At 33.1% G+C, this 60,948-nt stretch overlaps 1 protein-coding gene across 1 annotated transcript; it reads left to right on the top strand.

Moving 5' to 3' along the window:
* Positions 1-27,734: 27,734 nt before the first annotated feature.
* On the top strand, positions 27,735-60,070 carry LOC123558536 (glycine receptor subunit alpha-3-like). Its single transcript, XM_053544690.1, has 18 exons — positions 27,735-27,742; positions 28,395-28,459; positions 30,126-30,202; positions 32,449-32,675; positions 33,517-33,599; positions 34,530-34,661; positions 35,453-35,682; positions 37,810-38,026; positions 41,615-41,641; positions 51,168-51,291; positions 51,769-51,833; positions 52,204-52,280; positions 52,732-52,958; positions 55,036-55,118; positions 56,673-56,804; positions 57,453-57,682; positions 58,070-58,264; positions 58,575-60,070. Exons 1-18 carry the CDS (start codon positions 27,735-27,737, stop codon positions 58,737-58,739), a joined length of 2,364 nt encoding a protein of 787 aa, XP_053400665.1. The 3' UTR covers positions 58,740-60,070.
* The last annotated feature ends 878 nt before the right edge of the window (positions 60,071-60,948 follow it).

The raw sequence follows: 60,948 nt of genomic DNA on the forward strand, positions 1-60,948 counted from the left end.
TGTAACTAACGTTCTCTGTTTCTTTTTAAAATTTACGGAAATCTAAGTGCACGTTCAGATATATACACAAATATAATTGAGCCGCACCATGAGAAAACCAACATAGTGCATTTGCGACCAGCATGGATCCAGACCAGCCTGCGCATCCGCGCAGTCTAGTCAGGATCCATGCTGTTCGCTTTCAAAGCCTATTGCAGTTAAAGAAACTGTAAGCGGACAGCATGGATCCAGACCAGACTGCGCGGATGCGCAGGCTGGTCTGGATCAATGCTGGTCGCAAAGGCACTACGTTGGTTTTGTCATAGCGCGGCTCAGATCATATTCCCCGAGGTATGCCGAATTGCTCGAGAATATGTAATCAAGCAGAAATTGCCAAGTTTCAGTAAAGGTTCACAACCTTGAGATAGTTTGTCCTTAAGAGTGCTTTTGCACAATATGAGAACAAACTTTGATCTTCGTATCGTAAATTCAATTTTGGAACTTAAGAATCATAATCAGTCAAATGATGCAAACAAAGTCCAAATGGAAAAGAATATCATATTGTTTACTGAAAAAAGTACATAATTCAATTAAAGTAGCTCTCTCGTAGTCTCCTACGCAATGGTCTTCCTTTATAGTAATGAGGTCACGACAACAAATTTATTATTTAATATTAAATCGTATCAATCATTTTAGATTAGGTTTTAGTTTGAGAATACATTTTGAGTATTTATTTGAGAGTTACATGTAATACTAATGTAGAGATAATACACGTCGCTATTCTTGCATAAGAAATATACAACACTATCAAAAGCACATCCAGAAGGTTTTGAAAAGACTTTTATCTCTCGTTATTACAAACATAAAATTACCAATAATTATTCATATCACTTCACAATTTGGTGCACACGATCACAGTTTCAAGAATAATAACTTTACATTCGAGTTATATTGAGTACGGACACAGTTGGAGTACGGATAAGTACGAACGTAGTGTCAAGCTTCCAAGCTGTTTATATAAATTCTTCGAGAAATTAGATAAAAACATACCGTCTGATACTTATCAAAATTATAAATATGATTCCTTAAAACAAAGAATCGCACAGGTTACACGCGATTCTTTAACATTCACGGTTGTCTACAAAATCTGAATCGACGCCGAGTTCTAAAACGGGAGTAAACAAGGGAAGAAACGAGTACGAACATTCTTGGGGGCAGCGCATTTGGCCTTAGTTACCGATACAACATTCTATGGTTAAGATTGCATCTTTTATGCTTTAAGAAGAGGTTTCTATGAAAGAAACAAGACGCAGATATCAGATGTCAATTTGTTCAGAAATACATTTACGTCCCTCGGAAAGCATTTCAAAAATCAAAGGCCTGAAGGGCCTGAGTCGGCTAATGATTGATGTACTGACAGTATAGTCTACCAGTTTCAGTTTGTTTTTAGTTTTTTTCTTAAAATTTCATAACACAGCTCGATATTTACCCAAAATATTATATCCGGATACGATTACACTTTTCTCCAGTTTCAACAATATATTTTACAAATTGTGATGATACGAAGACATTTAGCAGCAATTGGCAGTATCTGACATAGAAGTTTACGGTTAAATTACCTCTTATTTTAATCTTTTCATAAAAAAGTTGTTTCGTTTCGTGAAAGCAGCCAAACATAGACGATCTACTTTCGATTTCAAAAACTACAAGAAAATACAATTTAATGTTTCGCCGATTTGTTTATTTCTCGAAAAATAAGAATTAAAATCATTTTAATATCAGCAGTAACTTAACAAACCAGTAAGAGCTTCTTCTTCCGATAATTTATCCGTTTACTGACTGCAAAATTCAACCCACGCAAAGTTTATAGAAATCATAAGATGCGAGTTTACGTTCAATGTGGGAGAATTAAGGCTGATCGGCTATGTTACCTAACGCATTCAGACGATTCAGATTTTGTTTTTAAAAAAGCATTGTGTGCGTTTCTGTAATTTTATATACGTTTTTATACGCTTAGAAATTATTAGACATGCGTATTTGCATTATTTCTATACGTAATTTACGCTAATACGCATCTGATCTGGAGCCCTGTGGAACTATTTTTTGTCTTTCGCTGGATGTTACCCAAGCTTTGTAAGCCTGCGCAATTCTTAAAATGCACATTTATGCTTAATGAGTTACATTCGAGTATTGCACAATTACAAGTCATAAATATGACAGATTACATCGTATATTGGTCATAGCAAAGGGAATTGACACAACTTAACTACATTCATGCAGTGAACTGTTTGAAGTTTGAGAAATCTAATGGAACTACATCCCTTCACGTGTTATTCGGTCCATTTAGAGAATCGCTGAACAGCAAGGACTCGTCAAAAGGCTTTCAGCCTTTAGCCGACTCAATAAAAATCGGGTATTAACAGCACGTGAATTGCCTTGTTTGCACACGATTTTCCTCCCGTTAATACATGGGCGGATCCAGTGAAAAAAGTAGTTTTTATGCAAGAATACAGGCAAAATACAAGAAAATAATATTTAAATTTTTTATTGTCATGGTCGTGTGGGATTTGAAAAGGGAAGTTATTCCTGCTGGAAGTTTGCTTAAGAGCTCCAGTAATTACTATCACTTGAAATCGTTTTCGTTTTAAACGCATTATTGTTAGTAGCGGACGATGATGGTTATCTACATGCAGTTCTACGATTTGCAATGAGATAAATTTCTTTTTATTGCAAGCTAGCGTTTTCTGATACTGCGACGAATGAGAAACTAACTGAAACATAATTTATCAATTACATGTTCACCTATCCCTGGCACGCAAATGTTATTTTAAAGGTGACATAGAAGCTGTTACTTTCTCTTTAGATATTATTTAAAACAGCTGAATAGTCAGTTAAGTAATAAACAGGTAGGTATTTTTTACATACCAGACGCCATTTGGTTATTCAAAATTTATTTGCAAGTTTATTTGATTTTCAATCTCAAAAGAAAACACAATCTAGCAAACGTTATCAATTTGATGGTAGAGGTTTATCAGTTTTCATTTCGCATGAATATCCAACTGCTTACTGGAAGGTAGATCTAGTTGGAAATTCAAATTTCGAAAAATTCCGTAGCCCTTAGACATAGGAAATAGAGATCAATGTAATTACACCTTAGTTTACTAATCATACCTGTCCTGTATTACAAAACCTGTTCTATTGTGACATTTTGAAACAAGCAAAACTGTGTTATCGTCACTATAAAATACTTAGTGATATTTTAGTTTATTATCGGTTGTTAAGAGTTAACTCTTTACCATGTATAGGCTGAAAAAAAAACAAAAAAAAACGTCACATGATGCCGCAAAGTCATTAATGTTAAACTAATCTTGGGCCTCATTTGAAGCATTTGCAAAGTGGTCTTTAAAATCCTCTGGACTCTAGACTTTAACTGGCCTTTTCCCAAATTTAAGGCATAGATTAAATGTGTAGAAGATTATACAAGTTTATGATGTCCGAGTTTATTGTAAACAGGTCCATATAACCGTGAACTGTTAAAAAGTCAAACTAAATGAACTGATTATATGTTCTAACTTTAAACTGCTTTGAACTTCTGTTACTGTCATTCTTAACAGTAACTTAGGAAAGTAGTGCATGTTTGCAAAGCGATCGGTACATGCGCACCCAGTTGTGAATTGGAAACCAAGACGCTAAAATATTTGAAATGGAACAAACGCTTATGAATAATATTAGTTCACATTAACGTTCTAAAAGTTAAATGCCAAAAACAGCACAAGAGGGCTCGGGTACCAACCAATCCCTCAGCCACAGACATGATACCACGAAAAATATGCGTTGTCCCTACTTTCATAACTGCATCGTACGGAAGCCACTCCTTCATGAGCAGGCAACTCGAAAAAGAGGGGAAAAAAAGATTGAAGAGAGTCAGTAGCACTGGTGCATTTTTCTTAAAAGAACTCGCTTAGTATAAACGAGGACTTCGCATTAAATCTATCATACTTGCATAAAACATACTTGAGCCTAGACTGACTAATTTACGTAACATTATACTTTTACCTGCACACCCACAATGCAGTTTTAATGTAGAAATAATTGATATAGGTCATATAATCTTTGCATGGATAGTTATGAAATATGGCAGTCATATAAAGCTTCTTAGTCGTTGATAGATACAAGCATTATCTAAATAAAATTGCATTTTCAAGGTTTAAAATATTACAAGAAACATTTGTTTTGTCTGGATATGAAAAACAATGTCTAAATAAACAAAACGCTAGCTTATGTTCCATGGAGATCTGTGTTTGTTGTGTTTAAAGTGTCTTTGATCTTCTCACCGTTCGACAATGTATTGCACCACCATGATGTGATACGTACAAATTATTTAATTATTTAGATCGACTGTCGCTTATTCTTAGCAACGGAGATTCTGTCACGGAATGCTCGACGATCACAACAAATAATGTATTCGCAACTAATGTTTTTTTTTTCTGAACGCTTGCTTGAAAGTTTAGCGCGGTTATTGAATTGTCATCCGACTGTAAGAAAGATATGGCTTTTAATGGCTTTTAATTTCAGTACACGTTTGACAGTGACAGAAGCAGACATAATATAACATAATAAATGATGTCAATCAGATTAATGTATTTTGAAGAATTAGGTTTTAAGACAGACATCTGTAGCATTCAACTAATGAAGAAATAAGAACTTTATTTTATTACTTGTCTAAAGCCTATATTGAACCAGAATTTGTTATTAAAAGATTTATTTTACCGAAAACTATAAGGAAAAAGCAAAATTTGAAATACAGTCAAACGTTTAAAATCAATGCACTAGTAGTGTTTATTTACGGATAATGAAATAATACACTTCTGAAATGAAATTGGTAGTTCTTAAATGTGATTGATATTCTTTTCAATACAAGAGACCTCTTAAGAGATACGTGAGATTTAGGTTAGAAAATGGTCCCTGACTTTCAGAAAGAAGTTTTATTTTATTACATTATGTAATAAAACAGGTCAAACAAAACATGCAAATATTTTGTTACTCTAATATAAATCCTTCTTAACCATCTGTATTGAGGGTTTTCGCCATTGTTTACTTTTAATTACGTGTTCATGTTCTTAGCGAGCCCTCAGTCACAAAATATTTTACCGTCACTCAAAAGCAGACATTGTTATTTTTATTTTATACTGGAAAACACTCTTAAAAAGATTTTTTAAGATGAAATTTTGAATTAGATGTTTTTGAACACAAAATGACCAAACATCTATACACATGATAATATAGAAACGGTTAATGTATAAATTAATTAAGGCTTTTATATTTTCTGTCATACTGTTCATTATTTAGTTATTGTGGATGCTGTAATTATCTTTTGAATTATCCGAAATCTGAGGAGCATTTTCTTGTAAATCTTGTACACATTCCTTCCAGATAAAAAACATAAAGTCATTTATATGCCTGTTCCTTAATGTCATTTTTATATAGTGACAACTTGTTTCACAATCAGTCTTTCATTACAATCCATTGTACTAATTTAATTGAAAATATATAAAAAATATAAGCAAAATTTTACTACCATAAGATGTGTGCATGTAACAACTCATTAACAAGATATGATAAACGCAAATGTTTACTTTTTTTAACAAACGATGGCGGTGATAAGATTGACCTAATTAATTGCAGAAGTATATTAAACAATCTTACCGTTTACGACATTTTCACACAATGTCTTGTAGATGAACAAAATTGCATGAACAAAATATGCATTTAAAAATAATCGGATGACAATTCAATAACCGCGCTAAACTTTCAAGCAAGCGTTCAGAAAAAAAAAAACATTAGTTGCGAATACATTATTTGTTGTGATCGTCGAGCATTCCGTGACAGAATCTCCGTTGCTAAGAATAAGCGACAGTCGATCTAAATAATTAAATAATTTGTACGTATCACATCATGGTGGTGCAATACATTGTCGAACGGTGAAATCAAAGACACTTTAAACACAACAAACACAGATCTCCATGGAACATAAGCTAGCGTTTCGTTTATTTAGACATTGTTTTTCATATCCACACAAAACAAATGTTTCTTGTAAAATTTTAAACCTTAAAAATGCAATTTTATTTAGATAATGCTTGTATCTATCAACGACTAAGAAGCTTTATATGACTGCCATATTTCATAACTATCCATGCAAAGATTTTATGACCTATATCAATTATTTCTGCATTAAAACTTCATTGTGGGTGTGCAGGTAAAAGTATGTTATGTAAATTAGTCAGTCTACGCTTAAGTATCTTTTATGCAAGTATGCTAGATTTAATGCGAAGTCCTCGTTTATACTAAGCGAGTCCTTTGAGAAAAATGTACCGGTGCTACTGACCCTCTTCAATCTTTTTTCCCCTCTTTTTCGAGTTGCCTGCTCATGAAGAAGTGAGTTCCGTACGATGCAGTTATGAAAGTAGGGACAACGCATATTTTTCGAGTTATCATGTCTGTGGCTGAGGGATTGGTTGGTACCCGAGCCCTCTTGTGCTGTTTTGGCATTTAACTTTTAGAACGTTAATGTGAACTAATATTATTCATAAGCGTTTGTTCCATTTCAAATATTTATATTAGCGTCTTGGTTTCCAATTCACTACTGGGTGCGCATGTACCGATCGCTTTGCAAACATGCACTACTTTTCTAAGTTACTGTTAAGAATGACGGTAACAGAAGTTCAAAGCAGTTTAAAGTTAGAACATATAATCAGTTCATTTAGTTTGACTTTTTTAACAGTTCACGGTTATATGGACCTGTTTGCAATAAACTCGGACATCATAAACTTGTATAATCTTCTACACATTTAATCTATGCCTTAAATTTGGGAAAAGGCCAGTTAAAGTCTAGAGTCCAGAGGATTTTAAAGACCACTTTGCAAATGCTTCAAATGAGGCCCAAGATTAGTTTAACATTAATGACTTTGCGGCATCATGTGACGTTTTTTTTTTTTTGTTCAGCCTATACATGGTAAAGAATTAATTCTTAACAACCGATAATAAACTAAAATATCACTAAGTATTTTATAGTGACGATAACACAGTTTTGCTTGTTTCAAAATGTCACAATAGAACAGGTTTTGTAATACAGGACAGGTATGATTAGTAAACTAAGGTGTAATTACATTGATCTCTATTTCCTATGTCTAAGGGCTACGGAATTTTTCGAAATTTGAATTTCCAACTAGATCTACCTTCCAGTAAGCAGTTGGATATTCATGCGAAATGAAAACTGATAAACCTCTACCATCAAATTGATAACGTTTGCTAGATTGTGTTTTCTTTTGAGATTGAAAATTAAATAAACTTGCAAATAAATTTTGAATCACCAACTGGCGTCTGGTATGTAGGTGGTTATTCGAATGTTCAACTACTAACTGCCTAGGTTTTACTTGTACCAGCTTTACTGTCATGAATGAATAGGCGTGTATTAAACCAAGCTCCTCACAGCACATTACCTTCCCTTCCGTTCATTATAACTGCTGCATTCACGAAATACCATGTGACGATGAGAAAGTCACTTGACACTGCAAATAAATAATAAATAATAGCAATGAGTAAAATACAATTTCCGACAAAAATCAAGAAGTACTGTACATTTTAGGGTCAAAAGTTATCTGGAGCTACCCGCTTTACTGGGTTGTGTTTATGTTTTTATTATTATTCACTATTTTTCTGCTCTGTTTTGAACCAAATCTGGTTAAAACAACTCGTGATTGCAGTGATTTAATGTACCGTAAGGGGAAGTAATCGCTGCTGGGAGTTTGGTATTAAGCTTCAGTATACACTAACAAATGTTTACAAAAAAAAAAAAGAAATTAGATTTTATGCAGAGTGAGTGTAAAAATTATAACAAAAATTGAATTTCATAGAGAAAAGCTTTATAGCAAATTTTAATCAGGTCACTTCGTCAAAACTAACTAAATATTGAATTACTTTATTCAAATAAATCTCATGGTCAGATACATGTATGGGTTTTATAAACGCGTGAAGTATAAAACGATTTCCATCTGAAAATCAAGAAATAAAAAGACAAGTGTTTGTTTAGGTTTTAAAGTGACACTGTAATGATTCAAACTGTTGACTTATTTCATAAACTTTAATTAAAATTTTAATAGCACTTTCGTTCAGCATGGCTGGATTTAAGGGCATGAAGTTTTATAAGTTTATAGATATGTCAACTATCTATATACTTCTGATTTTAATATGATAAAAGTTAAAACTTGGATGAATCGAACTGTGTAACTCCAGACGAAATGGTATGTCGAAATACTTTTTATATATTAACAGTTTCCGGATAGACTGAAGTAGATTTAGTTCATTTCAAGATCTATTCTTTGATTACATTTTCGTATTAAAGTGATGTTTTACTTTTTATGTTCTAAATACCGTAATGTGTCGATGTTAAAAGTATGAAGGCTGTAAAATAACTGAATTCTAATTTTAGCACAAGTTCGGCTCATTGATGCACAGCGGATAAATTGCATGCCCATTATATATTTGTTTATTATTTCACTTACAACAACAAATTTCAAGATTGTTTTGAGAGCCATTTTTAGTTTCGTTGTATCATTGTTTGGAGCACAGAGAAATAAAAGTGTTTACAGAAATGAATTGCAATACTGAAATATAATGAAAGAAATTTTGGAGTCAGTAAAAGTATTTAGGAAAAGTTATCTATCTGTTTATTACGTAATTGACTAAACAGCGGTTTAAATATTATCTAAATGTTATGTCACCGTTAAAATATCATTTGCCAGGCTAAACCAGGGATAGGTGAATATGTAATTGGTACATTATGTTACATTACATCACAAGCCTACTTATCCGTAGCATCAGAAAATGTTAATTAGAAAAAAAAATGAAGTTGATCTCTTTGCAAATCATAAAAATAGATAACCACAACAAATGATAATCACCTTCCGCTACTAACAACCATGCGTTTGAAGTGACAACGATTTCAAGCAATAATAATCATTGCAGCTCTTAAAGGCCTAGATTCGCTACTATATAAGTGTCCCCCCCCCCCCCCCCCCCAAATCCAATATACAACTCCCATCTTATCTGCTGCTTATCAGCGATTATGTAATAGCAACTGATTAGAGGGCAATTAGCACAGCAGGGACCCCAACTAGACCATGAAGATGTGTGCAGTGGAGTTGAAAGAAATTAATTTTTCTTCAGTAAATGTGGAATTATAATAATTACTATTTTGATATTATGAAGATGATAATAACTATTACTTTAGTGTTATAATAATAATGATAATAATAATAATAGAAATAATCATAATCATAATAATAATAATAATAATTATTATTATTATATTATCATTAGTATATTATTATAATTATTATTATTATTATATTACATATAGGATGATAAAAGATACAGTAATAAAATTGAAAATAATAATGATAATAAAACACAAGTATAGTGAAAACTTCCTGAGTTCTTTTTGCTAACAAACAATATTTTTCGATTTGGAAATTGATTTTCATATATTCATGTAATCAACATTATTTGAATATAAAATTATTGTGTTCCATCTATACTCAATTTTCATTTTCAGTATGTTGCCAAAAAGAACTTTTTTTCATGCTTTGCTTTGTAACTTTGAAATTCACATTCTGTTTTCAATTTAGACAAATGTTATTTACAGTATTCTGCAAGCTGTAGATGAGTGAAAGTCACATTTTTCAGAAATATCACAATTCTCCAGACAGAATGTGAAAAAAGTTTCTGATTATTTTATTATTGTGTTTGATCAACAAATTGCCAAGTTGCAGTAAAGGTCCACAACCTTTAGATAGTTTGTCCTTAAGAGTGCTTTTGCACTATATGAGAACAAACTCTGATCTTCGTATCGTAAACAATTATTTATTATTTACCAGATTTTTATAGCGCTCTTTTCATCTGTAAAATAAACGTTGAAAAATTCAATATGATCATAACTTTAGACCTTAAGAATCATAATCAATTAAATGGTACAAACAAAGTCCAAATGGAAAAGAATATCCTATTGTTTACTGAAAAATACATAATTAAATTTAGACTTGCAGTTCTAGTAACAGTAAGGCTAAAAGTAGCTCTCGAGCCACTCTCCTACGCAGTGCCCACCGACCCCCCCCCCCCCTCCCTTTACAGTAAAGATGCCAAGACAACATTTTTTATTATTTGATATTACATCGTTTTTATCATTTTAGATTAGATTTTAATAGTTTGACTATACATTATAGTATCTGTCTGAGAGTTAATACTAATACAGGTAATATAATGAGAATATAAAATCGAAAATAAGAAAATAATATTTACACTTCTCTGTGATTGTCAAGGACGTGTGGTATTTGTGAAGGCCTTAGACTAGCTCCTAGACTATGATATATTTTTTTTACATTTTTATGATTTCATGTAGTGAACTGAGCCAGTCTATATCCTATGTCCAATATCTTAACATCAGTCCTCTTAGAAAATCTCTAGAATAGAGTGTCTTTTGTCTCTATGAACATAAAAAGAAAAAAATCATAGAAATATCTTAATTATCAGTCTAGTGGCTAGTCTATGAAGGCCTCTAAGAGAGGTTATCGCTGCTGGGAGTTTGCTTATACCCCAGTAACACATACGGCGCGGATAGCTACGTCTAGCCACGGATAGAAACGTAGTAATCCGTATCGATTCGTACCTGAGCCGTACCTCAAAGTAGTAATCCGTATCATACCGTACCAATTCGTACGGGTACGGATCGATACGGATTACTATGTTTCTATCTGTGGCTAGACGTAGCTTTCCGCGCCGTATGTGTGACTGGGGGTATTAAGAGCTCCAATGATTATTATTGCTTGAAATCGTTGTCACTTCAAACGCATGGTTGTCAGTAGCGGAAGGTGATTATCATTTGTTGTGGTTATCTAGTTTTATGATTTGCAAAGAGATCAATTTCATTTTTGTTTTCCCAATTAGCATTTTCTGATGCTACTGATGAGAAGACTTGTGATGTAATGTAACATAATGTAACAATTACATATTCACCTATCCCTGGCTAGCAAATGATATTTTAACGGTGACATTAAATTTAGATAATATTTAAACCGCTGTATAGTCAATTACGTAATAAACAGGTAGATAACTTTTCCTAAATACTTTTACTGACTCCAAAATTTCTTTCATTATATTTCAGTATTGCAATTCATTTCTGTAAACATTTTTATTTCTCTGTGCTCCAAACAATGATACAACGAAACTAAAAATGACTCTCAAAACAATATTGAAATTTGTTGTTGTAAGTGAAATAATAAACAAATATTAATATATAATGTATTATGTTTAACGGTCATGCACTTTATCCGCTGTGCATCAATGAGCCGAACTAAAATTAGAATTCAGTTATTTTACAGCCTTCATACTTTTAACACCGACACATTACGGTATTTAGAACATAGAAGTAAAACATCACTTTAATACGAAAATGTAATCAAAGAATAGATCTTGAAATAAACTAAATCTACTTTCTATCCAGAAACTGTTAATATATAAAAAGTATTTTGACATACCATTTCGTCTGGAGTTACACAGTTAAATTCATCCAAGTTTTAACTTTTAACATATTAAAATCAGAAATATATAGATAGTTGAGATATCTATAAACTTATAAAACTTCATGCCCTTAAATCCAGCCATGCTGAATGAAAGTGCTATTAAAATTTTAATTAAAGTTTATGAAATAAGTCAACAGTTTGAATCATTACAGTGTCACTTTAAAACCTAAACAAACACTTGTCTTTTTATTTCCTGATTTTCAGATGGAAATCGTTTTTATACTGAACACGTTTATAAAACCCATGACCATGAGATTTATTTGAATAAAGTAATCTAATATTTAGTTAGTTTTGACGAAGTGACCTGATTAAAACTTGCTATAAAACTTTTCTCTACGAAATTCAATTTTTGTTATATTTTTTACACTCACTCTGCATAAAATCAAATTTCTGTTGTTTTTTTTTTGCAAACATTTGTTAGTGTGTACTGAAGCTTAATAGCAAACTCCCAGCGGCGATGACTTCTCCTTACGAAACATTAAATCACTGCAATCAGGTTTGGTTCAGAACAGAACAGTAAAGTAGTGAATAATTATAATCATAAAAAACATAAATCACAACCCAGAGCTCCAGATAACTTCTGACCCTAAAGGATACAGTGCTCCTTGATTTTTGTCGGAAAGTGTATTTTACTCATTGATAATCTTTTTGTTTTGCAGTGTCAAGTGACTTTCCCATCGTCATGTGGTATTTCGTGAATGCAGCGGTTATAATGAACGCAAGGGAAGGTAACTGCTGTGAGGAGCTTGGCGTAATACACGTTTGTTCATTCTTGACAGTAAAGCCGGTAGGCAGTTAGTAGTTGAACATTCGAATAACCACCCAGACGCCAGTTGGTTATTCAAAATGTATTTGCAAGTTTAATTACTTTTCAATCTCAAAAGAAAACACAGTCTAGGAAACGGTATCAGTTTGTGGTATAGGTTTATCAGTTTTTTTTATTTCGCGCGAATATCCAACTGCTCACTGGTAGGTAGTTGAAAATTCAAATTTCGAACCTCTCAGACATAGGAAATATAGATCAATGTAATTACACCTTTACTAATCATACCAGTCCTGTCCTGTATTACAAAACCTGTTCTACTGCGACATTCTGAAACATATCGTCACTATAAAATACATAGTATACTGTTATTTCATTTTATTATCGGTTGTTAAAAGATAATTCTTTACCACAAGTAGGCTGACAAAAAAAACATATGAGGAACTATTTGAAGACACACATGAATATATCCTAGTAAATGTTTTAGATATGCAAAAAGGTATAATATTGTGTCTAAAACCGCGTCATTTTCTGCTCAACTGTGTAAAATGCAAGGAAAGTATACTCTTATATGTACTGGCCTCAGGCAAGAACTGTCATTCTATGCGGGTCATAAGTTTAATTTACCTACTCACTCTGCGGAGTTATTCATACTCTGATGTCATTTATAAAGTATGATCATAGTTACAGAAAGATAATCGAGTCAACAGACGAAATGCATTATACAAGCGAAGTAATCCTGGACCACTTTTACATTGGAGAATCGAAAGAGTTGTCCTGCCCAATACGTGAAAATTGGATATTTCGGAGTCAGTCCGATATGGCCTTTGCGGACAATGAGTTTGGGATATAGGTATATGTACTTAAACAGACCGTGAATATGTTTCAGATCACACAGTACAATACTGGTTTCTATTGTATCGTCATGTGACAGAAAGACAAGCTTTCAGTTGGTTAAATTCTTATAGGTAAGAAACAAAATTAATATAGATATCACGCAACTGTAAAAAAAGGGGGAACGAATGTTTTACATACCATTCAGTACTCCTTTGCTTAAAACAACCCTTGAATATCTGAGAGTTTTGAAATCTTTTTTTTTCTCTTTTGCAAATAATTTCATTTAGCATTCGAAAGCATCTGTTTTTAAAACATAGAAACAGATTTTATTTAATAATGCATTCCAATGACATATTATTGTCGTTTCCGCACGTATGGTTTGTTCTTAAAGCAGCGGAAATTGAAAATTAATTGCACATTTTTTTTTATGGTTATCAATGTTCCTCAATAAGATTTCTGAAAATGACAATCGGCAATTTCCGTTCGTTTCCGTTTTCTCCGTGTTCATTTCCGGAATTCTTCTGTTGTTATATGTCAGCTGTTTTTCTGTTATGGGCGCCTAAATATCATACGAGAATACTTTACATACGGAGATTGCCGTTTGTGCTATCCACTATCATACAGCTTGCAAGCGAATAGTATAACTGCGAATTAGAAATTATGTATCAATCGTTGAGAATAGCCATTTATGTCATTGTCTTGAGAGAATTTACTTACAGGCATTTACTTAACCATTCCCCTGCTAAATTTCTATAATAAACTTGTTCATATCTCAATTTCGATAGTACCATTAACTGTCGAAAGGGTGTTTCCCTAAGAGATACTGACTGAATGTTGAACAGTGCAGGTCTTGATCAGATTCCAATGATGATCAGACTGATCATGATCCGTACCTAGCATGATAATGGTTAAAGGAAAGGTCATTTACTTTTCCATGACATGAGCTTTAAATTTCTTGTTTAAATCGTAAAGACACGACTTACTTACTATTTATCTCAATCAATTATCTTTTCGATCGCGAATTCAACACAAAGTTACATGCCCTTTAGAAAAAAATACATACCAATAAATTTACACTAAAGGCATCCAGTTTACCAAATATTGCGTCGACTTCATTTAGACTGGGTCGATTTTAAAATATCTTATAAACTTTATCACATTCGGCGTGTTATGTTGCTGCAATAGAACGAAATAACGAAATGGCACAAATCAGCCGCCATAGCTATGCTGTTTGTATTCTACATTATTATTATTATTATCATCATTATTATTTTACCAGATATATATAGCGCCCTTTTCATGATAAACAAGTTCAAAGGCTTTTTACATATAGCAAACACAGCCACACTGGGCGCGACACAGAGCAATCTGAGCAGAGGGACAGAGTGAGATAAAGCCCCAAGAACGGATAGAGAGAAATCCTTTTTAGATGCAGGCCAGTCCGGAAATCTTAGTGTAGTTCTTTGCGGATAGATAGTCTGGTTCTTTAACCTGCCTGGTGTATTGCACCGATACACGCGAAGCCGTATTTCCTGGGAAGAACCGGTACAGGCCTCTTAGTTAGGTGGGAGACACTCAAGAGCATCTCAGAACTTTCCAGTGCCTGGACTGGGATTCGAAACCCGGACCTCTGGATTGACAGTCAACCGTGTTACCACTAGACCACCGGCCCACAATCCCTGCTATTCCAATGATCTTTTTATAGAAACTTGAGAGAATAACTTTTCTTGGCATTTATAAAGTCATTTTGATTGAAAAAAACACACTAAAATTCAGAGCTTTTAATTTTGAAGCGAATTAATTTCTACTTTTAAAGAGAAACACCAACAAAATATATAAAATATACCTGTGCTACATGTATGATTTTATGTGAAGACTGACGCTAGAATAGCTCCCTTTCGTATATACAGTCATTTCAAGCAGTTCTGATCGTTGATAGTCAATACTGTAATTAATTTCTGTTAAGGTTTTACTTCCTTCCCGCCCAAACTCAAAGAATAATTGTTAATGGCATTAACAACAAAAGGGATCTTCTTTAAACGGAATATATATTTGTGATATTCAATTAACACTTCAAAAATTTTAATTCAGTTTTTTATATTATTTATCGCATTCAGTTTTACTATACCACCAAATCTTTAGTAGAATTTTTAACATGTTGATTAAAGATCACTTTCCATACAAACTTATGTTATAACTCTTAACCCTTACCCTGCTAAAATTCTAAAATGAACTGGTCCATCATTCAATTTGGGCGATACCATTTATTATTCAAAGGGGTGTTCACTGAAAATAGCGAACAGTGCAGACCATGATGTGCAGGCTGATCTTGGTCTGCACTGGTCGCAGAAGGCTGAATCACTTGCCGCCAGCAGGCTAAAGGTTAAAAAAAACTAATTCTACTCACAGTTCATTTAAATTCCATCCATGAATATTTTATATATAAACTTCCGATTCTATTACGTTTGAGTGTAAATCCATTACATACATCCGGTATCAGTTAAACTTTTACCATTTACATAGCTAGCTTTAATATATATAAGAACAGTAAAGTATTGATTCGATCTTCATGCACTTATATATACGGCATTCACGAAATCACATTTTTGCAGAAAAAAAGTTTTGTACTTCATTCTATGCTTATAATTGATATATTTTGAATATGTAAACAGTTTTAATAAACTTTATAACACTATAATAATCTGATTAAAGTCTTATTACCCCCCCCCCCCCCCCCCACCTACGGCCTTCGTGATATATTCTTACGCATCAGAACTCAAAACTCGGGTTATTCTACGATAAACCAAGTTTGGGAACTTCTTATTTCTTAATTATTTCATACAAGTTCATAATATTATTTATAACACAAATGTATAAGATAGCATTTAAGATCTTACAAGATATCTTACGCACGCAATTGACGACGACTTTGAAAGATACAAATAACAAAATATTACGGAACTTGGACCCAGATTGTATAATAATAGATTCACCAAGAATGAAATGTGAATTTATGTGATCTAGATGGATTGAAGATTTTTTATATAGCTACAATACTTGCAGAAATTATATATAAATTACGCTCCATAAAGTTTATAAACACTTTTATAAATCCTTTTTTCAGATGCTATGATTCTTTAAAATATAGATAAAGACAGTGATGATACGCTTGTTTGCTATTTGAGCAAATTTTTACAGTCAGTCGAACGTGCGATTTGTTATTTTGTTGTTTGTAACCACATGGCGGACGTAGTTTTTTTAATCAGTAAAATTGCATTGATCGAAACACCATTCAATATTTAACGGTACATACATTTATCTGTCGCCTCAAATTAAAATCAATTAAACAGTTATGATATATCATACTTTTATACTGAATTACTTTATTTCATGAATTTAATAATTGAAATGACTGTTTTTTATAATAAATTACTTTATTTCATAAAATATATTGCTTTTCAAGTGTTTGCAATAATTTGCCATTTTTATCGATTTGTACTATATAGTTTGTAAATTTACAAAATTGTTACTTGTTCATAAATTTACGAACTGTGACAAAATTACATTTCTTGTCATTTGTTAAAGTTTCACATTTTTCATCCTGTTCGTAAATTTACGAACTGGATCAGATTTATGTTTCCTATCATTTTGTTAATTTTTTAGCTGATTAATAAATTAACGAACATTATATGAGCCGCGCCATGAGAAAACCAACATGCGTTTGTGTGCATCAGACCTGTAGTAAATGAGAAAATACGCAACAGGAAGCCATTGTTCATTATGCTGTTATTTAACGACAGACGTGAACATTGATGTTATGGTGTTCTCTTATCGGTCGCGCATCAACGGTTGTCTACCAAAGAATATACAATGCATGGTTTATTTCTATGTTTAAATTACAATAAATCGAGTCATGTTAGAAATTAGGATATCTCGTGCTGGTACAGCAATTTCGTAAGCAACTTAATAATTGAAGAAAATGATTCAGTAATTTCTTTTTTATGTATGTTTGCCACACTTGCATTTATCACAAAGTATTGCACTTTTTAAAGCAAATCTGGAATAGTTTGACGTCTCAAAGAACAAAATCGAAGATGCTATACACTATTTTAGTCAACGGAAGACTTATAGAAGAACCGAGCAAAGTTATTGAATGTGCGTCATTTGCAAAACAAGTGTCTGTCTAATAGGTAATATTGATCCATAAATGACGTGTGCAGAGATTTGACAGGCAGCAAATCATAACGTGTTTTGCCAACAATGAACCAATAATGTCTCCTTTCTATGTAGAACAAGGGAATGAAGTATTGAAATGCAAAACACAGTCCCCTACTGGAAGGCAACTAATTTTCTCTACTGCAGTATAACATAATGGTCTGATATCTGTCAATAATGTACAATTGTTGATTGCTTATAACATCTATAAATTAAAAAAAAAATATTTACTTTCAATTTTGATAATATTTCATTTTGAAATTGCTGGGAAAATATGAGGAAAAAAAAAACAGTAAAGAAATCATCGTATTAAAGGGAAGTATTTCAAAACATTATACACCAACACATTGTTTTGAATTGGGTCCATACGATACATGACATTTTATTAAAGCTTACAGACTGGACAGGAAAATATCAATGTTGACTTTTGACCGTCAAGTGTGACCTTGATCTTTGAGCTTTGGGTCTGCGTATGGCACATGGCAGCACATGGCACACTGTCTAATAATGGGGATCATTTGTGTTAAGTAATTTTAAAATCCATTGACGGATGAGTTATTAACCTTACAGGAAAAAATAAACCTTATTGACCTTTGACCTGCAAGTTAGGCCTTTACCTTTGACCTAGAGGTCTGAGTGTTGCGCGTGACATGTTGTGTTATTATGGGGTATATTTGTGCCATGTAATATTAAAATCCCTTTATGGATTGTTGAGTTACAAAAAAAAACCCTGTTGACATTTGACCTCCGAGTGTGACATTGACCTTTGAGCTAGGGCTCCGGGTTTTGCGACTGACATATTGTCTCATTATGGAGATTTTTTTGTGCCAAGTAATATTCAAATCCCTTGATGAATGACAGAGATACGGACCGGACACGAAACTGTGGACGGACGGACGGACGGAATGACAGACGGATGGAGAAGCACAATCCTATAGTCCCCGAAACTGGTTTTCAACCAGTAGGGGACTAATAAAATGCAAGCCCTGATTTGTTTCGAGTACGTCCGTACCATGTGGCAAGTGATGCTAGTTTCAGTAAGATACTTAAAGACGCAAAGTACTTAACATTTTATACTATTTAATATCTTGTATTGCCATTAAATCTTTAATATGTTATCTATAGTTAATGAAAACGGTCATTTGCTACAGACATGTATATACTTAATTTTTGATACTAAAGATATTCAACATTTGCAAAAGTTATATTTATCGAAAATAAAAATGCTAAAAATGGCGTCCCTTTTTGATTTATTATGACATTCAATCTTCTTTTCACATATATACATGTTTCTGTTGCAAAACACCACAGTTCCTGGGATTTAAGACACTTTAACCGTTTTTGTAAAGCTCGGGACATAATTCCTATGATGTACAACCGTAGATATGAAATAATGATTAAACCACTACCAATGGCAGGGGTGGTATAGTACTTCATCAACAGGTGCGCGCAACACTTCCCGATGCGGCTTTTTTCCGTTTAAGAGAACATTCGTGCACAATGCACTTCATGGAAACACTTCCCTATTCACCACACCATATTATGTCGCATAACAAGAATTTACATGCATTTCTGATAAATCCAAGCATTGAGTGGTGTTCTTTTATGGTAAACAGATGTCAGTGATACCTTGATTAGTAATTGGAATCTAAACTTTCCGAAAAATCAGTAAACTAAAATTTCGCCTTCCCGGTTCACCAACTGAATTGATGTCCTTCCCGGCTCACCAATTTCCAGCATGACTAACATCGGGCTGGTGCTAATGTAAATGTGATCACGCTTGCCTGGAAGTTCTATTAATTGGAATAACTAATTGTTAGAGTGCTTGCACTAGATGGTTCGTAAACTTCATTTATGCATTTGAAGATAACATTGAAAGAACGAGGCATATCTTGAACATATGTTGTAAACTATAAACGTGCGTATGTATGATATATGTTCTATCATGTCCTTATATTTGTTATTTTAGGTACATCAAAGATGAAAAACGAAACAAAACTTTTAGTGTGCATCAATGGAATTGTCAATATATGTTAAAAAGGATTGCTGAGTGATTGGCATGCAAGACATAATTGACGTATTATATTTTCCAAAAGCTGTACGAGATTATATTTGAGAAGTGGAGAGCATCCTGTAACGGAATTACCCCGAGACAAGGATTTCAACGCTCAACTAGGTCTCCGTACCAAACACGACTATGTCGGTTGCTGTTTGATGGTATGGATATAAATTTGTCCAAATAATATTGTACTCGAGAGTTGAATATCGTTACATATTTTTGACTTGTCGATATTCGCAGACAACATAAAATATCAAAATATAAAATCGGTCTACCCGAGGTCTCATTATTTAGACTAGGATATAAATAACAGATTTAATTTCAATAATTTTACAGTAGAGAAACCATAATCAGGGGTATAGATAGATAGGCATTTCAACACATGATAATATAAATAGAAAGTATTTTGGAAACCATTAGTTAACTTGTTACTCTAATTATTTTTTCATGATAACTATATATGGCGTGTCATCGAAAATAGTCAAATATGATGGCTTTGATTCCGAACTTGAGTTCAAGGCAAGACTCGATGAGACAAATAAGAATATGCATTGATAATATGCTAAATAAAGCAAAATTATGTAGTTAAGTAATTATCATGTGTCGTTTTTTTAAAGGAGCAACCTTTTAATATATTTTTAAAGGTATAACGTCGCACCAATGCAGTTTAGTTTTTAATGATATGCTACTTTTTAATTTTGTTTAACGTTTCAGGGCCACGTGAGAAATTACTGTATCGCGCCAACGAAATGTTCTTATTAAGGGTTTTAGATGTGCGCAGGGAAAGAACAAGAGTGACTGCAACCGAATTATAATTACCACGTAGTAGAATGGGACAACGACTGAATCTACACTTGAAAGCGGTTCAGGATTTAATATTTGACTAATGTTCAGATTTTGCTTGCAAATCTTAGTGCACCCAGTTACATGTTAAAACTCGAAGTGAGCTTGAACAGTGGTAGAACAATTTTACTTGCAATGTAAATTATTTTACTTTTCTTAAACTGTTTAGTTGTTGAAAATGTTGTTGTATAAAAGATTATTTAATTAAAATAGGAAATTTTACTGATTTTTTATTTAAACCCTTATACAGTGGAAGCCGTTGTGACATAAACATACGCACATACACTTTCAAGACAGAGCAACATTTTCCTTGTTATCAGCTAATGTTATATATTTACACAAATCAACGAAAGTAGATTTATTACTTGATTGTAGCAATTCTAAATTTTATACACGCTTATACGAGTATAATGATAACGTTTCATTATCTTTGTACGTAATTCTTTAAAACTCAACATTAAAAAAAAATGAAATTCACCTTCAGTTTCATTAAGATCGTATATCTGACAAATTCGTTCCACATTGTATGCCTTAATTTTCTACGATCAAAAAGTAGTGTACATCTCTATGTCAAATATTCTCAACAATTGGTAATATTCAGACACGACAGGGAACCCTAAAATAATAACAAAACTTTTGTGGTAATTTTAGTGTAAAAGAAAAACGATAAAAGACTATTGGTAATTTATTATCACATATTCTAAAACGCACAATACCCTCAACAACATGGTTATTATGAAATTAAAGGTGTTTATTTTAAATAGCCGTTTGTTTTCATCCACATTCTGAATAGACGACAGCAGCTTTCTGTGGAAAAAATGTCAAAGAATATGTCAACATCTATAGAGGAAGGAATTACACGGAAAAGAAAGCTTTGAATGTTATTGATAAGTTACCGTTAAGTATAGGTTAATAAATGGGAGAGCGGTGCCTTTGAGTGATAATGGCCATGGCAAGGTGATAATAGCCCGAGGGCTTTAGCCCGAGGGCTATTATCTTCTTCCAGGGCCATTATCACTCAAAGGCACCGCTCTCCCATGTATTTACCTGTTTATTACATGTTTACCTATAATATAGTAAGAAATGTTGTTTTTTTTTGTGTCATTTTTATGGGTAGATACTTGCATCTTCTGGCACAATAAATTTCAGCTTTTCAGTTTCTATATTATTTGTATAAGAGTCTATTTACTGTATAAAATCAAATACCTGGATAGTTGTACTTTCTTGCTTATTGCATAATTTAGGGATAAAATACGATATTTCACGAAGAATACACGATGTTACGCTCAAGATGATAAAATAAAACGGAAATATTCGCTGTTTTACCTCCACGAAACGCCATGACGTCATTTCTGTTTACAGACGTTAATTTCCCGCGCTAACGCCAGGGCCATTATCGATAATGGCCCCGGGGCTTATTATGATAATGTGATAATGCATGACGCGATGCGATAATGGGAGAATTTTCAACACAAATTTGTTACTATTTATAGGTACTCATGTAATAAAACTAATTATTGCCATGATACACCATGTACATGTTTTTGTAATTATGAAAATTATAAAAATGTTGAAGTGGAGACGCACTGCCTATACTTCAAATTCAACAAAAATCAGAATATAACAACTCTTGAAACCATTAAACTGGAAAATGTTGAGGTTTTGCGCGACTACACTAATTATAACTCAGAAATTTCATTAAAAACACACAAAAATTGATAAAGTGGCAATGTAGTATAATCTGTGAACGTTTATTGACCGAAACATAGAGATAACAGGAATATTTACATTGCATTGTTTTACCCGTTATGAGCATTAGTGTCAACGGCATTTCATACAAAGTTTAATACTGCTGTTGCATTTTATCAAAATCTGTCAAATGTTATTTAGAAGAAAGGAGAGGCACTGACAAGACTCTGTGACTTCAACACAGGCAGACAGCGACTACTTTTTTGGTCTTCATTTCTGACTTTTTCACAAACATCCACAACAAGCGGGTATTGTTCTTTCTACAATTCTGATTTTTTGACGTGTCATTTTATTCCCGAGAAATGCATGAATTACTATATGCAGTTTATGTTCATCTGTCTACGGATATCATACTACTGAACCCCATGTGCTTAGCTTCATAATTTAATTCTGATAAACAGAATATCTCGGGTGTTTCTGTTGTGATCTGAAAAAGAAAGAGTAAATCTGTCATAATATAGCCATTGAAGGTAAATTAAGCACTGTTTTTACTGACATAAACGTTCATTGCTAAATACTATTTTTGCTGGTATGGCAACCGAAGTACCATGCGTCAAAATAAATTGAAAGGCTACATATAATTAAGTCAAACACGATGCCACACAGGCGGTGAACCGGGAAGTGCATCGTTTTACCTGGTGAACGGGAAGGCGAAATTTTATATTACTGATTTCTTTGAAACTATAGATTCCGATAATTATTTAATGCATCACTGACCTCTGTTTGCCATAAAAGAACACCCGTCAAGGCATTTAGTCATTAGAAATGCATGAACTCTTTTTATGCGATATAATATGGTGCGGTGAATGGGGAAGTGTTTCCATGAAGTGCACTGTGCTCGAATGTTCTCTTAAACGTAAGACTTTCTTGAAAAATGCAAACGTTAGTGATAAACTAGAGACACATGCGGGTACTTTAGACTATATGTAATTTCCAAATCTATTCGTTACCAATGAAATAATCGCAAGTTTACTCAACGAATCGAGGTGTTTTGACATAAAAAAGCCGCATCGGGAAGTGTTGCGCGCACCTGTTGATGACGTACTATACCACCCCTGAATGGGCTCTTGCTTGATTCAATTTCGTCAAAACAGACAATAAATGAAATGAGCCTCACCATGAAAGAAGCAACACAGTGCATTTGCGACCAGCATGGATCGCTAGCGGTTTCTCTAATTGCAACAGACTTTGAAAGCGAACAGCATGGATCCTAACCAGACTGCGCGGATGCGCAGGCTGGTATGGATCCATGTTGGTCGCAAAGCCACTATGTTGGTTTTCTCATGGCGCGGCTCATATAACATCTCAGCTACATTGTTACATAACTGTCACTGAGCACTATCGCCTACCTCCGCAATAACCACGATAATCAGCAAATTAAAACTTGGATAAAATGTTAATACATGAACATATAAAACGTTATTCTATACATACTTTCTTAAAGAGATTGGTACCACGTGAACGTCTACTAGATACAATATATTCTGTTGTGTGCAGCGCAGTTTTAATTATCTCAGTCATAACTAAATGATAACAGCCGTTGACGGATAAATGTATACATCAATAAACGCGTGGCCTGACGTTTCTCATTTTCATTTCAAAAAAGCTGTGCACCTCCTTTCACCAACAAAAATAAAGTGTCCCTTCAATGTTAAAGTCACACAAAAAGTATAAATATCGTTTTTACGACTAGTTATACATGTACATTATAATGTCTTTATTTAATTGCAGACGAAAATGATATTTTTAAACACTGTCCCAGTGCAGTTTACATAAGGCTCAAGAATTTTCGCAAAATTAATATTTTTAAACTAATCATTAAAACATTAATTAAAACAGGCAAATGTCATATTATTCAGTTTTATTTATTCCATCCAGCTTATTATGTACCTACAGGTCAAAGGTCACATGAGCAATACATTTGCAGACTTAGTAGAGCTATATTATTATCACAGAGGTCATAGGAGCAATACTTTTGCAGACATGTATCCTTACCTGCGACAATATTTTGAAATATCATGATAAAAGATATGTAAACATTTTTTTTCACGAAGTCATTAGCTTACAACTGATTCTGCTGTTTTTCCTTCGTGCACTTTAATTAATACTGTGTGAAATGTATATGATTAACTCTTTTTATTCGTGGAAGATTCGTGAAAGGATTTATTCCAGCTAAGGCTTTTTGACAAAACTATTGTTGAGCACATTTTAATATTTTAAAATAAAATATTGCAAATCAATACAAAAGAATGAAAATTCGAAGTTAACAAACGTTGACAAAATTCAATTGAAATACAGTTGAGCCGCGCCATGAGAAAACAAACATAGTGCGTTTCCGCGCAGTCTGGTCAGGATCCATGCTGTTCGGCTTCAAAGCCTATTGTAATTAGAGAAACTGTTAGCAAACAGCATGGATCCTGACCAGACTGTGCGGATGCGCAAGCTTATCCGCGCAGACTGGTCAGGATCCATGATGGTCGCAAAGCCACTATGTTGGTTTTCTCATGGCGCGGCTCAATTACAATGCGCGACATTTTCATTGAGTTTTACATTTTTAATGGCACATCTTAGAACTAACTGTAGTTCAATTGATAAGGTTTAAAGAAGCTTGTCAATAATTGTTAGTGTTAGTAGTATGGGCTGAATAAAAATAAATGGCAATTTCTGGTTTTAGTTATATGGTGTTCAAAAAGGTAATCCATTTGCATGGAATGCATTTTGGATACTACATCATTGTGAAATAATATAGATATAAATGCCCAATAACGCTGTGATAAAAAAAAAAAACATGCTTCAATTAGAACAAGTCATTCATCAAAGTCTGCCATAGCAAATGACGTAAAGAACATTAATTTATAATCATTTTGTATTGTTGAATTTCTCTTGATATACTATTTTCTCTTATGCCTGAAAGACGGTCTTTAATATTTCATATATTTAAGATATATTGTTTGTAAGATATATGCGTGCGAAATATGAATTGTGTGCATTTTAAACTATTTTTAAGATTTTAATTTTGAGAATTACCAACAAGAATTAGTTCACAAGTATTTTTGTATCGTAAAGTTGATTGAATTTAAAATAGGCACACATTTAACTTGAACTGAAAGCGGAAAATACAGGTCTAGTTTTTTTCAAAAAGGGAAACATGGTGACAACAAAAGTTGCTATTTGTTTAGTGTCTCACAACTTACCATTTATTGATGTGGAATTGTAATTATTTGCCTTGACGATACAAACACACACGGACATCGACTGAAAGTTCAGAGTGTAACAGGAAAGAAACCAATAAGTAACTATTTGAATTTACATTTTATTTTGAACAACAGCTTATTTTTAAAGTATTTTGTTTGCTAAATAAAGTAGTTTATTTGAACACCAAATTAAATATAAAGGCCTTAGATGATGTTATAAAATAAACTAAAGTGTAAATATATAGAAACGTGGTACTGCTAAAAATAAAACAAAATAAAGTTAAAAAATTATGCGTATACGGAATAAAGTAAATATAATAAAATGGACATGAGATCGTGCTTAAAAAGAAAAGTTTGTAATGTGTCTACATATAGAACCAGTTACTTCACGGTAAAATTTTGGTGCTCATGTGGAGAATGTTTAGATTATAAACGTTCTAGAAACATTCTTCAGTTACTAGGTCCGAACTCAGTATTGTTACTTGTACCATGAATGCTTAATGAAACAAGATAATAACTGAAAACACAGGGTTAACTAAATTGTGTATGTGTAATATCTTGAAATGATTTTCATTTGTTTGGGAACATTATGTATTTCCAAGTTTCTAAACAGGTTATGAAAAATGCAAAATATATAGCTTCTTTATCTTGAAAATGGCATGCCGCCGAAATGTCGATAAAATCAGCTGTACGATTAATGTTAATATCATGTTGATGTTGATCATTTTAGTATCATACCTGAACAATTTAATATTAAAGCTCAGATTTAAAAAAAAAAAGAAACGAAAGAAAAAAAAAAGGAAATCAAAATAATAAAACTGTATATTCAGGCAAAACCAGAGGTCAAAAGTTTTTATAAATTGTAATGGGATTCACGCTTCAAAATTCTTATGAAAGCAAAAGGTACTTAAGAAAATATTGAGCTTTCGTTTTAAGTCATCACGTCATATGTTTTCATACAGAAGTGGGTGTCTCTGCAACTATTACAATCATCATATTTATATATAAAGATGTACAAATGTAGTTTTATTTATATGTTCGTAAATTAGTCAAAATTAGAAAATGACGTTAGTCGGCCCTCATTCCAGTCAATGCGTTTTTTTTAACATCCTAAGATACAGGATGAAACTATCACACACAAATGAAAACAAATCTGTTAAAAATGTGATGATAACCGTAACAAAAACAAATTGGTGCTCACTTATTAAAAATCTTCTATATACATAAGATTTTTATGTTTATATGATACATAGTTAATGCAAAGTTTTGGTAATACTAAAATATTTTTATGGAATGTGAAGCAATGGGTAACAGATCAATATGTACACAATTAGACGAGAACGTTAGAAAACTCGTTTATAGGCAAATATTGTATTTTAGACTTCATCCATATCTCGATTCTATGTAAAACGGTTTTGTAAAAGTGTTACTTATATGAGAGTATTGTTTCATTGATTAAATATTGAGACTGGTAGATGGACTTAAACTTTAAATGATAGAACACGTTTCACTTATGAGGTCTTAGAACTTCAAGATGAATGTCATATTGTATTTGAATGTAAACTATATACTGATTTAAGAAATAATGAAACGGTTTATACCAATTTACTACTGGAAAAGACCAAATATGCCGTTATCTGTTGAATTGTTAAGTACGGATGTTATATGTAATCTATAGCAAGTAAGTTTGAAAAGTTTGTTAACAGTGCCTTTGAACTTAGAAACGAAAACCTATTTACTGATCGCAACACCGGCAATACTATTAAACGTAAGACTTTTATTAGCCTAAGTGTTTTCAATACAATTTCGATTGTATATTGTGCTCATTCTCCTTTCGTGTATCAATTACCATTATGTGTTTTGCCTTTGCCATGTTAATTTAATCTTACTGTGTTATGTCCTAACTCTCTTTGGAAGCATCAGTGGCTATTTATGTCTTTTCTTTGTCATGATAATGTTGACCTTACAGTATATAAACTTTTTTGCGATGAAGTATTCTTACAGTGAAGTAAGTGTACCACATATTAGTTACCTTTTTTGATAAATATGATGATTTGTAATTCATTACTGTTAATTTTGATAATCAATGATATCATCATGCATTAAGGACATTAACTTGCAATGCATTCTAAACATTCTCCGCACCAATTTGGCTTGTATGGATATATTTTACACTTTCTTGCCATTTATTATATATTGTATGCCCTCATTGACCATTGGGCTTAATGGAATATTGAAAATAAACTGTCAAACTAAAATTGTTGGGTTAACACAACAAACCGTTACTATCAAGTATTTTTCAGATCTAGAGTCTGATTGTATTTGGAATGAAGACGTATCAAGTTATTCTTTGGTTATTTCTCTTTGCTCTTGGACTTAAAACTGTTGTTGGGAGCACTACAAACACTACTGTGTAAGTATCTAAAACTTAAACAATTAATTTGATATAACTATCTAACATGTCTTGGTTTGTTTGTCAGTTAAAACAAAGTGAAGTGTTGAGTAATATAAGAGTAACAATAATTGTCCCTAGAACCGGAATCTGAACAAAGTGACGTGACGGGATATACTGATAATCTTAAGTGTACGCTCATCTTTAGGCATTTTATCAAAACTTCTTCAGTAAGTAAAGAAAACCTTTTTTTTTTTTTAGTGAAATGTATTTCAGTTAGCATTATATCTTATACATGCACACCATAGAAGTTTTCCGTGATATTATGGTTTTGGCTTTAATACTGTGTTGTCTCAGGTAACATTATATGATATTCGCGAAGGATTTAAAGTCGGTACTACTTGCGATCAAGGCATCACAGGAGTTCAAGACTCTCGTAAATATTAAAATTTATTATCGTCCAAAGTTTAGGCAAATAATTATAAGCTCTAATTCTTAACTGGTATCAAATCGCAAAAATAAAAGTCACGCGAAAATAACTAAATTTTCAGTTACTTATGGTTTTGTTTATCCTGAGACTTGTCTAGGATTACGATTTAAAAATGAATGCCATTGTTTTTTTTTTTTTGTTTTTTTTTTAATTAATCCTCTAACAGATACTCATATTTTTATCAGGATTAAAACTTACGTCATTAAATTTGTACGAATTATTATAATTTGATTCCAGGTCCACGCTTTTAGAAAGCATATTTGACGGTTATGACAAAAAGCTTCCGCCTAATAGTGATAAAGGTGAGTATTTAGCACATAATGACAAAGACAAATATTAAACATATGATGACAAAGACAAATAAGAACCATGTAATGATAGATGTAACTATTAAGTAGATGATGACAATGATAAATATGTAGCATGTAATGAGAAAGAAAATATTAAACGTACACTGATAAAGATAAATATAAAACATAATTATGATGACAAAGACAAATATTAAGCATATTACGACAAAGGTAACTATTAAGCATATAATGACAAATTAAATACGAGTATTAACCATTTAGTTTCAAACGTAACTGTTAGCATTTAATGTCAAAGGTAACTGTTAGCATATAATGTCAAAGGTAACCGTTAATCATATTATGTCAAAGGTAACTCGAAAGCATATAATGTCAAAGGTAACAGTTAAGGATATAAGTCAAAGGCAACCGTTGAAGTATATAAGTCAAGGGCAACTGTTAAGTCAAGGGAAACTGTTAAGCATATAAGTCAACGGCAACTGTTAAGCATATTGGTCAAGGGCAACTGTTAAAGCATATAGGTCAAGGGCAACTGTTAAAGCATATAAGTCAAGGGCAACTGTTAAGCATATAAGTCAAGGACAACTGTTAAGCATATAAGTCAAGGGCAACTGTTAAGCAAACAAGTCAAGGGCAACTGTTAAGCATATAAGTCAACGGCCACTGTTAAGCATATAAGTCAAGGACAACTGTTAAGCATATAAGTCAAGGGCAACTGTTAAGCATATAAGTCAACGGCAACTGTTAAGCATATAAGTCAAGGGCATCTGTTAAGCATATAAGTCAAGGGCAACTGTAAAGCATATAAGTCAAGGGCAACTGTTAAGCATATAAGTCAACGGCAACTGTTAAGCCTATAAGTCAAGGGCAACTGTTAAAGCATATAAGTCAAGGGCAACTGTTAAAGCATATAAGTCAAGGGCAACTGATAAAGCATATAATCTCAAGGGCAACTGTTAAGCATATAAGTCAAGGGCAACTGTTAAGCAAATAAGTCAACGGCCACTGTTAAGCATATAAGTCAACGGCAACTGTTAAGCATATAAGTTAACGGCATCTGTTATGCATATAAGTCAACGGCAACTGTTAAGCATATAAGTCAAGGGCAACTGTTAAGCATATAAGTCAAGGGCAACTGTTAAGCCTATAAGTCAACGGCAACTGTGAAGCATATAAGTCAACGGCAACTGTTAAAGCATATAAAGACAAAAATAAATATTAAGCATGTAATATCAAAGGTAACTGTAAGGTATATAATGTCAAAGAGAAAAGTAAAGAATATAATGACAAAGGTAAGTGTTATGTATATAATGACACATGTTAGTATTAAGGATAAACTAACAAAGATAAATATTAAGCTTAATATAATGAGAAAGTTGAATATTAAGAATATACTACATATTTGTTTTGATAAGTAAAAGACTTTACCCATTCAACAGAAAGCTTTTCTGATGTGGGCAAGACATACAATGATTATTCATTTAAGGTCATATGATGGTATATTTAAGTTTTCTGCTACACAAATATGTCCCGATATCTGGCGTGTCTTGAAATGCCTATCAAAATGATTATAATTCCATTTGAAAATTATATAATTGGGCAACTTGAACCGTGTTAAAACTATTTACTTATCATATGTAATAGTTATGTATCATTTCAGATGGCATAGAAAAGCAAGTACAGGTGACAGTTAACATGTACATTAACTCCATGTTTTCCATCAGTGAGATGAATATGGTATATATATTTTTATCCCCCGCCGATGAAATCGGGAGGGGGGTATTGAAATGGCGTTGTCCGTCCGTCAGTCCGTCCGTCCGTCCGTCCGCAGCCATTTCTCAGTAACTAGCAGGTAGAATTTCATAAAACTTGAAATAAACATGAACCAACATACTGCGATGATGCCCGTCAAGTTTTTTTTGATTGGTCAATTTCCCTTAGAGTTATTGCCCTTGATTTAATGAAAAATGTCCAAAAATGTCCGTCCGCAGCCATTTCTCAGTAACTATCAGGTAGAATTTCATAAAACTTGACATAAACAAACACCAGCATACTGCGATGATGCCCGTCAAATATTTTATCAGATTGGTCAATTTCCCTTTGAGTTATTGCCCTTCATTTAATGAAAAATCTACATCTGCAGCCATTTCTCAGTAACAAGCTGGTAGAATTTCATGAAACTTGAAATAAATATGAATCAACATACTTCGATGATGCCGGTCATTTTTTTTTCAATTGGTCAATTTTCCTTACAGTTATTGCCCTTTAATTGTTTAAAAATCTACATATTTGTACATAACAGACCAACCCATTGGTAGAATTTCATTAAACTTCTTTCATTCTTTTTCATGAACATTTAGATAAACATGTGAAGTTTTGTATCCACACTTGGTCACCACCTTGACTTGGTCACCCCCCCCACCCTCCCAAAAAAAACCCCAAATCATTGCTTTTTATTTTTTTTTTTCAAACCTTCCATGAATATTTATTAGCATGCAGAGTTGTACAATTCCCCCACCTCACTCTCCACTTTGTCTTGCCCACCACCCCGATTATGCGTCCCCATCCCCCACCCAGTTTTATTTTTTTTATTTTTAATTTTCCATCAAATATTTATAAACAACAGGTGAAATGTTTTACCCTCACCCGGTCACCCCCGCTGCCCCCCACCCCCCTCTCCGCTGCCCCCTCCCCCCCCCCTGCCCCCAAAAAAGCATTCATTTTCTGTTAAAATGATTTTGACTAATGAAATTATTTGCTTCTTATTTTTTTACCATTCCTCACCTCAAGCCCTTTCGGTGGGGGATACCAGTTCATCGGATTTCCTTGTTATTAATTATATAATTTTTACTTCTTCTTATATGAATAATACCTTTATATTCGTTGTCTGTGTTATAGCGCATTAAAGTTTGTACTAAGAATCAAAAATGTTCCACTGATTTATAGTTATTATCTATATGAAATTATTTGAGCCGATCCATGAGAAAACCATCATTGTGGCTTTGCGACCAGCATGGATCAAGACCAGCCTGCGCATCCGCACAACCTGGTCCGGATACATACTGTTCGCTAATGGTTTCTCTAATTGCAATAGACTCTGAAAGCGAACAGCATGGATCCTGACCAGACTGCGCGGATGCGCAGGCTGGTCTGGATCCATGCTGGTCGCAAACGCACTATGTTGGTTTTCTCATGGCATGGCTCATTTATTAATTATTGACCGATCATATTAACCGCTGGTCCATAGCTTGTTCTATAAACTGGTATATAGTTCACCGCAAATTTTGTTTCTGGTCTTAAGACAAAACTTGAAGACAAATATGAAACTATTTGCCCGTTTTTTAATATTTCCCGGCAGGCAAATATAGAAGTGGGTGGCACAGCATATATATACCCCAAGCTTTTTCTCCTTCCCACTTAACCAATATATATATGACGTTACATGTAAAAGTTAAGGGTTGGAACAGGAGTGTTTCTGACTTTTCTAATGGGGCGTATCGTATAAGCGTAATAAAGTTATAGAAGAATTCCGTATCTAGATTCGCTTTAAAAGATAACAATCAGCTTGATTCATTTTTAAAAGAATACATTTATTATTAAACATTTACACCATGTTCACACGATTTATTACATGCCATAACCGTTCGTACAATGCTTAAACAATTTGCGTTTGAAAACTTAAACTAAAAGCCATTTATCAATTTTGTTAAAACACGCCACTCCAATAACATTAGTTATTCTGTGTGATATCAATAGTCCACTGTTTCAACCCCTTTTTATTGTCAGAAAAAAGAATCACTTTATCTTATGAAGAATTTACTACCTTTGTTTATATCAGCGATTAATCAGTTAGAAAATAAAAAATATGTAGAAATTAATACAAATATGTTGTCTTTTATAATGATTTAATGTAAAAAACGTGTCTCATAAATTTTGTTAGTACATAAAACATTTGTCCTTGCTTTGTGTTTGATTGTATCCAGGATTATTCAATGAGCGTGTTCCTCAGGGAGCGCTGGATAGACGATCGTTTGCGATATGATGACACACTCAACATTACACGACTTATTCTGGATAATACGCTTTTTGAGAGTGTATGGATGCCAGACATGTACATTTTGAATGAGAAAAAGTCCGACTACCATGAAGTTATGGTCAGCAATAAACTGATACATATCTACCCGGACGGTACCATTCAGCATAGTGCTAGGTAGTCTTCTTACAGATTTTATTCACAACTTTCAAAACAGCAAAGAAGGACATACAACAAACACTTTTTGTTTCACACAAATGTTACAATTTTGGCTTTTCATAGTTTATAACTTGTAGGGTGACTGGAACATTTTCATGCCTGATGCACTTACAGAAAGTATGAACATTTCGATAAAATTTAAAACGAGTCCAGTTCGAGGTTAAAATATCGTAACTGATTTTTTTTCAAACTGAGTGAGTTACGGTAGTTTGTATTCAGTCCTACGTTTTTTTTTCAAACTGAGTGAGTTACGGTAGTTTGTATTCAGTCCTACGTTAAAACGTAGGACTGAATACAAACTACTGTAACTCAAAACGTAGGACTGAATACAAACTACCGTAACTCACTCAGTTTGAAAAAAATATAGCTTATCCACGGAAGAGTTATACTATTTTCTGCAATGTCACAAATAATCAGAAATATTCTGATTTGGGTTCTTTCATAGTACCGTTATATGTAAATAATGTTTTTCAATGAAACTGATGTACCTATGTGTCGTGCCATGGGAAAACCAACATAGTGGCTTTGCGACCAGCATGGATCCTGACCAGCCTGCGCATCCGCGCAGTCTGGTCAGAATCCATGCTGTTCGTTTTCAAAGCCTATTGCAATTAGAGAAACTGTTAGCGAACAGCATGGATCCTGACCAGCCTGCGCATAATCCTGACCAGACTGCGCGGATGCGCAGGCTGGTCTGGATCCATGCTGGTCGCAAAGCCACTATGTTGGTTTTCCCATGGCACGGCTCAATTATGTCTGTTACTATTTTAGCATATTTTAACTAGTTTATAACTTGTAGGGTGACTGGAACATTTTCATGCCTGATGCACTTACAGAAATATCCATTCGATACACAGTACTGCAAATTTGAAGTTGAAAGTTGTAAGTACCCCCATAAGACAGTTTGTTTGAATGTAAGTAGAAATAGTTACAGTAACTACTATGAAAATGTCTTTTTGTAGGAATTTTTCCTTTCCGTTGGAATTTGATATTAATGAATAATGTTACCATGAAATTTACGAAAATTGACCCCCCCACCCCCGCACAAAAATTGATGATTCTACAGTATCATAAGACAATCGTTTATCAAAAACACACTGTTTATATAAAAAAATAAATTCACAACCTTTTCTATACTTTTAAAGTCCCATAAGGCTTTAAATTTAGTATTGAAAAACAGATAATTAAGCTGTCTTTCATAATTACATGGTTCAAAAGGCATTGCTTGAGATGCTGCACAGGAACTTATACATTTAGAGCGGTAACGGTGGGTAGTCAAAACAATGTATTCAATAAAACTTTGTAATATGTTTATCAATATTCAAACCTTTGACAGATACTAGGGAAAGCAGTTACTGAAAATAGGACTTCACAAGAAAATGAAAATATTTAATGTTCATAATAAAAGATGTGGCAGCCGCATTATGAACAAAGGCATTAAGGGCTTTTAAAGTTTTACTTCAGGGATATTTTATATGTGATTTTAGTTAAATCTCCATACACGTCATATTTTACAGTATGCGATTTATTTGTCACATACATTGATTTGCCAGAGGAACATTTTGAGTGTTTTTTCCAGTTGCTCAAAATGAGTTAATAGCCGAACCATGAAAAACCTTGTGACCTAATATTTCATTATGTGTCTGAGAAAACAACAGTAACTACCTACGTACATTTGCATCATGCTAATACAAATAAATGTTGGGATAATTTATGTTTTTTTTTCTAGTAAGTGTTCGGGTATTACAAAATAACAACAACAACAAAAAACAACAAACAAACAAGAACTAATAAGTACTTTGCATATTTTAGACGGACACAGTACAGAGGATTTGAGGTTCATCTGGAGCGAGAACGCTGTATCGATGGCCAAAGATATAGAGTTTCCACAGTTTTCAATCACTGAGATCAAATCCAACAGCTGTGAAAAGGATTACTATGGAAGTAAGTAGTTTCGATTTTGAATCAAACTAGGGTTATGAAATAATCCAGCATACTAATAAACTTTGATAATGTGGCTATTGAGTCCAATAAGTCCAGGGTCGTTCAAAGATAATCCGTCATAAAATTATGTTAGGGCTATATTGCAAAGTAATTATTAGTTACCTGTATTGGAAAATAATCAGTGTCTATTGTATCGGGGTCAACTGCCACATTATCTAAGCTTATTAATAGGCAAGGCTAATTGTATATATATACAACGGTTGAATAAATATGTATTTCGTTTTGATTGTGTTGGGTTTAGAATCACAACGTCAAAATTTAAGTCTTTTCCAGCTTTTGATGGTGGATGAAGACCCCAGGTATCCCTTTTGGACATGAAAAAGTTAGTACCTAGGTAGAACCACCGACTTTCGGTGAGCCAGCTAGCACAGAATTTTACACCACATTCCAAGCGATGTTTTGAACCATTTAGCGCCAAACTCGGCAACGGACGTCACCAATTAAATATGTAAATTCTAAACGTGCTGCAGGTTAAACTAATTCATATTGTTGCCAGCCTAGAGGACACTTGTTTTATTAACACAATTTCAATTTCAAAGGCGTTTTATATAACTTTATTTTGGTTTCGCAACTTCGTATCTCTGTTGGTGCAACCATGTCAGTATTTGGTAAACTGTCCGTCAAATTTAAATTTCGGATGTTTCTTGCTTAGATTTTTTAAACTACTTATTTTATGTCTAACTGCCCATCTGTTAGAAATACATTGGCACATTATTTGTTTTTCTTTTCAGTCATATACCCCTGTATTGGTGTGACTATTGTCTTGGAAAGGAACTATGCCTACTATATCATACAAATCTACGTACCGTGTTTCCTTATTGTAATGCTTTCGTGGGTCAGTTTTTGGTTGGATCCAACATCTGTCCCCGCTAGAATATCACTTGGTCTTTTGACTGTCCTCACCATGACCACACAGAGCTCAGGTGCAAGAGCAAATCTTCCACGTGTTTCGTATGTTAAGGTTAGACCGCAGTTATTACTTTCAAGAATTAAAAATGTGTCATATTCTCATGCAGTCACATGCTTTATATGCAAACTACTAGTAGTTAAAGTTGAATAATGCTAGTTGTTGTTTGTTTTATTTGTTACGCACCGCTTTTTAACAGTATTACAGTTACGTTACGGCGGCCTGTAAAGCTGAAATTTGAAGCATACGCATGTCTTGTCACAAGTAGTCAAACTCTAATTAGTCAGTACGTTTCTTAATTTCCTCATACCCTTTCTCAATAGTATCATGTTTTCTTCTAATCTACTGCGTTTCTGTATGTACATATTTGTAACATTCTATCAAAATCTGCATGCTCCTATCGCATGCTAGACAAAATTGGTGGTGTAAGCATTTATGCCTAGGGAAAAGAACCTGAAAGTAGCGAAATGGAGTAATTTCAAAGGGTTGTATTAAATGATATAATATAAAAGTTGACAACATTTTTGTCTTTTTATGTAGTACCGACACAGTTCTCTTTTATAAGTCTCAGAAAGTCTGGCATTCTGAAAATGTCGAAGTAACGTTTATAGGTAATTTATATGAAATACAGAGCAACCAGAATTAGTGTAATGATGCCTTAACCCAACCGGTGTCATGGAATTTGTCTCAGCAAGAGGTCAGCTTCTCCATATGAATCAGTAAGACGTTGAGAACGACATGACATTCAATGTTGTTTTCTTCAATTCATCACGGAGAACATATGCCTTGCACGGTGATAGAACTCTCGGCCCTTTACCGTTGATTCTGCGCTCTCCCTATTGAGGCAGACGGGCGGGCTGACCATTGACCAATGATATTTAATTTATTCCATGTCAAAGTCCGAAAAATGTTGAGAATTATCCAGCTGAACATCTACTCATTTACATACAAATTACATGTATATTTAGTGGACTATGTAAATATGTGTCTTATTACAAAAGCATACTACAGTATATTTGTCTTTCATAAGATTCCTTTCAAGGCAATTGATGTTTTCGCGACAACCTGTCTTACATTCGTGTTCCTTTCAAGCCAGTTTATCCTGTTAGGTTACATTCTACAATAGTCGCACGTTTATTATAAAATCATTTTACCATTTTGTAAATATTGTATATATATATAGAGAGAGAGAGCACGCTAACTTGTATGACCTTTATCGTTATTATGATATCGGCAATAATTGTTTGACAACAAGTAAAGTTATCTAGTTTTTACTACTTTTTACTTAAGGTATTAGATCACTAATAGAGAATCTCCTTTTTGAAGAGTATTTAATTCCTACCATGAACCTGCTTTTACTGCAATTCTTAGAGGGGCGTAGGTTCAAGCCCTACTGGGACCATTTTTTTTTCTTTATTTTCCTTTTTTACTAGTAAGTTTTTACTTCTTTCAAGACTTATTATTGATTTTTTGTACAAAAATGGAAAAGATGAATCTTATAAGTGATTTTTTTGGTGTTCAAAGAGAATTTACTACTTAAACAGAAGGGGCAGAGTTACACATCTTTAAAAATATTGAGTTATGCACGGCGAAAGTTCTCCATTTTGCTTTCACTCTTAGATTATATATTGTGGTAGAAATTTAGGCAGGTTTTACGTCTTCCCTAAGGTTATTTTTAAATGGAGTAAGCAAAATTCAAAACAGAAACTCATCATTCGACCTTATTTTTTCAATGTTGAAGTATGAATTCTGTCTCATTAAATCCGTTTACTCGAGGCACCATAGAAAAAATGTTATTAACATTTTTAGTTTGTGTTTTATAATTGGTTACCAATAATTTAATGTTTCTTCTATTGAAATTAATGGTAAAATGAGTTCTCTGCAAACGTTTTAGATAGTGGCTATCACTTTGAAATTTGTCTCTACTTGAGCTTGAGGAGATACCATAAGTTATTCAAAATTTTAAAAAAACGGCACGGTAAAAGTTGTTTAAAATTTGCAAAATAGTGCAAAACACGGTTACCTTTCAGAATATACCAAGCAAAGGCCATTTTGTAAACATTACTATTAGTGACCTAATACCTTAAAAGGCAGTTGATGTTCACATAAAAACATTTGCATTCCTATCAAAGCAGTTGATTTTTACATAGCAACTTGTCTTACTTGTGTTATTCTTTCAAGGCAATTGATGTGTACATGGCAACCTGTCTTACATTCGTTTTCCTTGCACTGCTAGAGTTTGCTTTTGTCAATATGTTGACAAGGGGTGATCCTGAACGACCAAAGGACGAGAGAAGAGATAAAGAGAAGAAAGAAAGCAAACTCACAACGATTGGTTCTCGAAAGAGCATAAAGGTTTGCCCTGAAGTTCAGTCTAACGACGAAGCGCAGTCTGTACGTATTTGCAATTAGAATTGTTCCATTATTTTTCAATTTATAGAAATCGATATAGCTACTGTTTTTCAGATTTATCTTAACGTTTGTGTGTCGTTATTGATAATTTCCACGACAACGAACTTGTACAATATCACCAAGAGGAAAGTTTTATCTATGTTATTTACGTGATTTTCAAGTATTAATGAATTTCTATATTTTAAAAGTATGAATGCACCATTTTCATTCTTTTAATAATAATAATAATTTAATAATATTTTAATCATTCAAATCCTGAGATCATATAGCTAATTAAAATCGCATTTACTTCTTTAGGATACGGATTCTATGACATCCACCAGAACAGGAAGAAATATGTTCCTTAGGCGGCTTACCGAGAGCTTGAATCCAAGAGTAGTTGATAAGATATCCAGAGTTCTCTTCCCTCTTACATTTGCAATCTTCAATCTTGTCTATTGGATCCACTACTTTTTCTTTGATAAGCGTTTTGAAGAGGAGTAGCCTAAAACTGATATGCATGAAGAGGAGATGAGAATCACCAGCCTTTATAAAAATGATGATGTAGTAATAAACTGTGGTTTAACTTTTGTATTGACATGTAAAAATAAGAAATAGGTTATTACAAACAGACTAAAACTAACAGTTAAGTTAAATGGACTTTTTGCCAGCGACGAAATAGTCGGGAAATCATAATGTTGTTGTTTCCTCTCGTCAAGCTGTTCTCTTTTCTTATAACGTTTAACATTTTCATATTAACATTCTTCTATGTGCACTTTTAATAAAAGTAAAGCACTGTTCCGGCGAATTATGGGGGATTATATAAACGGATAAAATGCAATGTTTAACAGGTCTATAAGTTATTTCAAAATTCAAGTTACATCAATTTCTTTGAAAACAAATTGTATGCTAGTCTAAATGTTTTGTGTAACTAACCGCTCTAGGACGCTGTGCTTGTTTCAATCTTAATTTAGGGTCTGAGCCCAAAATTTGCAGCATAATTAGAGTCACTGTGATTTGAATTTACTTTTTTGGCTCAACATTCTTTCAAACAAACAATAAAACTTGAAAATAAAATAGAAATGTTTTCAAGATGTTTCGCATAAAGACATGTGCAAGACAAAACGCTACAATGCACCTCAGATCCATTTAACAAGTAAATATTTCGGTTGATTCTTTCTATTTAGACCAGTTTTCAAGCATACTTCTGCGGAGATTTTCAAATTTTGTATTCAAAAATATGTTGGTTTGTTGTGTTGGGATATTTTCAAATCAATCATTATGTGGCCAAATATAGCGGTTTTGCAGCTATAATGGTTGGCAATAACACGACAGGCAACAATCGACCTTCAGCAATGAACCTGGATAGCTTTCTCACACGAACTATTTCTACATAAAAACCATCAGGCTGAGAGACAATCGATTCTTAGCAAGTCAGTAATCTCAACCATTTATAGTGTATGACAATACGCAATCCGAAACGGTTTAAAAGTCATAAAGATGTTCGGTCAAACACCTAAAGTCGCATATTTTTTATATATATTTAGGGCAATGCACGTTTAATTTGGATATATAAAACAGAAAAAGTGGAAACTCCACAGGTCGCTAAACATGACAAAAACAAAAATGTTGCGGGCTTGGTTTGATTGAACCTGTTCATGGACAGTAGTGGAAAGGATGTTGCCGTCCACGCCCTCTAGCCACGGGTTGAGCATAACTCTACATTTACACATGCTACAAGTACAAAAATCAATTAAGAGACATCCGCAGATGTGTTCATACGGCGATGCACATGGAAGCTTTAATGATGCACTAACGTGTAATTCCATGAAAAGCGGCCTATAGTTCCCAGTTAAAATAATGGGTTTGCCCTAAACGAGAAAACAATGGGCAGAACTAAACAAACTAGAATTTAGAAAGAGGATCTGATGTTATGGAGCCTGCATATCACAGGAACTACCAAAATACAAAATTAAAAAGCAGACACCGTATCCAAGGGGTGATCATACAATACCCAAAGCTATGAATGCTGGAAATTGGAACCATCCTGGCCAAAATGGTCAAGCTGAGATACTAAACAGTACCAAACAACACGACATAAAAGTCGTGTTGAACGATCTGATAAAAGTCTGCAAAAGCCCAAAGGAATATAAGTGACGAAGATCGAAGGTCTAGGCCACCAGTATATCGCAAGGACCTCTGAAGAACAAACATGAAATGTGCATAACGTTGCTCTTCTTGTTGAAAAAATCATGCAAAGACTAAATGTATCGTTTGTATTGTTGATGACTTTGATATGCTGGTGCAATTACAATCACCATGCATTCTGTTGATCAACGATACCACCAAAATCCCAAAAGCATGTATTCAATGTTTTCAAACGATAATTTTATTTCTCTGTAATAATTTCTATGTAATATGTACTCGTAAGTGTTTCTGTGGTTACAAGAAGTTATTTTGAGTATTATCGAGTTGACATGTTCCAATGCATAATATATATATTAAGTGAGAAGTTAGATAACAACGTACCGATTAATACTTCCCATCTTTTATTTAATTCGTTAATAAATTCAATGTTAAAGGACACTCGTGTAATATTATCTTTATATTGGCTTTTTCGCGTGATAACAAGCACATAATATTACAGAGCTGTCTGAAAAATTGCAGGGATAGGTTAAGGCATATGTGGTTTGTATACTTGTAGCATGCATAAATGTTGAGTTCTGCTCAACCCGGCGCTAGAGGACGTGGACGGTAGCATGCATTTCCACTACCGTCCATGAACAGGCGCAATTAAACTGTGCCTGTCACATTTGCATTTTTATCGTATCGAGCGTCCTTTGGGGTTTCCACTTTTTCTATTTTGATCGTATTACCAGTGACTTATGTAATAAAATATTTATTTGCCTCTCACTCTAATGCGAGATATCTCTCTGAAAACATGTTTACCTTGTCTAATTGTTTACTTCATTGTTTACGACAAATGGTGTTTTATAATGCTTTAATTATAGGGGAGTTTTGCAAAATATGGAATTTCAGCCACGGGGGATGATTTGAATGAAAACCGCGTAAAGTTTCCAATATTTCTGTAATGCATTAAAAGCTCTTTACCTTTTAAGTTGTCAGAATTCTAAAACGTTGTTAACAATAAATGAACTGTTCTTTAATATCCTTCCTCTGAGAAATAAAAAACTCGTCGTATTTCAGACTCGATTACAGCTGATATTGTTAGTGATTAACAACCTGTCTGCAGGATGCACAATACAGAATGCATCATACATATAGCTGTGATGTTGTCAACACATGCATCAACGAATAGTGTCTGTCATGTTGCTTTTTTATAAAGAATAAAGACTGACAACTATATATAGTTAACAGGAGATATTGATATGACTATCATGTTGCAAATTGTTAGATCTTTTAGAAATCTCAGGGGCTTGTTTCTGTGATTTAACCGCTGATATCATTTGTAATTTGTGGACAGCAAAACAACATGTCAACATTCGTTAATATATGTTAGCTTTTGCGAGGAGAAGTAATTATTAAAGAGTGTCACTGTTTGTTTTTATTTGTTTATTCCAACTGGATAATATAGTAATAGTAAATTATTCAGGAACAAAAAGTAAGTCTAAATCTGTATTGTGTAACGTTACTTGGTCATACCATACTTATGATTAAGTGTTACCATACTTATGATTAAGTGTTACCATACTTATGTTTAAGTGTTACCATACTTATGATTAAGTGTTACCATACTTATGTTTAAGTGTTACCATACTTATGATTAAGTGTTACCATACTTATGATTAAGTGTATGTAATGAGCCATTGCAATTTCTGTAATGGAAAAAAAATAGTACAAACTTTTAATGTATTATTAAAATCATAAAGTTATCTGTAATAACAACTTTTGAAATGGCGCAACTTTTTACTTTTAGATTTTTTTCAATGTATCTAAAAGCTAAAACAAAATATGATTTTTATTTAATTCTAGCATGCGACCGATATTTTGGAATGGTTCCGACATTATCGTAACGTACTAACGGCTTACAGCGTACTCGTTACAAATTGTGGGTAAAGGAGCGAATAATAACCCGTTTCATTTACATTCCTCTCTCACTTTTTATTAAGGGCAATGTTAAGGTGGAGTGCGACCTTTAAAAATTTTTTTAATACATCTATGAAAAATTAACGAAAGAAAATTGAGGATATTTCTGATTTATTCCCGTTTTCCGTTTGGCTCTTATTTAAGCCACATTTGTTTGGTGCGCTGTCAAACTTGGCCACTAACGGCACTTTTTGGGTGTCATTTCTTGGCGTCATTTTCATTGTTTCTGTAAGGTTTTCAGCATATCCCTATTTCAGTTGGAAGCGGACACGAATGAAATGTATATATTTTTAAAAGATTTAAAATTCACTTTCCTGTGATATAAATTTCGTGAATGATCTATGACGTACCTTAAGATTATGACGCATTAAAGCGTCAGACTTGCACAAAATGTAACGTAGAGTTTTGGTGGGACATTGTCCGTTTTTCGAGTATAACAATTTTTTCGGATCGAGGAATTTTGTGTAAATTTCAATCATAAATGTGCAAGTATATTTACTTGCGTTTGATTAACAAAAAATTGTATGTCACCGAATTCGTTTTTTCAGTACGTCCGATTTTGTTTCCCCACCCCGAGCTAAAATGCGACGTTATTTGTTGGTATTTTTAAAGTTACTCTAAAGTTTCGGACGATTTCGGTAAACTTGTACTATGGAACAAGTTGTCGACATTTTATCGTAAAAATATACGTTCAATGAAAGCATATACTGAAATATAAAAAAATATCACATATACAGTAAATCGAATTATAATAGAAAAATGAAGTAAACGCGATGTTACTTGGTGGTCTTTTTAAAGTTACGCTGATAGTTTCGGACGATTTCGGAAAATTTGTATTATGGAGCTTATTGCCGACATGATTTCGTTAATTTATACGTTTAATGTTAGCATAATATACTGAAATATAAGAAAATAACACATCGGCCTATAATTCGAATTATAATAGAAAAATGAAGTCCCGGCTAGTTTTGAGCTGTGAATTTTCGGATTTTTTTCAGTTATGATTACCTTAGTTAGCATTCGAGTTTAACGTGTGATTATGATTGAATTCTTACGCATAAGAACGAAAAACTCGGGTTATTCTACGATAAGGTCGCTGACTTCAAATCACTTGCCAAATGGAAGTTTTATAACAGAATGGCATAATCTTCAAGGCTAATTTCTGTAGAACAAGCATCATTAATTTTGTATTACATAAGGCATTAACTTTTAAATACATTAAAACATCAACATACTTTATCAATGAACAGAATGGTCATGTTCCAAAAATTATTTCAAAATTGGACGCCAAAACTTTGAAAAAAAAATAACATTTAATTATAGCTTTAACTAATTTGCCTGGTGTCAAAGATCACAGAACACGACAGTATGAATTTTCACTTGAGTTAAAATATTTCAAACCAAAACCAGGAACTATTTTTATCGGAAGGCGAATTATCGTTGAACGTGGGCGGGCCTTTTTGACTGTTCTGTTATAGGATGACGGAAGGATATCTTGAAATTTATTTTGATTTTCTGATACTTCTAGAAAGCAAATCAGTTATTTTTGTAGCAAGGTATCGTAACATGTAAATATAAGAATTGAATGCTATATTTTTTTGTGCGTTCATATGGTTATGAACCACATTGGAAGGCCAAGTATCGCTTGTGTGATTCAGGAATTTGCAGGAAGTCCCAATGTACTTTATACCTGTATAAACGCACAGAAATTATTATTCAATTCTTAAATAAAATATACATGTGTTCATACCTGTTACAACAGAATATATGCAAAGAACCTTGAAGTAAATACTCTAGAATGCCTATGAACTGATCAGACTGCTGAGGGCAAACTTTGACTTATTCACAGTTTAAAAACAGACAAAATGATGAAGCTATTTCAACAGATTCTTATTTCATTCTTCAACTAAATTTACGGTAAATTCTCTGCTAAATATTGCAGTTAGGAAAATGTTGTAAGCATTATATTTGGTCTCTAGACCAAGTTATTGTTTGCCATCTGTTGCATGTTTTTGATATTACAATCGTCTTCCTTTCAAGACAATGAAATGAATCACTACGTTATTGGAAACCATCAAGTAAATAATTATACAGAGACAAAAGTCTTGTGACAGGTGTTAAGGCTGAAATATAAAATCTATATCACGAAACTGTGCAGACGATATTAGTAATTAAATATTAACTGGCTCTGAGTATTTATTGCACAGATAGATAGATAGATAGATAGATACAGAGACAGAGACAGAGAGACAGTTTATTCAAACAAAAGGCAATATGCACATATGTATATCCTAGGTTTCTGAATTACTTTCTGGTACTTATATCATGTGTAAAAATGTTTAATTCTGCTCATCTCGGGGCTAGAGGGCTTGCACTTCCACTACCGTAAATCAAACCGAACCTGCAACAGTTTCGTTTATGTCGTGTTGGGTGACCTGTGGTTTTCCACTTTTTTATTTTAAAGAAACCGAGGTATTACGGTATTTCAAACGTATTAAAGTGTAGGATTATAATTATTTCGCGCGTTACATGTCATGAATATACTATCAATTTAGATTCCCTACAGTTTGTTAACTCAGCGCCAGGTTATAGTGATTAGTACAGCCAGTCTACCTAACCCTCTGACCTGTGACATTCCGTGCAAAGCATAGTTGTAAAGCCGTATAAATACATAGCCTACTTATTAACGGTTAATAATGTTACACACTGATAGGCCGCACGAAAACTACATGTAGATATAGACTTGTCATAGTGTACTACTGCGGGAAATATAAAGTGGAAGTATTGGACTGGGAAATTCATGGCATGATTAATTTTGATTGATATATTTTTTTCTGCAATAAATTTTGGGAGATGAGTGTGAGGGCATATGAAGAAGGCGGCTGGAATTGAAATTTGGTTTCTTTATACTAACCCCTCCCCCGACGGAGTGATGTAGGGTTGAGTAAGTGCTTTGCAGTATAATGACACGGAAATATATCGAGGGCTTGGTGCAAAACTATTGTGAGTGTATATAAATAAAGAACAAGATACAATAGTTTTGCGCCAAGCCCTTGATATTGTCATAACGGTATGATTTCCATGTAGAAATTAATGAAGTGATAGTTTATATGACAGAAATTGAGTGTTATACTATGGCAATGAGGATAACAAAGTCTAATGTTAATTTATGATCTGTTCTTTTTGCTGTCGTTGATTCTCTTTGATTGTGGGATAGGTAACTTGTTTTTATTTAGGAAATAATGCTTTGGAATTCATAGTCTGTTGTTACAGACACGGCTGCTTATCCTTCCAAATTTTACTAGTGATGGACAATTGCCAGTAAGCAAATTGTTCTTATGGTCAATAGCAGCTATAGTATATATGTATGTGAAATCATGTATGTATTTAGAATTTAAAGTGTATTGAGATTTAAATATGTATTTACAATAACAAGTGCAAGTGGAGCAAGAAAAATAAACAACAAAATGTATAAATTTTGATCGAAATTTTGATAAAAGAGCAACAGCAATCTGCCGACACAAACTTTATTAGTCAATGACCAAGACAACAACATACTCATATGCTATGACATTGTCCCTACACCCACACCCACTCCTGATCAGTTTTATATTGCTTCTACGGAGTGCGACGTTAATCCCAACCAAATATATATATATATTCTACGATAAATCTCACTTGGGAACTTCTTATTTCGATTCTAACACGATGCATGAGTCCATTATAACACATATTCACATCAAATACTAATAATGAAGATTATACAAAAATTTAATGATGCGCTTTTTGACAGAAGTAATTTCATTAAAATCACGTATTAAAATCGAACGCTAATAAAGTTTATTATAATCAAAGAAAAAACCAAAATTTCGCAACTCAAAACTAGCCGGGACTTCTTTTTTCTATTATTATTCGATTTACTGTATATTTGTTATTTCTTATATTTCAGAATATGCTTTCATTGAACGTATATTTTTACGATAGAATGTCGGTAACATGTTTCATAGTACAAGTTTTCCGAAATCGTCCGAAACTTTAGCGTAATTTTAAAAATACAAATAACGTCGCATTTTAGCTCGGGGTTGGGAAAACAAAATCGGTCGTACTGAAAAAACGAATTCGATGACATACAATTTTTGGTTAACCAAACGCAAGTAAATATACTTGCACATTTATGATTGAAATTTAAACAAAATTCCTCGACCCAAAAAAATGTTTTACTCGGAAAACGGACAATTTTCCAGCTAAACTCTACGTTACATTTTGTGTAAGTCTGACGCTTTAATGCGTCATAATCTTAAGGTACGTCATAGATAATTCACGAAAGTTATATCACAGGAAAGGGAATTTTAAATCTTTTAAAAATATATAAATTTCCTTCGTGTCCGCTTCTAACTAAAACAGGAATATGCTGAAAACCTTACAGAAACAATGAAAATGACGCCAAGAAATGACGCCCCAAAAGTGCCGTTAGTGGCCAAGTTTGACAGCGCACCAAACAAATGTGGCTTAAATAAGAGCCAAACGGAAAAGGTAATACAGTTGAACTTCGATGGCTCGAACTCGGATCTTTCGAACACCCGGGATCGTTCGAATTCTTCGCCCGGTCCCGAATTTATTCCTTCTTTATTCTATATAGTTCTACCTCGGATCGCTCGAACTTTGATAATTCGAACTCTCGAACTCATTTGGTGGTCCCCTCGGCTTAATTACAGTGATAATTACACCTATTCAGTCGAACAGACAATTTTTGCCGGGGTGGCTTGTATTTACAAAGTTTTTCACACTTCTGCCTGACATTCGCCAAGCTTCCCCTTTAACCGGCGCGTGCGTAAGTTTTCACACGCTTACGTAATTAGCGTCGGTATACGACAAACAAATTAAAAAAAGTGACTTTCGTTCACTGCAATGCTTTAATGGGCTTTGATTTATACAAATAAAATTATTTAAAATGATTGAGCAAGGTACATACTACGTCTGTCTTTATTTTTTCTGCATAAAAACGGGACATCCGACGTCAACTTTCATAATGCTTTAGCATGGCTGAACAACTTAGTAAAGGGCCCGGATACGTGGGGATAGCTAAGTCAGCTACTGGAAAGCAATATATTTGATAATATTTGTACTGGACTATGATTCAAAAAGGTTTGTTATTCATGTCTTTCTATATGATGCTGTCTTCACCAAATTCTTATAATTATATTAGTGTTTTATCTGTGTTTTTTCCTTATCTATGTCATGTTTGAAAATAAATAATAAAGCATATTTCAGAGTTCGTTTTTTATTTATCATCGTATCGTACACGCATTTAGGTACAATATGACAATATATTACGGTGTAAGGTTTGTAACACATCATGCCCTCGAATTCCCAAATTCAAAATGGCCGCCATTTGGATGGCTCGAACAACGGAAAATTCGAACTAATTTCTACGGGACCCTCGAGTTCGAGCCATCGAAGTTCGACTGTAAATCAGAAATATCCTCAATTTTCTTTCGTTAATTTTTCATAGATATATTTAAAACAAATTTAAAGGTCGCACTCCACCTTAAAGAAAGTTGAATAATTGCGATAAATTCGTATGATGCTATAGTACCTAATTAGAGATGAAGAACCATGTAAGCTGTGCAAGAAGTTATCATAAGACGCCTTTACCGCGACTCTTGCAGCGTATCGGCCTCACGTACAAAATATATATAGCTCTTTCTTGAAAACGAATTATTTTATTTTTAAAGTACTTTAGTTCTTATGTCGTAAGGATTAGTTTACATTAATATCTAAGGTCAAATGGAAAGCTTTAACAATAAAATGCACGATTAAACCCCACCTTTTTCGTAAATATAACGTTAAAGCTCTATTTTATTAAACAAGCTATTAATTTTGATATTTTTGGATCGTTAAAGAGAATTCCTATAGTTTTTTTCCTTTCATAGATTTTTTTTTTTATATTCACATATATGATAGGAAAATTTGTGCTTTAAACAATGAACAAATAAAAACAATAGTCACCAGGCTTGTTTTTGTGAAAAATTGTTTTGAACACACCCACTGTTGCTGAAACTGCCAGCGGTTTTTAAACATTTTCATAATTTTCTGCTTTTTTATAAATACCAACCAAAATATACATCCAGGCAGCACAATACGGTTTTTTCTTTTTACAGATTTTATTATATACTTATTTGATATCATAGTCATATTTGTAATACTCTATCCTTACAATAATAGGTACAAATGAAAAAAATATTGTTTCATATTTACTTTCGTGAACTTTTTTCAATGAAAAATACCCATAGAGAAGAATATCATTTTTTTTTAAATTTTGAAAAAACTCTTTCATAGAATTTTTTCTTTTTCTTCTTGTGTATAGATAATTGTATTGTGAGCATAAAAATGGCTAAAAATGTATGGGTCACCAGGCTAAATGTTATGTTAAGACCGCTAGAATACAACACCTGTTCAGACGGAAATGGCGCGAACCTGGCCAAATTGATTACATGTATGTCTGCTAAAAGTTAAAAAAAAAGTTTTAAAAATTCTTAATTCCTTATATAATTGAATACTAAATGATCTGAAAGGTGATATTGTCTTATCAGTACTAAGTCAATTATCTTACATTTTATGAACAACACTGTCTTTGTACTAAAATGCGATGTGAAAACACAACCACAAAAATAGCAAGATACCTGTCAGGCATAATACTTGTCAATACAACATAAACCAGTATCAACATTTGATTACTGATATAACTTATCAAAAATGTTATTTCATTCAAAATTCCTCATATTTAAGATTGTCTGTAACATGTTTCAACAAATGTTGACTTCAGTTCAGTTTTCCATAGAAAGTGTCGGCTGCGCAGAAAGATGCGCATAAAAAACTATAGGAATTCCCTTTAAACCAGAAATAAAATGATATATATGAATTATATGAAAATTCCATATTCATTCTGTTTTAACAATACAATTGAGGAATTGGCAGTTGTAAAGAGGTAGAATATAGATCTCATTATCCAGAGTTCGCGGATTCAAATTTCGATTAGAGCCCGATTAAATGTGGTTTCAACAGTTCCTAAAGGAAGACTCTTTGGAAAAAAAAAGAACGCTACCGAGAAAAAATAATAGCAAACTCAATTTGACTGAGTCTTTCATGAGCGGAGATAAAACGCGCAAAAACGCTTCGTGTCTTCTGCCACCGCCTTCAGTGAAACTCCATGATCCCAAATGACCAGAAAATATAGCATTACTGGGCCCAAGTACAGATGTGGTTATAGTTAAACAATATGTAAGAACATCTTTTTGAAGCATAGAACCAAACTAAACAAAACAATAGCAAACTCGGATTGATCCAGGTTTTTTTCATAAGAAGCAATAAATGCAAACAACCTCTCATGCACTTAAACATACGTAAGCGAAAGTCTGTAATACAGACACTTTGGATGGAGTCCATCAACCAACCCAAAGTACAAAAAAATACAAGGTGCGAGTCCAAGAGTCAGTAATCATGCGTGGTTAAATAAAGTTGAACGAACTAGTTTCCCTCTAGAAAATAGGATGAGCTTATGTACAAGATAGCCTTCCGCAAATCTACAAATATGCTACTTGGTCCGCATCATTAAAATTGCTCTAGCAAGTTTTCGATTGTTTCACAGATAAATATTTCTATAAGTTATCGACAACTTAATAGAGTCTAGGGAATAACAACAACAACAACAATATTGGAATGAATTCAATTAAGCATTTGACGCTAAAGCAATATTATGCTATCATTTCTATCATTACATGAATCTATAATTGGATGCTTTGATTAAAATGTAACGGTATTGACTAAGTCAGAGAAATTTATTGCAGGCGATTTCAATAAAGTCTATTCAAATGAGTGTGAAGATAAAATGTGCATTGTTATTTACGTCTTTCATTTCGGTGTAAGCTTATCAGGGATATATAAAATTGTTAAGGTCAGGTGCATGTAAGTTTTAAATTATTACTATAATAATGTTCCTCACAATTTATTTTCGATTTCTTCATAAATTTTGAATATTTTTCCAGATACACCCTTGGATTTTTTTTAAACCTATCAATTCCTTATTATAGTAATTTGTGTAGATATTAACATGTGTATCGTTCGCGATTGATAAATTGCTTAAAACGATCCAGTTTAACATGCATTTGTCAAAATATCAAAGAACCAAGAAGCTTTGTCAAAAGGGCAGAGAACAAACTTAAGATGCATTTGTAAAAAGCAAAGAGAATCAAGATGCAGTTTTAAAAGTAGCAGAGAATCAAGATACGTTTTAAAAAATGCAGACAAACAAAGTGCATTTGTAAAAAAGAGCTGACAACTATGGGGCATTTGTAAGAAAAGCAAATTTATTTTGTGCAAAGATTAAGCACCAAGATTTCGTTGATTCACATCATTAAAGATAAGCTTTCAGTAGCTAATAGTCATTTTCTAATAATACAACATCATAACCGTATTAAGTAACAATACGTGTGAAATGAGATAATGATCAACGGTAAAGTCGGAGCGTAAAGGAAAGACTGGTTTTAGTAAACATGTGTAGGCACATATTCTGGTATAGCTCTTTTTGTATTATTTTAGACGCGTATATAACAAGTGTATGAAACCTTTATCTCTTTATTTGAGCTGCACCATGAGAAAACCAACATTTGTGACCAGCATCCGCGCAGTCTGGTCAGGATCCATGCTGTTCATTAACGGTTTCTCTAATTGCAGCAGGCAGCATGAATCCTGACCAGACTGCGCGGATGCACAGGCTGCTCTGGATCCATGCTGGTCGCAAATGCACTATGTTGGTTTTCTCATCGTGCGGCTATTTTTGTTGTACATTTATAATAATGAAATCATCTGAACTGATGCGATCGCATACCGTTACGCTTACATTGCACATACTTAAATATTTTATGTAATGAACAAATTGACAAGCCTTCGAAGCGATCTATGCATACACGGTTTCGTTTTCAGTTTTACTGATTGGAGTAACATTTTGAAATTATTAAGCATTCATTTGCAATATATTGTAGGACAATTCAGTATTTTTACTAAGACAATGAAAACCATCACAGGTGCAACGGTTGTGTATTCTAGCATTATGTTGCTGGTTCTGACAGCCACTGTAAACGTTTGCAGCAGTATCAACGTTACAATGTAAGTTAAAACATTTATCATCATTGCTCTTCAAATCTCTTTTTTGCCTTTTTTTCTAATAACCTTTTTTTTTCATTTTTGCAGCTGTAAGGTTATTGCAGCTGTATCTCATTTGCATAATTCGAGCTGTTTTACAGTCGTTTGAAGGTGTAAATTGAAATCTACAGCTGTAAAATCCATGTTGTTATACAAAATCTACATGTGTAAATTTGAAATAATCATGACTGTAATTTGAACAAAAACAAAACTCACTCTACGTAATGGTACATGACTCACTAACATCTCACTGGTTTTAGTTACTGGTTTTAGTTACTAACAAACGAAGTGTAACATTTTCATTTCATCATATAAATTAGCAGTCTTTGATAATTATGAAAACAATGTCAAAAACTAACATCTATTAAACGTGGAGAAAGATGTGTCTTTCCTGTATGTCAAAAATATTACACATTAACTTAACAAACTGTACATTTTCAGGTCGACTATATTGGATGACATATTTACAGGCTATGACAAAAAACTACCACCAAAATTCAACACAGGTGAGTATAGCAGTGTTTAGTGAATCATAGTAAAATAAAAAAATAAACGGTAAGGGTATATTTCCCGGAAGCACAGAACACCCTTTACTCAGCCAAGAAGACATGTATCGCAAAGTAGGCCTGCAACAAAAAGATACTGTTATAGAAAAATATAGACGGGCTGCTTCATAAATCCAACAGCAAGTACAATTTATATTCAAAATACAGAAATGGGTAAGGGGTAGATAAAAGGGTTAGCGTGTTGGGGAAAACATCAAACATAACTTTAACACTAAAATCAAAAATACATTTTTCGTCGAAAAGGTAATCGAATACACATTTTACGGGACGATTTTTTATCTAATACAACTGACTTCATTTTATATTTCAGTCGGACCAGACCAACAGATTGCAGTTGTGGTCAATCTTTTTGTCAATTCAATGTTTTCTATCAGGGAAGCAAATATGGTAGGTTCAGTATGAGTATTATAAATCGACATTGAATTGTTGACCAAAGGCTTTAATACATTTTACATGTTCCCGATTCTTTGCCTTTTGAGATTTATCTTATATTTTTCTAAATTTCTCTGTAAAACGTTTTGGTAGAATTTGAATCTTGAACAAGTCAACAACAACAACAAATGATAATAGAGGTCTAGGTTTTTATGATATTTCCTTGTTTACATAATTACAATTACTGTTTATTTATTTTACCTTGCTCCCTAAATGTATCACTGTTAATGTAAAATCTTAAAATGTGCACATCTTTTCCAGGGGATTCATATGATTTAGAAAGGATGTAAAAACCCCTAAAACAAGTTTAAATAGCATTGATTAACTTTTAAACAAATCGTAAACGTTCAATTTGCGTAGTTAAAAAGGATATCTTACGTAACTGTACACATTTCGCTTTGTATAGGACTATTCCATGAGCATATTTTTGAGGGAGCGTTGGGTAGATGAGAGGTTAAAGTATACTGATGTACTCAATCTTTCACGACTTGAGTTAGATAGTTCAATGTTTGGCGACATATGGATGCCTGATTTGTACATTGTCAACGAGAAGGAATCGGATTATCATGAAGTGACAATACCAAACAAGATGGTCCATATATATCCGGATGGTACAGTACAATTTAGTGCCAGGTACATATATCATCGCTTTTTGCCTGATTCCAAGTCGAACAAGTGGTGTTTGGGTAGTTCGTAAACCAGTTAAAAAAAAAGATATTTGATGTCTATCTTTCACAAACATATCCTTTAATTATCTTTATAAATTTACTTCAAATGTAAATTATTGCATTAAGCGTATTTAACTTTACTAAATATAGTTATTCATAATTATTGTTCATTAAAATGTCTTTAAAATTAAATTCAAATGTAAACAACACCCTCATCAAATGTTTTTATCTTTTATTTCATTAATTAGTACTATTAATACATAATATTTTTTAATGTTATGTTTACATAAATCGTGAGTAGTAATTGTTTATATTTTTAAGTATGAAATATGGGTCTAGTTTAAAGCCTTAACAAATACATTACATGTTTGCAAACGCACATTGAATGAAACCTGAAGCTAGTAACATGTGCATAAACATTGTAGTTGACTACTATCCGGACTTATTCAGCTTGACTTTAGTTGACATCAGAAATTCCTTAGAACAACTTGAGGATGCATTATGTGTAAGTTTCGCGATGAATAGCTGATTTATTCTGAAATAACTTGTGGAGTGGAAGAAGTCGACAAACAAAAAGCATCACTCATAGCAGCCTAAACATTGTTAATTAACAATAAATTATAAGAAATAATGCATTTCTACTACCATTAGGAAATAAAATGCATAAATCATGAATATTGAATAATTAAAGAAACAAATTCCATCGGTTTCGCTCTGATGTATTCATTTTGTCTGAAACGCTTTGAATTGCAATATATATAAATGTCAGTACCTATCAGAAGAGTAAAATCAGTCTCAAGAGACTGAACAAATCTGATAAGATACTTCTATCAGAAAAATGACTCAAAGGTAGGAAATGTTTGCAAAAGCTTTATAAGCGCATGCTGCAGTCACATAGATGCTGGAAAATAAGCTGAATTTTTGTTACATGCTTCCACACGTTTGTAGGCACTTTGTAAAAAGGTAACATTTGCAGGAAAGCTGAACTGTTAATGATTTATTGCCAAGTTGTAGGTTTACATGCACAAACATTCCTAAGCATATTAAGAAACTAATTCATATGTTACATCTTTGTCAAAGAAATATTTTCACAAATGTTTAGGTAAAACCGAGTATAATATTGTGCTTCAGCAGTTACTATCCAGAAGTGTTTTCAGATATAGAAGTGTACAAAGATTAGTTAATTTCTTGATTGCTGAGAGATACTCAGAATGGGGACCTAACGGACAGGATTTGTTAGAGAGGTGGTTACAGATTAAACAATTGCAACCAAGATCACTATTCAACAAACCAGGTACCTGACATATCGAATGAAGACTAGAAACTCAGTGTTTGATATGTCAGGTACCAGAAAAAGAATTACAGACAGCACCCTTCTGGCAAATTCATTTGTATAAATGTACCTATTGAGCCGATGCTTTGGATAGAAAACATATTTGGAAACAACTGTTTTAGACTATAATAATTAGATACACCGTTTTTAATTTTCCTTTGTTTACTTTTCATACATAAAGAACACCTGAATTAAAATTTTACTTTGTCACATAAATGTTACTAGCTGTATAGGTTTTTCAAAGCTGATTAAGATATTACACAGTGGGTAACAATTACCTCAATCTGACTAAAGTACTTGATCTTCTAAACGAAGATCTGAGAACGACCCATTCACATTCGTCTTCTGTATATTTTGGATTTCCATTATTGCTATTTTTATTTTATCCAATCAGACGACTTGTTCGATTGTCAAAGAGTAAGAAAAACATGCAGTTATTCCAGGGCTCGAACCCGGGACCCCTCGCTTACAAAGCAAGTGGCCTACCGACTGAGCTAACCGGCTATCTGATACATTACGACATAAGAATAGTAAATATCAAAAGTCAAGGCTACAGGTAGATTTGCAAGATGTTGTAAGCTAGGCTCTGATTGGCTAGCGAAAGGGTCGTCAGAACGAGGCAATGAATAGGTCGTTTTCAGATCCTATGCGTAGCGTAATAGGAGATGTACTTTAGTCAGATTGCAATTACCTTTCATTTTGTTTAAAGGGTTACCGGAATATTTTCGTGTCGAATGTATCTGCATAAATATCCATTTGATACACAGACTTGTCGTCTAGATGTGGAAAGCTGTAAGTTAAACTTTCATTTGTTTTCTACTTAATAAAATGTGTTCACTTTTCTATAAAACATGTCGCGCTTAAAACCAGTACCATTCGTTTATACAACTTTTTGTCGTGAAAATATACATTCATTTGGTTTTTACTACCTGCGAGCGTTTCTGTTGTCCTTTCTTTGAAGTTGCATCTATAATGTAAATTATGCATATGCATCTGGCGATAATGCATTATCATCATTTTCAATTAATTCTGCACTCGTAAATCGTCGTGAAAAGCTAATCGCATCAATCCCAGAAGCCGCTTTTATTTCCACTTCGAGTACAGTTAAGTTGTAATTTATACACACGCTTTTAATTCCACTTCCAGTACAATTCAATTATAGTATTACATATATATAAATAGTTGAGAACATTTATATATCGTAACAATCATTTTTTCAGTTGAAAACAAGATTTTATGTTTAGTAGCGCTCCACTTTTCAGTTTAGAACGTCAAGATTTAATGTTTTGTAGCGCTTTAGCGCTCCACCAAGATTTATGGTTTCATAACGCTAAACTTTTAAGTTAAGAACAGCATTCCTATTCTTCGTAACGCTTACATTTTCAGTTGAGCTCTTTATGTTTCGTAACGTTCAAACAACGTTGTATGTTTAATAACACTTAAGAGTTAAGCTGACAAAAACAAACAAATTTTATGTTTCGTCACGCTCAACTTTGCAGCTGAGAACTCCATTTTATATTTTGTAACGCTCAACCTTTCATTTAAGAACAACAATTCATATTTGTATGCAGCAATTAAATGATTCTATATACGTTTGGAATGTAAATGTATCATGATAATAGCAAACCGAGCATTGTCCATTTTCTATTTATACTGATGTTCTGTTAATTTTTAAAAGGTGGTTAATCAGATTTTGGTCAAGTAACGGATTCGTTCGAAACTTTAACATCTTAACAGTTACACTTACTGATTTTCACGTAGCGCTTTAGAAAAAATAGTTTTCAGATGAGGTAGTTTTAAAACTTGATTTACCAATCCCGATTGTCCAACCAATTTACAGTTCTTTTAGCATAAGTATTTATTTGATAACATATTTTGCAAAATGAATGATATATATATAAGAAAAATATTAGTCTGTTCTTTTTATATATTTATTAAATATTTGCTTAAAAATTACATATCTAGCTGCATTTAAATAGAAGTATAAGCTTGAAAAAATATTGTTACCATTCTTTGCTTATCGTAGTTGCGCAACCAAGACATATTGGAAATAAATGAAGCTACATGCGGTTTTAAAACTGGATTCAGATTGTTGGAATATCCCTGTATCTATCATATACAAATGTAAAACTAGATACTTTTGAAATAAAAAGAATAATTCAACTCTCTTAACAAAGGGATTTAAATATAACATTTAAAATACATCTCTGGCAGGGATCTATCTCTATATTAGGGCAGTTTTTGTTCCTTTCATTTATTTCTAACAGAATATAAAAAAGATGTCATAAAGTATTGCATAAATGTGATTGACCACCTTTAGATTGAAAACTATTACATTTATTCAAGATGGCCACAGTACTAACAATCTGAAGTTTGAATGGGATTCAAAGGCAGTTACGGTAGCAAACGACATACTTCTCCCGAATGTCTTTATAAAGAGCATTAACTCGTACAACTGCGATAAAGACTACTTCGGAAGTAAGTTATCATAGTAGCCTCCCTTCGTAGGCATTAATGTTTTGAACATAATAACATGTAAATCATTATAACGGAATATATGAATGAATATTGAACATTGATCTGTCTGTCAAAGGTGGAGCAAGTGATAGTTCTTAACTTGTTATCAATGGCTTGAAGTCGTTGGTATGTGTTTTGAATTACCGCTTGTTTTGTATAAACAGTTTTACCTCATACGCAAGTTAACCAATTTACGTTGTTTTCAACAATAAATTGATGAGTCAGAGCGGAAAGAAAATATTATTAACATGATTGCATATTTTATGATGTAGCATTAACTTTTAAATTATTGATATTACCTGAAACAGTGAATAGATATATTTATGTACATCGGGGAATGTTGCCAAGGACGAGTTCATTTGTTTAAAGGAAAACAAGAAAGACGGACTGAACTGAAAAAATGTCATTTGTTATCTAAAATGACGGAAGTATGAAGAAAAGTAATGACTACAATACAAACAATTTCTTGTAAACAGTAGTCTTTATTCAAATTGTTCATCCGCTATTTAAGTTGCTCATCCCTGCATAGAGGTAACATTTATCTTTGTAAGGATCGACTTCGTCATTTCAATTGATTATACCTATTTCATTAGATTATTTCTATTTCAGTTGTTTATCCGTGCATTGGAGTAACGTTCGTCTTCGTCAGGAATTTCGAGTACTATATTTTACAAATATATCTTCCAAGCATTTTAATCGTCATTCTGTCTTGGGTAAGCTTCTGGTTGGACTGCACAGCTGTACCTGCTCGTATATCGCTAGGACTTTTGACGGTACTTACCATGACCACACAGAGCTCGACTGTTACAGAACATTTGCCGCGCGTTTCATATCTGAAGGTAGCAAGTTCCTGTGTTATCAGTCCAAAATTACCTCTTATTTTGGAATTTTATTTTGGTCTTTACATGAGATAACAAATATGTATTTGGGTAACACAATGAAGATTGCTGTTGTGAATAGTACATAAAATCTATAAGTTTGCAGCGTATACAAATGACATGCAAATTATAAAGTAGGGTTTTAATTCAAACGGATGCAATGAACAAAACCACTGTCCTAAAAAAACAACAACAACAACTACAACAACAAAGAGTTTAAAAAAATATTCCTAAATCAAAGATTACTTTGAAATAAGTAATTCTCTAATAATTTCAATTGTCAATCCACGGAATTAATTCAATGCTTCATTGACTCATTAAACTTTTTCCTGTTTTATATTGATTTAGGCGATTGACGTTTATATGGCAGCATGTCTCACCTTCGTGTTCCTTGGTCTGGTAGAGTTTGCATACGTTAATGTGCTAACACGTGTTGAACGACGACGCTTTAAATCAAAACCAGCTGACCAGAAAGAAAATGACCAGAAGGAATTGAATGGAAATGCTGTGAAAGAATCACTGAAACTACCTGCAAAAAATGATGTGAGTTTGCTTAAGATTAAATCCAGAACCAGCAAAACATGCTGACCTGATAGATGCTTATAATTGATTGTCAGCCGATTAAGTATGCCTTTTTTGAGTACCATTAACGTGTTTAAACTCTCTGTGGTGTCTTTGCAAATGACCCTTCCGAGGCGGTGTTCCATTATGATCCTTTATTTGTTTATTTCATCAAAATTCTTTGTCTATGCATTTTCGTATGCGTTCTAAGGCGACTGCGTTCCTTGATAATGGCTTTTCTTGTTTGATATTCCTTCTTGTTCTTTTAAATGAGATAAACTTCTATTTTCAGGACTCGGAATCAAACAACCCACGTGGGTTTGAAATACCATGTTTTCAGCAACTGTCCAATCTTGGACGCGCACGGATGGTAGACAAGATTTCACGTGTCATGTTTCCACTGACATTTGTAATTTTTAACATTGTGTACTGGTGTTTGTATTTCTCTATGGGTTAAGCTATACTGAAATATAGAATTGAATTGGACAAAATTACAAAGTACAACTCCGTGAAAGTGAAAGAAAAAGTTGTGTAGTAATTTCATAGCATCGCTTGGATTATTTAACAAACATCAATCTGATATGATTTGGAAATAAGAATTGTATTTACAAAAAAAAAACTTTTAACTGATGGATATGGCCAACCCTCTTGTGTTCGATGAATTTTTACCCCATCCTTCGCTTTAATTCGAAATGACGTATGCTTTCAATTATCTATTTGTTACATTCTGTTGATTTTTGTGAATTTTTATTGTCATTTAAAATTTTAAGTAATAAAATGTGAAAAATAGACACAAACCTAGCAACCATATGTTAAGTTCCAAGCTTTAAAACGAGTCTGCGGATGTTTTTGTGTAAGCAGATAAAAATTGTTTTTAATTATGTTTTTTCGCTATTTTTCGGGCATTTTGAAAGATATTGTTGTTTGATATAATATACAGACAAACGACAAAGATAAGACTTTAAAATAGGGAAAATCGTTTAAAATCTTATTGATATGACAGATTGATTTTGAATATTTTATTACATCATTAAAAAGAACTTCAATGTGTTATATCATAACGTTAATTAAAAGCTCTTTATTTCTTTATTTTTACTCTTTGACATATTTGAGGTTCATTAAGGGTATTTTAGTAAGCAATATACAAAGACCGTATGTTTCAAATAATAGTCTGTATTCCTGTTCGGTACTTATTGTTCGTTCTCAAATTTATTTTACTGATTTTATAGGGCTGATTCTGTACTTGAGGTAACGATAGTTCGGTTTTACCATGAATACACCATGTAAATAGATTTACATTCAGAACGTAGGCTCCATAAGGGGTTATTTTTGTCTGGTTCATTTTCTCGTATTGCAACATCTTATTTAAATCCCTGTAAATGTATATAGGACGTCTTTTTATGATTTCTCAAAACATTTAATAACTTCAGGCTAAAGCATACCATCATCTTAACAAAAGAATAAGGCATGCGCACTAAATGTACTTTTTTTTGTAAATACTTTGTATTATTTGTAACAGACTTTTTGGAACTATCCATTCAATAATTTGTCATTAATAAGTATGACGTTTGCTGCCTTTCGAAGACAATACAGCAGTTTGTATGTTAAAGATATGAACGGAACTTCAGTCCAAGTGCCCATGTTTTTGTTTTCTGAACTGCTTAGGCATTGTATACGTCATAGTGTGTTTGGTAACTATGCACTGACTAATAAAAGTATCTCATAAGATTGGTTTTGACATTCGTAACTATCAAAATAACATGTAAATAAAGTTGTAAACAAAATATTTGTTTAGAATCTGGTGTTCTATAAGTCGTTTCCTTTTGATAAATATTCTAGAAATTCAACATGTCCGTTCAAATCGTAACAAAATGTAACGAAAAGAGTATTTATTTACACAAAATTAAAAACAGTGTATCCTGGCGTTTTCAACTGATACAAATGTTTAGAAGATACAACATTTTACGTATTGATTTGTAATGGCAAAGCATTGATTTTTAGAATGTATTTGCCTTAATGCATGTAGCAATTAATTTATACAGTTACACGAATTATCAAGATTTCATACAAAACTGTAAAAAGCCCTTACCTGAGCAACATTGTTTTAGGAAAACGACGTTATAATTTTTTAAAAGGATAAAAGAAATCTCTTAACCTTTATACTTAAAATAGAATTATAATTTTACGAAACTGGTGTATAGCATGGAAGATACAATGCAATGAAGGATTTAACCTTTAGCCTGCTGTCGGCAAGTGATTCTACTATTGCGACCTGTGCAGACCAATATCAGCCTGCATATCCCTGAAGTCTGATCATTGTCTGCACTGTTCGCTACTCAGTCAGCAAATTTTCAGTAAACACCCCTTCGAATAATAAATGGTATTGCTCAAATTGATTGATGGACCAGTCCGTTATAAAAATTTAGCAGGGAAGGATTTAAAGGATTTGTAGTATAGTTCTGTATTGTGAAATTCTCTAGTTTTATATAAGAATGTTTTTAGCAGAGTAGCAGAATAGCAGAATAACTCCAGCAGAATGGCAGAATAGCAGAATACCTCCAGCAGAATGGTAGAATAGCAGATAACTTCAGCAGAATGGCAGAATAGCAGAATAGCTCCAGCAGAATGGCAGAATAGCAGAATAACTCCAGCAGAATGGCAGAACA

Source organism: Mercenaria mercenaria, chromosome 5, assembly GCF_021730395.1.
Source record: "Mercenaria mercenaria strain notata chromosome 5, MADL_Memer_1, whole genome shotgun sequence".
Classification (NCBI taxonomy): Eukaryota; Metazoa; Mollusca; class Bivalvia; order Venerida; family Veneridae; genus Mercenaria; species Mercenaria mercenaria.

What these genes read in the sequence shown, in the direction of transcription:
- LOC123558536 (XM_053544690.1), top strand. An exon ending in CCATCAGTGAGATGAATATG is followed by an intron (nt 30,203 to 32,448) that starts GTATATATATTT and finishes GATTGTATCCAG; the next exon opens with GATTATTCAATGAGCGTGTT. An exon ending in TCGTCTAGATGTGGAAAGCT is followed by an intron (nt 55,119 to 56,672) that starts GTAAGTTAAACT and finishes CATTTATTCAAG; the next exon opens with ATGGCCACAGTACTAACAAT.